The sequence below is a fragment of the Cydia amplana genome, chromosome 14 (genome assembly GCF_948474715.1).
Source record: "Cydia amplana chromosome 14, ilCydAmpl1.1, whole genome shotgun sequence".
In the NCBI taxonomy this organism is placed as follows: Eukaryota; Metazoa; Arthropoda; class Insecta; order Lepidoptera; family Tortricidae; genus Cydia; species Cydia amplana.
The window spans coordinates 9,177,530-9,242,617 of NC_086082.1; the positions used below are offsets into that span (position 1 = coordinate 9,177,530).

The 65,088-nt window shown below is 37.0% G+C and overlaps 4 protein-coding genes across 4 annotated transcripts; 1 reads left to right on the forward strand and 3 right to left on the reverse strand.

The window, feature by feature from the left end:
- Positions 1-15,951: 15,951 nt before the first annotated feature.
- On the reverse strand, positions 15,952-17,036 carry LOC134653832 (uncharacterized). Its single transcript, XM_063509195.1, has one exon. The coding sequence runs from the start codon at positions 16,783-16,785 to the stop codon at positions 15,991-15,993; it is 795 nt and encodes a 264-aa protein (XP_063365265.1). The 5' UTR covers positions 16,786-17,036; the 3' UTR covers positions 15,952-15,990.
- A 14,095-nt stretch (positions 17,037-31,131) lies between these two features.
- On the forward strand, positions 31,132-44,053 carry LOC134654345 (uncharacterized). Its single transcript, XM_063509809.1, has 17 exons — positions 31,132-31,234; positions 31,636-31,769; positions 31,995-32,816; positions 32,905-33,074; positions 33,157-33,410; positions 33,499-33,711; positions 33,800-33,982; positions 34,169-34,442; positions 39,770-39,968; positions 40,637-40,796; positions 41,127-41,260; positions 41,477-42,298; positions 42,387-42,556; positions 42,644-42,897; positions 42,986-43,198; positions 43,287-43,469; positions 43,656-44,053. Exons 1-17 carry the CDS (start codon positions 31,147-31,149, stop codon positions 43,928-43,930), a joined length of 4,548 nt encoding a protein of 1,515 aa, XP_063365879.1. The 5' UTR covers positions 31,132-31,146; the 3' UTR covers positions 43,931-44,053.
- Positions 44,054-48,063: 4,010 nt separating this feature from the next.
- On the reverse strand, positions 48,064-53,502 carry LOC134654083 (arylphorin subunit alpha-like). The gene is made up of 5 exons (XM_063509501.1): positions 53,355-53,502; positions 50,486-50,589; positions 49,552-50,358; positions 49,282-49,430; positions 48,064-48,986 (listed from the first exon to the last, which is right to left on the reverse strand). Exons 1-5 carry the CDS (start codon positions 53,467-53,469, stop codon positions 48,143-48,145), a joined length of 2,019 nt encoding a protein of 672 aa, XP_063365571.1. The 5' UTR covers positions 53,470-53,502; the 3' UTR covers positions 48,064-48,142.
- A 1,824-nt stretch (positions 53,503-55,326) lies between these two features.
- On the reverse strand, positions 55,327-60,025 carry LOC134654098 (troponin C). Its single transcript, XM_063509523.1, has 5 exons — positions 59,884-60,025; positions 59,482-59,653; positions 57,012-57,114; positions 56,558-56,706; positions 55,327-55,719 (listed from the first exon to the last, which is right to left on the reverse strand). The coding sequence occupies exons 1-5, from the start codon at positions 59,884-59,886 to the stop codon at positions 55,691-55,693; spliced, it is 456 nt and encodes a 151-aa protein (XP_063365593.1). The 5' UTR covers positions 59,887-60,025; the 3' UTR covers positions 55,327-55,690.
- Positions 60,026-65,088: the final 5,063 nt, after the last annotated feature.

Consider the following 65,088-nt stretch of genomic DNA (forward strand, 5'->3'; position numbering starts at 1 on the left):
TTTTAGGATAAATAGTTTAGCAGTTATTCAAAAAAATAGGCATAAAATTACCATTCCCCCCCTTATCTCCGAAACTACTGGGTCTAAAATTTTGAAAAAAATACACAAAATAGTTCTTTACCTATAGATGACAGAAAAACCTATTAAAAATGTGCAGTCAAGCGTGAGTCGGACTTAATGCACGGAACCCTTGGAACGCAAGTCCGACTCGCACTTGGCCGGTTTTTTTAAGATCCATTCTCAGCTTAGAATAGTTTTTGCCTAGGCTTCAGCCGTGCCACACCGCACCCGACGGGTGCGTGGCTCACCGTGACGCATCGCGATTTTCACGCATCCATCCCGGGACGGCCTGTGTCACAAAGGAAATTAACTAGTTATGCTCCTCATACACTGGCTGGGTATGGGTGATGTATGGTCGGCAAAATATACACAAAGGTGTTCATAATGCTCACCACTGTATTATAATATCTATGTGTAAATTTATAATGTGTATATGTTGTGTTTTATGTGTAATGCTTGCTTGTAGGTTTGTGCTGTATATCTATGTGTGTAAACCACACGAAATAAATATTTTTGAATTTTTTGAATAATGTTATTTCAAATTCAACGTTGGGATCAAATTTGACACTAACTGATGCATACGAAGATTTAAACCTAAGTCGATGTAAGAGAAGGACGTTACGTCGTAAATAAAAATATGTATTTATTATTTTATTATTAATTATAATCAAATGTAAAAATTACAATTTAACAAAGCTCCACAAAACTGTATTTAGTTTGACTGTGGAGTCAAGTATCAATCTCTATATACTTAGTTCTATTATTAGGCATATTAAGTACAATATAACACAATTTGAAGTTACTTATAAAATCTAAAAGGTACATGAAAAAAAGTTTGAGTAAGATTAACAAAGGAATGGTCGCTAGATATTTTTTCCCGGTTGTATCTTAAGAGAAACCTGCAGTCTATTCGGATATCCAAAATGAAGCTTTTTCACTGTACATATTTGTTTCATTTAAACGTCATTAATTATAAATATTAATTACACTTTGTAAATGCTCGAAACGTGCTCGAAACATACACGGTGTCATTTTTGGGTGATATAAGATATGTGTACACGATTGTACGCATTGCTATGATCCATTTTTACTATAGCAGGAACTCTGAAATCACAAAGAAAATCCAAGTCTCCATACAATTGTCGAACTGACTTATAGTAGGTATTGGTCACCTGGGTACCTAGCCAAGATGCCAATTGTTCACTCCGTAGCAAACGAAACGATGCGACAGAGACCTTAGAATTTCGTTCGCTACGGGGCGTAAACGATCTTTTCATTTCTGCGATTTCAAGATTGCATTTCCCACAAAAGTTGCCCACAATAATGAGTACAGTCGCGTATATTACAACAAATTACAACCCATATTAGCTCACATTTATAGACGGGTCTATCGCGAAATTTATTTAATTACCTTTATTTAATTACAACCCGTAAGTATATGTATAATTACTTATTATGATCATGGTAATAAATAAAGATATAAATTAATTTATATAATTTTCTTTGCGAACCGTCCTAAAACTGTAATCAACCGTCAGTGTGCCAATGAAGGAAGCTCTATTGTTGCCGCGCTGAATGGATAGCTCCTATTTAAGTATCACGATGAGTGCCTTTTTTATAATTTTTAACAATTTTCAGCAGATGTTCTCCTTTGATCGATCAGGTTTTTACAGTTTTGTGGACCATGAAATTAGTTTCCTAGCCGCCGGCGCTCATAGTAGCACGTCTAATTTTTCTGTGTCCCGGTTTCATTATAGCCTTTGTTGATCAGTACGATAATTATCATTGTTTTAATTATTTGTAAAAGTATTATTATCACACCTGTTTCTGATTTGCAGGGAAAAGTCCTCATAGTCATCGGGCTATCTACATCCCATAAGCCCTATGGCATAGGATAAAGAATCCATCCAATGGACGAGAATGGGAGGATAATAAAATTGCCCTACTTCAGCATAATATAATTCAGCATTTTTTTTAAAGAACATGGAGCTCAAGCTGTGATATAAAAAAAGACTCTATAAAGGTAATCGTTGATCATAATAAATAATAGGTGATTTTGGAAGCCGTGGGAAATACGATATTGGTGTTTCTGTGAATTTTTAATTGAGATTTTAATTGTTCGCTGGATTGATGGGCATGCAATTGATTGTACGGTCGACGTCAAATCTATGTTTACACTAAACACCTTATTCCTTTGTTATAAGGCCAAAAATGTATACATAAATTTGACGCCAGCAGCACTGCACGATCCAACGTTCGGGTGATTGGAAACGACAATTATCGGTCAAGTACCGCATGGCCTGCGGTATTCAGTACCGTTTTAACCAACAGCCATGTGAATTCATGAAGTGTAAGAACTACACGGAGATGTATGTATGTATGTATAAACTCTTTATTGTATAAAACACAGAACACAAACACAAAGATGTAGACTTTTAATTAGCTGACTAATTTTGCATTTCGAGGGTGAAATTAAAACTAAAATTGATTAGAAAGGGATTCCGCATTAAGTTCGTTACAAACTGCTACAATAAAATTTAAAAATAGGAAAAGGTAAGTTAAAATTAGGAAATGTCGAATAATGTTTAAATTGACCTACTTAATCCTGAGGGTCGCGAAGTTGGAATCTCGACACAATGCGAATTTTAATTCGTTTGTGGTGATCGTTCCGACTGAACATCTAGCGACCTTCACCAAGGAGGAGTTTTGGCCGAAGGGTGTCAAGTTTCGGCGGTTCCGCGGCCGGTTCCCTGACACTGCGGGGTTGCGTAATGCATCGCAATCATAATGTGTTTTTTAGTGTTTAGTTATATTTTTATAATATGTATGCTAGTTTTAAGGTATTTATGTATGGGCCACTAGTTGCCTGAAATAAACTATTTCATTTCATTTCATTTCATTTCATTAATACCTACATATTTAATGTACGCAGATTAATCGTTAGTAATAAAAACCTCAAAAATTCATTACGTGACACTTGTTGTTCATGTAACTATTACAAAATGTTCAGGCACTTAGGTTTTTATTCCTATAGTTATAATACGCGTTGTTATCTGCGTGAGTTATACTGAACAATGTCACTATGGTACGGATATTTAGTTACAATATGATGTTTCGAAAATTGAAAAAGTAAAGGGAGTCCTGGAGACTTATTCGAACAATACAAGTAGTTGTCGTTTAAAATTATATGAGTAACTAAATATACCATCGTTTTATTAATCAATAAAATTCTCTTTAAAAAAGTAGATGGCAGCACAGATTTTTCTTTAATATGGTTCGCCACTATTTTGCAATAAACTCTTAGAGCATTTAATAACCGAAGTCGCCTTTGACAGCTTACCTCTCTGCCGAAAACTTTGCTTGTATGGCTATTTGTACCGTAAAATGGGGTGAGTAGGGTCAAAACTGAAATTCAAACCTCGATAACATTTTATTTTTACATATGAAAACTGAATGGTGTATATAATAAGTGTTCCGGACGTTTGTATTTTAGTTTTTATTTTATTTTGGGTAGTTCCATTTCATAACTTTGACGATAAAGAGGAAAACCCACCTCACCCCGTAGTGCCTCGTATTTGGGGTGAGAGGGGTTTTCATACAAAGGTGATTTTGGAAGATTGTTGGATCGATATTTTTTTGATTATGCGTATTACTATAGCTCCATTTTAAATTGGAATACATTATTTTTGTAGCAGTAGCCTTAAAATCCCTTCTCACCCCCCTCTCAAACCTTCTCTCCCCATTCATAACCCACCTCTCCCCGCGAAACCTACTCACCCCGTTTTACGGTACTTAGTATTTGTAAATAGCCATAAATTTGTCCTGCGCCTCCCCCGCAAAAATAGGCACTCTTTTGTACAGAAAATGAGACAAGGCGTCTCCAGTTACTAAATTCTCTAAGAATAAACTTAATGAAAACCTTGTTTTGAGCGTAAGAAAACCCTCCTGAAGTATCTTACTGAAGGAAGCTCGGCCCGAACCCTCGACGTTTTCCTCTCCGAAAATAGCCAATATTGTTTGTAACATGATTTATTTAATTTTCTTTTCCAGGTGACCGACTTTGTAATAGAGATTCGACAGAATAAATGCGACGGTAACATTGTGCGTGGCCGTAAAGTTGTTGCTTAGTACGATTTTTATATTATGTACCTACACCTACCGTTTTCATACTTTCAAACATGATATAAACAAAACGGAAAAATAAAAATAAAATGTAAGGAATACACATGTACAATGACTAACACAAAGTAACTACGTAGGTAACTTGTCAGATTTCTTAGCGTCATCATACCTACTATAATCGTATGCAAAAAGCGCGTCGGATTCCCCAAACATTTATCATTAATATTCCGACGACTTTACGACTTTTCCAGTTATCCCGGTGGTCTGTACTGTCGATGGGCCCTTTGAAATCTGCCCAAAGACTCGACGAATAGGTGAAACAAATTCCAAAGCAGTTTCTGAATACTTTATTGAGCACTGTTCCGCCAGAGAGCTGGACTGTTATTCACGATGTTTACAAGGCACTTCCCGGCAAATGGGCTAATTTGTTAGATCCCTGGTTTCAAGTGGTTGTTACGAATTCTAGTGTCAAGTTTTGTTGTAGACGTGCTGATAGTCGAGTGAATATGTTTGGTGAGTAGATATACTGAACCCCTGCCAACAATACGCCGATAAAACTTATCGCTTGTTCTACCAGGACTTGTGTGCAGATTGTTGAACTTTATGTGCTAAAGTATACTTGTGAATACTAATCAGCATGGAAAGCACTTCTTCTGGAATATCAATAAAAACTGCCAAAAATAGCGTGCAAAGGTTTTAAAATAAACTATCATAGGTATTTGAAATCTGAGATACCTACAAATCAAATATTTCAACCATATCTTTCAAGTAAAATTGATTTTATTACAGGAATTAAAAACATACATTTTGCCTAAACCGAATTCTTGCTGAGAGAGTCAACGCCAAACAAAAGGAAGACTTATCCAATATTGGGCCAAAAACGTTTTTTGTGTGAGTTAAGTTCACGTGCCTTTCCTGTGGACATCATAAAATAAATGAACTTTAAAATAATCCTAATCTTCTTGCTGGTCAATTACCTCTGCCAACCTTTATTTATAAATGTTCCAATCTTTTAGTTTTTAAAAGCTGTAGTACTACTATTATGGGTTATTTTTCAATGTTTTTTTTTTATCTTATTTTATCCACCCAAATCAACTTTCGTATTGTCCACAGTAATGACGATAGTTTTCTCGAACGTCAAAATTAGCTTTTGCGCCCTATAAAACCCTCATAAGGCGGAATGTTACAAAACTGATTTCATACCACGGATCCCAACTAAACAATTGATCGGAATAATTAACATATGACTTTGTAAGAATCCTTTTTTCAATTAGTTCCTCGAAATGACATCAGATCGAATGTTTTTACTAAGTATTTTTTTATAACTTTTACCAAATAACTCGTCCCCCTAACCAGTATACCTATACCTACCATTGAGTATGAGTATGATCGTACACCTAAATGCATGAGAGTAGGTAGGCACCTATGTACCTATCAAACTACCCATAAGTTTTAGTTGGACAAAACCGTTTTTCCTTACATTTGAAACGCTTAGACCATAGGTTCTCAAACTTTTTTGGGCCACCGCCCACTTAGGTGTCAAAAAAAATTTCAGCGCCCACCATCACGGAATAATAGCGGAATTAACGTATTTTTAACTCACGGAATAACCATGAACGTCTTTATTTATTTCTTTATTTTCTTTATTTCATTAAAAACCATTACATATTTTTAACAATGGCTGGTGTCTCCCTGTAAGTTATTCAGAAAATAACCTGTGCTGGGAGGCACCGCTCTTCCATATCTAATTTACAATTTATTTAGTATTATACTATTAATTATATACTTAATTATTATGTGTGTGTGTGTGTGTGTGTGTGTGTGTGTGTGTGTGTGTGTGTCTACCGATACTTATTACGGTTTGACTTACAACGAAGACCTAATTTATAAACTTTTTCAATTTGTTAAGATTGATATTGAGGCCAATTAAATTAGAATTTTAGATAATACGAATAGATGTATACCTAAGCGTACGGTTTATTTATGTTTCTTACCAAAAAAGCATTTCGAGGAATGAATTATCAGCAAGCTGGTATCCATTTTAAAACTTTCATTTGGTCCTAAATACCTGTTATCCGTGTTTGCTCAATCCCAAAACTTTATAGCTCATTTTCAGTTTTTTGGTTGTAGCTCAAAAACGGTACGTCTGACGGAAAATTTCGTCTAAACATGATAAAAGTTGATATCTGAGGATCCGAAAAGTACCTTAAATATGAATTTTTAGTTATATTTTGTAAAATTGGCTGCCAGTTTTTTTAATTGTGTTAAAATCCGAAATTCTTTTTCTCCAGTATCTGATCCACAAAATCTTCCTGGCAGGTAGTGACATTGTAATTGATGTTTCCTTCTACATCGAGTGGTTTGGAAATCCAAGGAAAAATTGAACTTCCGAGGCTCACAAAATATATGCATACCTCCTGGAATTGAGCAAACTCTATTAAAACGATTTCCAGCTTGCTGAGAATTAGTTCCTCAAAATGCTGCTTTAAGTACGAGTAGGAAACACAAATAAACCGTACACCTACTTAGGTATAAATCTATTCGTATTATCTAATATTTTAGTTTTTTTTCACTCGCGTGAGCGCCCCCCTGGGTAGCATGAACGCCCCCGAATCGCTCCCACGGCCCCCACCGCCCCCCTGAAACTCTTCAGCGCCCACTGGGGGGCGGTATCGCCCACTTTGGGAAACTATGGCTTAGACCATCACAATGAACATTCACTTAGGCGCGTCGTGTCGTCATCCTCGTGACAGACTTAAGTGAATATAATAATGTTCCTAATTGGACTTAATGAAAGGTATTAGACTCAAACAGCCTTAGCGGTTATGGGACGTGCTGAACTAACCCCAATGTTTAAACATGTTTATGCATGTTTGGGTTAATGACGTGATATTACGAGGATTTCTGGCATCTTCTCAATATGTAAAAGCTTATAATAATGGTACGGTTAGTATGATCTGCGGCCTAAGTGCCCCAAATACGAAACCTAAGTGAGTGAGTGAGTGAGAGTGAGTGAGTGCCCTAAGTACGAAACCATCCGGCCAATAACAGTGTGTTTAATTGCTTTATGCATGGTGTTACAACAGTTCTCAAAAGAGACTAATGTCAATGATTGGATTCATTACCACCAGAAAAATAAATTGAGTAAAAATAAGATTAAGTGCTTTATTTCACCAAATATAACCTGTCGCTTTTGGCTCATTCTTAATGTTTTAATAAATAAGAGAAAACCGGCCAAGTGCGAGTCGGCCTCGCGCACGGAGGGTTCCGTACCGTCGACAAAAAATAGAGCAACACAAGCAAAAAAAAACAATCAAAATAAAACGGGCCAAGTGCGAGTCGGACTCACGCACGGAGGGTTCCGCACCATCAACAAAAAATAGAGCAAAACAAGCAAAAAACGGTCACCCATCCAAGTACTGACCCCGCCCGACGTTGCTTAACTTCGGTCAAAAATCACGTTTGTTGTATGGGAGCCCCACTTAAATCTTTATTTTATTCTGTTTTTAGTATTTGTTGTTATAGCGGCAAGAGAAATACATCATCTGTGAAAATTTCAACTGTCTAGCTATCACGGTTCGTGAGATACAGCCTGGTGACAGACGGACGGACGGACGGACGGACGGACGGACAGCGGAGTCTTAGTAATAGGGTCCCGTTTTTACCCTTTGGATACGGAACCCTAAAAACGGTCACCCATCCAAGTAGGTACTGACCCCGCCCGACGTTGCTTAACTTCGGTCAAAAATCACGTTTGTTGTATGGGAGCCCCACTTAAATCTTTATTTTATTCTGTTTTTAGTATTTGTTGTTATAGCGGCAACAGAAATACATCATATGTGAAAATTTCAACTGTCTAGCTATCACGGTTCGTGAGATACAGCCTGGTGACAGACGGACGGACGGACGGACGGACGGACGGACGGACAGCGGAGTCTTAGTAATAGGGTCCCGTTTTACCCTTTGGGTACGGAACCCTAAAAAAATACCTATGTGCCGAAAATTTCCAACTACTTACTTAGAAAAACTTTTTCTTTTATTTACTAAGACACGATCTCTATTTTAATATTTTAACAGGGAGGATTAAATCGTGCCCAAGTAATTCAGTTTAAAATTCAAGTTTTGTCCTACTTCATAATTTGTAATTAGAAGTTGATTCTGTTTAACTTCGTCTGCCGATAAGTATTTGGCAATGAAAAGTAAATAAATTACCAAATCAAGAGTCGTTTTGACGAGCAGATTCAAGTTTAATGTTAAATTATCACATCTTTGATAGTACTTATATTATATTTGAGACTTAATTTTGTCAGCCTTCGTCAGTTTTCAAATGCCGTCTAATAGAGCACTTTTATTAGGTGCTTGTTATTAAAAAATAAACAATACGATTTACTAATTTCACTAAGTCCTTTGTTGTCAAAAAATACATCACAGACGCCGCGCCGACGGTTGTATCGTATCTCATAATCAGATGCTGGTGCCCTGAGACTATATCGACCAGAGGTTGAAGTGTTCTGAAAACAGAGTATAGGTACCTACACACTACACATAACATTTACACCTTCTATTAAATAAATAGTGGTTTATTTCTAATCGTAATTGGTCGTGTACAAGTTGCCATTTTCAATGTTGTCTGAAGTATAAGTATCCTTTAATCACTACATAGTATAAAACAAAGTCGCTTCCCGCTGTCTGTCTGTCTGTCTGTATGCTTAGATCTTTAAAACTATACGCAACAGATTTTGATGCGTGTTTTTTTAATAGATAGAGGGATTCAAGAGGAAGGTTTATGTATAATTTGTTAACCCGTGCGAAGCCGGGGCGGGTCGCTAGTTAAATTATATAAATAAGGGTTTTCAACAATAGGCGCTTACGACCGTGTGTTTTCCCGCTTATGACCGTATAAATATCCCGTAGTAACACTAAGACAACCAGACTGATCCAGAAAATTGTGCATATCCTGAAAGCTTCATACGTAAAGTTAATATGTCATACCTATAAATTTCGCTTATGTCAACAGGGCTTATCCGAGTCTGAGCAGCACTCATCTCAAAAAGACTCTTCTTAATAGGGGCGATTGTCCCAAAACCCGGCGCGTGAGTTGAGAGTGACTTGCGATTTTCGCTATTCGAATTACCAACGACACTAGGGTTAATACAGTTAATGACACTCGCCTATTACAGGTCGTTAGCCAAACGACACGTAACGAAGCGACACCGAAACGTATTCGACACGCTGCTTTTACGTTATTTCTACTGTGACTAACATCAGGACTGTAGGTGACGCTGTCAAGCGATTGTGCTGCATTTTTTTTGTAAGTTCATAAATGATAGTCTATCAGAATTATCATTTGCAAAAAAAAAATCTACTGATGTTTGTATATATATTTTTCAATCATTGTTTACCTACTTACTCCTAGTGTTAATTGAGGCTTTTACTTGGCAAGAATATTGTATAATTATATAAAAAAATCATACTACTTATATTGAATTACTTTTAACCTGGTGTTGTAAAGCAATTAAATGTTTAATTTAAATTGACAAAATGTATTGAGTATTTAAAAACCCTAACTTTACAACGGTCACTACAGTTAAACACATATTACTTTATCGCTACTATGTATTTAGTGTCAAAATTTCAATTCCACTATTCCTCGCCACGGTGATGGAAAGTCAATACTTACATGACGATAAAAAACATACATAATTATAAGTATGCAAAGATGAGCTTGAAAGCAGTCGATAAGTTACAATTTATCTTCGTCATACAAATAAAATATTCATAGTGAAAACTCATTAGTTTGTATAAACATCCCCTCATTAAAATACCCACTAATTAATTAGCCAGAAGTGCCTTCGTCCAGGGCGAAGTTTAGGGCCCCCTATATTTCACACGCTTTTGACAAATGCGTCCGCTCCATCAAATCGGATAAAATATTATTAAAACAAACAAATCGACAAAAAAGGCTTTTCGAAAGAGCCGAAATCAATGTGCGAGCCGCGGTACATTGCCGGCACCAACGGCTCGTGTTTAAAAGGTATTATTCGCTTTAAACGGTGCGTTTAAATATGATCTGTGTTCTTGTGTACTCAAGAGTTAATTTAATTTGTTTTAGATTTCAATGATAAGTATGTAAGGTTGATCAGTTTCGTGGTCGTAATTTAATGTAACAGTTAATATGACAGCAGGCATGAGCGTGCCAGCGGGTCGTCGGGCTAGTAATATTTATGCACACACCTGGAGGTCTACCGCTCCGAGAGCGTTTTATTTTGAGTTGTTGTCTCGCGATAGAACACGATGATGGTATTTATGCTGAGCCCGATAAATATGGGCTATTAATTACTGATTGTGTTACAGTTTTGTTAATTCATCGTGATAAATGTTCGTTGGGTAAGGTGTGGCTTTTATTGAATGATTGTTAGTTGGTTGCGTTGGGAGTTCTGGTTGAACAACTCTGGCAATCTTAAGCCTACCGAGAATACGTACCTATTTAGTTTTGCAAATATAGGTACATATATGCATTATGCTATGCTTTATTAAAAATTAGGTTCAAATATTGGCAAAGTGCATTTCCTAGGGCTACGTGTTTTATACTCGTATTTCTACAAATCATAGTTTTAAGTAAAGGTAAACATAATCAAAATTCACCGTTATTTAACGTCTCAGATGAGTTACATATTAACAAAATAAAATGAACGGTAAAAAAACACATTGTTAATTGTCGGCCTAATAGGACAAGACTTCCAGTTCGATTAATTTACAGTTGGGTCAATTTCACCAAACGAGCATTTTTGTCTAATTCCCATGGAATTTTGAAATACTAACATTACACAAAAAAAATTATGCTGATAATTTGATAAAAAATATAATAAACATTAATTTTCTTATGGGGTAAAAATATTCATAAAACTATAAAAGTTATTTCAATTTAAAATTTTGGTCAGGGCACGGGAATTAGTGTGTCCATGGGAATTAGATTTTACTAGCACGGAAATTAGAACATGGCACAGGAATTGTTTTCTTAACTTATTTTGGTAGTTAAAACTATTATTTATGTATATTTTAATCTACAATAATGTACTTTAACCATACTGAAGCGGCATCGAACATATTTACCTTTAATTTTAGTTTCGGACGACAAATCTACGAAAGTATGATACACTAAAAACTACGTATTTGACTAATCGTTTCCTTGATTTTAATGGCAACTAATCTCTCTTTCTTAGTAAAATGTACATATTTCAAAACAATACCTACTTACATACATACATACATACATACAAAACTATTCATTAAACTAAAAAGTGTCATGATGTATCTGCATGTAGATAGGTACAAGGTGTATGATCTGGTATATGGCCGTATAGGAAATGATACTAAGAAATAAGTAAATAGGGGCACAGTGAGAAGAAGTTATTGTGTAAGTTAATCTGAAGAAATCGAATATGCTGCCTTCATAAATTCATAACACAAAAAATTGTTTGACCACATATGAGGTAAGGTGGGGTAAGACACAGACAGACAGACATGACGAATCCATAAGGGTTCCGTTTTTTGCCATTTGGCTACGGAACCCTAATAAGGTATCTAATAGTATTACGATTTTAATACCCCCTGGCACTGACTAAAATAACCGACTTGGTTTCCCATTACATCTCAAAACTTTTTTGTAGTAGAAGAACTGCGTTGCGAGACTTGCATCTTTTTACATGTAATGTTTTTGATAGGATCCCATCTCTTTTTGTAGGCTGTCCTTCTTTTCATGTAATCATACCCATACCATACTGATACTATGTATACACATCTTTATTCATACTCACATAGTACGTCGTAGTGTACCTTTACTTTCCCTACTAATTGTAAGAACTAAAAGGTAACGTTGTTATCGCATATATTTCTATGGGATTACAAACTTATTTATGCAGTTATTAGATCTTTAGAACGTGACTAATATTGCAGTATTATTAGATTTTTATTGGCTTAAAAAGCTAAAACCAAATTACGTTTCAAATTTGGGTATGCTAGAAGTACCTTAAAATAATGATGATCGTGAGTGATTATTTATTTATTTATTTTAATCTTTATTGCACAATACATGAAGGTACAAATGGCGGACTTAATGCCTTAAGGCATTCTCTACCAGTCAACCAATGGGACAAACCAGAAAGATTAAGTAGGTGCAGTGTCTTTTAGAATATATTAATTTGAAAACAGGACTATATCATTATGAATATAAACTATATTGATAAACTTACACATATACTTAATATAGAAATAAACCTACATATATACCATACATATATAAACACCTAGTGTGAATCATTAAGTTGACGAAGAGGAAAGTTTGTCAAGGAAATACTTGCGCAGCATGCGCTTGAATGTGAATTTGGTCTGCGCTTGTCTGATAGGGAGTGGGAGAATGTTCCAAAGTCTGATAGCCTGAATAGTGAAAGAATTGGACATGAAACCCGTTCGATGCTGGGGGACAATGAGCGTAAGGCTACGGGAAGAGCGAAGATCTGTAATACCTGGACGTGGAGTGACAAATTTAAATTTCGACCGGAGATAATCTGGGGCGGACGGGTCAAACAAGATTGAGTAGAGAGTACACAGAGTACGAAGGGACCTACGTTCTCGTATAGGGAGCCAATTAAGTTTTCTACGGAAATAAGAGATATGGTCATACTTACGAAGTCCGAACACGAATCGAATGCAGCTGTTAAGTAGCCGGTCAAATTTATTTAAAGAATCTTGAGTGATATTAGTGTAACAAACATCAGCATAATCAAGGACAGGCAGAACAAGAGCTTGGACGAGGAGAGTTTTTGTGCTGACCGGGAGAAAATGTTTATGGGGATAGAGTGCTCTTAGCGTGTTAATTACTCTACGACTTACGTCGGACACCTGAGGTTCCCATGTGAGCCCACTGTCGATTGTTAGCCCCAGGTTCTTCACTTGCGATGAAAGCGGAATAACTTCTGTTTCAAAGAGAACCGGTGCCAATTCAGCAGTGTTTACCAAAGAGAGTAAGCGGGTGCTGCCAAGTAATATGGCCTGGCATTTGGCTGGGTTAACTGTGATACCAAAGCAATGTGACCAAGTGGAAATGCGGTTAAGGTCTAAGTTTATTTCGGCAATTGCCTGGTCCAGATCCTTAGCACTCGCTTGGGTATAAAGCTGCAAGTCATCAGCATACAGATGGTAAGAGCATTTAATTTTAGACGTAATAAGGTTGATAAAAATCGAGAAAAGAAGAGGTGAGAGTATTCCGCCCTGTGGAACTCCAGAAGTGAGAGTACACCAGTCAGAAGACGTACGATCAGAGCGAACCGACTGACGGCGGTCCTGAAGATACGAAGAGAACCAACCAGCCGCAGATGAAGATATATTCAAGTGCCTTAGAGTGGCCAGCAACAGATCATGGTTAACAGCGTTAAAAGCATTGGAGAAATCGATAAGGACCAACACTGTTAACAATGAAGAGTCCATACCCAGCCTCACGTCATCGACCACTTTGAGCAAAGCGGTGGAAGTACTGTGGCCACGACGAAAACCAGACTGAAAAGAAGAAAGTAATTGATTGGAATAAATGTAAGCGGACAGTTGTTTATGGACAATAGCTTCTAAAATTTTTGAAAGAAAGGGGAGAATAGAAATGGGTCTAAAATCTTTAAGTGCACTGGGGTTGGAAACTTTAGGCAGAGGAATGACATAGGCGTGACGCCATAACGAAGGAAAAACCCCAGAAGACATAGAAAAGTTAATAACATGCGTTATAACAGGGAGGATACATTCTAAGATGGAAGTAATCATAGTTCTACTTAACTCGTCATGGCCAACAGCATTCGATTTCACAGAAGTTATAGTTTTTCTAATCTCTTCATCTGTGGCTGGGGTAAGAGAGAAAGCATTTGTACTAAAACAGGGCAGGGCACTGATTTCAGCAATACTGAGAACTTTAGTAACAGAATCTAATGAGGAAGGTTTTGCAAAGTGGGAATTTAGATCGTTTACCGAAAAAGCAGAAGAAGTTAACTTAACAGAAGATTTAACTACGCCAATCGATTTGAGAAATTTCCATGTCTCAGCTGGTGATGACATGGCGATGTTGTGGTGAATGAATTTACGTTTCGCCGCTCTTACCATCTGGTTGCATTTATTTCTGGCAGCCTTGAAAAGGCACCAATTCTCCTCGCAACGGTCGCGCTTAAATTTGCGAAAAGCCCGATCTCGCCGTGTCATCGCAATACGTACCTCTCGCGTGAACCACGGCGCCGGGGGCCTCTTCAACCGTACTGTGCGTATAGGCGCATGAATGTCGAAAAGTTTAAGAACAGATGAGTTAAGGGCCGCCACCGCCTCATCAACCGACGAAGCTGACAGCGTCGACGACCAATCTACCGCGCGAGCGTCCCTCTGTAAGGCTTGAATGTCCAGTCTGGCAAAGCTGCGGAGTTGTATCGTCACACGCTGCAACTTGGGAGGACGAAGGCGATAGCTGAGGAAGACGAGATCGTGACGCGAAAAACCTGGAGCAGGGAGTTGGCCAACTTTGTTTGCGAGATCCACACACGAGACAATAATAAGGTCCAACCAGGAGTCCGACGTGTCGATGTTATGGTGAGTTGGCATAAGGGGAAGCACAGAGAGATCAGCAGACTCAATAATGGCGTTCAGTTTGCGCGTCCTGATGTTGTCCTTTAAGAGGTCAGTATTGAAATCGCCCATGATTATCTGATGTTCGTATTCAACGCTAAGAGAGGCAAGAACAGTTTCGAGATCCATGAAATAGTCAACGCTAGGTGGACAGTACACTACACCGAGTGCAGCCTTAGTCCCTCCAATATTTATTTCAATTATTAAATATTCCATAGACCCCGAAAACTGAGATGGAGAAGAAGATATTATTTTATAAGGGATATTACCGCGGAGGTATATGGCAACACCGCCACCTCCCTTACCAACGCGGTCGTTCCGCACCAACACAAAGCCAGGTAGACTAAAAGACGTGGTGGCGAGGGTAGGTTTGAGCCAGGTTTCGGAAACGAAAATAGCGTGGAGATTGCATGAAGAAAAAGTGTCAAGGAGGTCGCTGTAGTGGCTAGGGATACTTTGCGCGTTAATGTGACATGTGTTAAAATGTTTTGTGGCAGTTAAAAAAGTGCGCCCTAGGCAGCTGCCAAGAGTATCAGGCTCCGAAACTGAACTATTGAAAGAGTGAAAGGAAGAAGACAAGTCGCAAGCTGAATGAAACGATTCATCATCGAACATAATAATTCACAAGGTAGGTATAAATTATATGATAAATATATATAAATATAATAAATATATAAGAATATATATAAAAAAAAACGGGCGTGAATGCACGCCTGTCTATCGACTAAGTACTTTTGGTTTACCCCACCAGTCAACCATTTACACAAAAAAAAGATCAGTAAAAAAAAAATGAAAAGTATGCAACTGAATAACAAAAAAAAGAGTAAATTGAGCACTTAGTTGTAACAAAAAATAAAAAAATATATAAGAAAGTTAGCAAGCTACAATCACATAACAAATTTACGTATGCAATAACGAAACGCACCGCTAGGTGACAATACGTCAGTGACAGATTGTCATTAATGTCAGAAAATAATTACAATATCAAAAATACAGGACGGTAGACAAGAAACAATTGTATAAAACTAAAAACTGAGCATACCGCAATGAAATAAAGGCAAGTTTCAGAACAGTAAAAGAACATTACGTAACGCCGCTTGCTACTAGATAAACTACAACTAAACACAACGAAATAAAACCGACACAACTCCTCTATTAGCAGCCGCGCTTGGCCCGTTTCTCCAATGTAGCGGCCGAAGAGGCCACGCCGGACAGCACCGCCGGCGCGGAGGCTTCTGGTCCCGCCGGTTCAGGCACCTCGACCGCGGGGGCTGCACGCTGCAGGTTGCTGGGGTGCTTTTCAATCAACGCTTGAAGCGCCTCAGCCGACGACAGGCGCTCCTTCTTTCCGCTGGTCAACTTAATATGGATGGTGCCATCTCTGGTCCACACCTGGCGCATCCCGAAGTGCTTGCGAGCCTCCATAAATACAGTTTGTCGCTGCTTTGTGAGAAACTCAGATATGACAACCGGAGATCCTTTGAGGGCTGTTTTCTTCATCCAAACTGCATTGCGAGTCAGGAGGCTAGTGAAGCGGACCAGGACGGCTCTGGGTCTGCCATTAGTCCCAGATCCTAGCCTGTGACAAACCAAGATGGACGAACGGGTCACCTCGGGCAGATGAAGATCATTTTGGCAGATAGCGGTGACAGTCGCTGCAACATCTTCACCTGCAACCTCTGGAACCCCACTGAGCAGCAAGTTCTTACGGCGGTGTCGCGTCTCAATAGCATCAACAGTCCGGTGAATGCTGAGGATCTGTTGCCGGAGGAGCTCGAGCATGGCTGACATTTGCTCCCTGAAGGTGCTTACCTCTTTGTTAAGGCTGCTTATTGTGGGATGAGTTTGAGGCGATGCAGTTTTTAATTTCTCATCCAGCTCACGGAACCGCTTATTGAATGACACCTCAAGGGTCTTCTGTGCCTCCAGGATGGTGTTCAATGTGTCCATGGTTTTAGTGCTCCAAGTGACAGTGTCAAATTCAAAAAGTCAGGGTGCAAAGGTCGAGTGGCAGGTCAGTACAATTATATCACAAGGTAGTCATCCACAAGAGCTGTCCACACAATATATTGTGAATCAAGTTACTATTTATTGAATTATTGCCAAAATTGTTTATAATATATATACAAACTATTTTTTTTTAATAAATAATTTTATATGACACAAATCAGGTGTTGCTTATTTGACACCTACCCACGAAAAAAAAAAGTGATTGTGTCAGTGACAAAACTAAGGGATTGTAAAGTGCATTAAATGTTATTTTGATAGAATGTTATTGAGATTTGATGGTACGGCCGTGCCACTTTGTTTTGCTCGACTTGGCGGCGGCACTGCCGTGCCTCCAGATCCTTTGTCCTTCCCCGGGCCTCAAACTATCTCCATGCCAAATATCATCAAGATGATATTGGTTCAGCGGTTTAAGCGTGACGAGATAACAGACAGACAGACAGAGATACTTTCGCATTTATAATATAGTAAGAATAGGATATATATTTATTTTTTCTTGTATTAGAAAAGCTAATTTATAACAACTAATCTATTAAACGAGCAATTCTTGTATATATTTCGGGGATCTCGGAAACGGCTCTAACGATTTCGAATGAAATTTGATCATATATGAGGGTTTTTTGGGGTGAAAAATCGATCTAGCTAGGTGTTATCTCTGGGAAAACGCGCATTTTTGAGTTTTTAGGTAGGTATATGTTTTCCAAGCAAAGCTCGGTCTCCCAGATATTTAAACTTTATACGGTATACGCTGTCAGCAGTCAAATTTACAAAAAAAAACATTGCAAATTTGATTCATTTTGTTTCATGTAACCTTAGGTACAGGTATTATAATATGTAATAATTCCAGAAATAGTTTTATGTTTATATAATATTTTAATGTTATAATATGATCAATGAATAAGGTAAGGTGGGGCCAGACTAACAGTACAAGGATTCCATACAAGTGATAGTCTTACCCCGGTGTCGTCTTACCCCACCTTACCTTACGTATTAAAATTGCCCGGGTTATTCGGGTCCACCCTGTATGTACTATAGTACTTATACTAAAAAACCGTTCACAAATTTTTGTGCATTCTTTAAGATTTCCTTAAATGCAAAATAGAAAGATATACGTCATATTATTATTACATATAATATATATTCAATGCCAATATACATAAATGTAATAATAATATGACGTAAACATTGCCAATTAACTTAAAGTGCCCCCAATAAAAGATTTGTTGACAATAAATGTAATACTTTCTAATTCCCGTGCCACTTAATCAGCTGTTTTAGGTAAATTTGCTATGGGAATTAGGGCACGGAAATTAGAATTCGTAATAAAAAAATTCGCCAAAAATTTAAATCGTGTTTGACCAAACTGTTATGTTATCGCTTACATAAAGATACATAAAGGGCTCCTAAATATGACAATTATTATTGAAAAGCTATGTGGAAAATAAAATTTATAAGGGGCATCGAAATTAGAAAAAAATTGTCGCCCACCCGGATTCCGAAATACTTACGCGATTTGCTCAAACACGCCACGGCTTGACGTACATCCGTTTGCTTTGAAAGACAGCCGAATACTGCCAGTACAGGTGAGGCGGGACACAAGGCGGTTCCAATACAGACGTCGGCTGTCAGAGCCCTGTGAGTTTTGCCGACGAAATTGTACTCGCGCGCTCGGACAAAATTTAAACATCGATCACGAGTTATTTACCACAATGAAGTTAATAGTGTATGTGCTCAGTGATAGTAAATATCATCTAGTTTAAGTATTTGACACTAAATTAGTGATACTAATGTAGAATTTTTCGTAGGATTTTTCATTATGCTCAAAAGTAGATTCCGGACAGGGCACGGGAGCAGTAATTTGAGCCTTTAGGTATTTTTAAGTGTACTCTAAAAACCAATTAATCAGTGAATTCATATGGAACTCGGTGTGAAAGTGTGATTTCTTTATGTAAAAAAAAAATGGTAAGTATTATCTGATGCTAACCCACGATTTTCATCACGGACAGAAAAAAAATCGTGTTCAGAAATTGACCCAGTTACTAGCAAAATTTTACTTGGTCCAGTTGCTAGGCATGCTTCAATTTCAAAAGAAACTGAGGCACCTGAAAGCTACGGTAAAACACCGACCTCGTCTGACCTCCGCCAGCTTGGAGAATCGGTTAGTGCGCGCCGAATCCCAAGCAGCTGGAGGCACGGGATCAGGTGTTAACGTCCGTGCCAATCGTGACAAAAATAACCATTTCCCTTACTTTCTTTCACATTCAGAAAGTTTCTAAAAATGAAGCTGGTCAACTACGAGTACAATTTTTGCGCGTGAAATTCCGTACCTGACGTTATTGTTTACTCCTGGCTGCTTGTTTAGATTATTTACTCAAATATTTATTTCTTTTCTTTGCAGATCTTTTCTTACCGAGCATCAAAAATGAAGTTTAAATAATTATATTTGCATAAAACTGCTCCAGACATGCCTTTCCATCAGTAGCTTATAGGTACGTATTTATTTACTTTAAGAACGATGTCCGAAATGAGTATTTAGTCGGCGGTGCTACTATGCTAGTTGGCACCACCATCCATTATAGTAGTAATTGATAAAGATAAAAGTTAAAATTGTTATGCTAATTAGGAGCATTCCTTGAACCAGTTTTCAAGAGCGAAGTGATCCCATAAGTGCTCTGTGAACACTAAAGTATATGCTAAAGTGATGCACTTTAGTAATATAAGGCGAAAATAAAAAAAATGTTTTTTGACATAAATATTTATGATTTATAATCAGTCATCATAGATCATAAGTACAATAACTAGCGGTATTATCTGGGAGTAAGGAACTCTAAATTATTTCTAATTAAGCGTTACTGCGAAAATGATATTTGCCTACTTTCATCTACGGCGAAATCTGTTGATAACTGTTCTTTAAATTATTAATCCCAATCGTGTAACCGAAAATAAAATTCCGAAGTAGGTATCTAAAAGTTTGGCAGGGAATGGAGAAGTCATGCTCTGAAAAGTATGCAAATGTTTAATCAAACTTTTAAAAGCGATTCTTATCACGACGATTGGTTGGCTCGTTTTGAAATAACGCTTTAAAACTTTTTGCTAGTAAATACTAGGTTCGCGGGGAGAGTTGGGTTATGAATGGGGAGAGAAGGGATGAAAGGGGGGTGAGATGGTATTTTAAGGCTACTGCTACAAAAATAATGTATTCCATTTTAAAATGGAGCTATAGTAATACTCACAATAAAAAAAAATCGATCTAACAATCTTCCAAAATCACCTTTGTATGAAATCCCATCTCGCCCCAATTACGAGGGACTACGAGGTGAGGTGGGATTTCCTGTTTATCGTCGGAGTTATGAAATGGAACTACCCAAAATAAAATAAAAACTAAAATACAAACGTCCGGAACACTTATTATATACATGATACACCATTCTGTTTGCATATGTAAAAATAAAATGTTATCGAGGTTTGAATGTCAGTTTTGCCCCTACTCACCCCATTTTATGGTATAATCCAAACGTTTTGTTTTTCGAAGTTTGACTGCCCCTATTGGTCATTCCTAAGTTAACTAGATAGACTACATAGATAAACCTACGGGTGCATTTTTAAGCTATCGTTCTAAATACCGAAGCTGTATTTGGGTAGGTATTATAACATTTTGTTAATTATTTCTATGTTATATTTTTGCTAGTGCCTGCAAATACTCTTATAAAACAGAATTGAATCTCATATTATTCATATACTTTACAAGCAACAACATGGCAAAATTATGACACACAGCCAACAATACTTTCTTCCACAAATATACCTAAGCACTCATGAAAAATCCTCAATAAGTGCCTCATAAGTAATCCAAAAATATCTAAGGACGTTCCATAAGTAAGCATGAACTTAATATACGATACAGATACGAAAAAACGATGAAATAAATTTGAATGGATCACAACTTTCAAAAACCTGCCTCATTGATGGCAAGTTAGGGCTTTAAGACAGACTTCGCGGAAAGTATATTTTGAATACACCATTTGTGAGTGAGCTTGTTCTGCTTGCGCTTGGAGCAGAAACTGCTATTCCGAAACATAGTCGAGGATTCCCCTCAAGCAAACCATAATAAATGTTACTTGATGATACGTATATTACCCGTAGTTAGAGATCAAGTGGGCGTTTTTTTTTGTTGTCCCAAACAATTTTTTTTCAAATTTGGGTTTTTTTATGTCATTTCTACTCAGAATCACGAGCTCTTTCTATCCTAATAGGAGAAAAAATTGTCCTAAGGTTTTTATTTCCATTCCGTCATCATTTTTTATAGACTTTGTATGGTGGTCGCGTAATGGAAAGATCGAAAAATGTATGGAAATTTTGGGACACTTTTTTTCTCCTATTAGGATAGAAAGAGCTCGTGATTCTGAGTAGAAATAACATAAAAAATCCCAAACTTGAAAAAAAAGTGTTTGGGACAACAAAAAAAAACGCCCAAGTACATACTGGTTTTTCTAAAGTGAACGCTCACTTGAGGTCGGTAGAAGATGAGAATACAGGGCGAGTACATGCGGACAGGCGACGTTACACGTGTAATTTGAGATGAAATGTGAACTATTGTGGACCAATTGATGTCTTTGTTCAAGTTCGGCAACATTTTACAGCTTGCCGGAGGCAGTGACTGCACTTCTGCTACATTGTTATGAATAATGGAGAGTATTCGCGGCCTTACTTACCTACCTTCTCATATAAGTAGTTTTCTCTTAATATACAGTAGAATAACCTATTATTTAACATTTTGCAAACTGGTAAACGTATGATAAATTTAATATAATTTCAATATGTTATAAGAGTCACAGAATATACCTACACATTGGTAAATCTATATTAAGTATATAGGTATGTATAACACTAAATATTAAACGTAAATATTTAAGACGTCACTTAAATAATAACGTTTAACGTCATATAAATTAAAGTGCAGGTAAAGTTGACGAAATATAAAGTGAGCCGATCTTATCCAAACTTTTTCGAGGTTATTTTAAAGTACCTATTTAAATAACAACTAATAGCCACAAATAATTAACGTCGTCACGTGAGTGTAACCGTTGCAGGTACGAGGCTTCTTTTAGATTAAAAGTTAATAAATCTATTGACTGAAAAAAGTAAGATCTTCATTTTAAAAGCAGCCCAATAAACATCATGAAATAAATGATATTAACGTGAAAAGGTAATTGCCAGTTTATTTCCAACATCACAACGCCTGGTTGACCGTTCGATTGAAACGTGAACGCGGAATAAGCTTAATGCCATAAAGGTAGGTGTAATTACCATTAAAATGTACTTATTACTCATTAACTTTTAACTGGAGGCAATGATGAAGCCATTAAAGGCTCATTTTGGCATCAAAGGCGATCACCTGGTTATGTAATGTAATTTTTTTTTGAAAAGATGTGTCCCGCTGAGTTTGTTGCCGGTCCCATATTGGAATACCCTCCTCCAATTGAGGAGGTTTTTAAATCTTCTCGGGGCAGAGGTGTAGGGTTGGAGCCGGTCTACCTAGCTTTATTTGACGTTCATAAGCGCATTGTAATTATGCCTACTTGAATTTATCTTTTATCTTTATATTATCTTAATCACGAAAGTAGTTTAGTAGGTACATACAATTTGCCGTCATTTAAACCGTGTATGTTTACTTACCTATTTTTCGTATTACAGTAACAAAAAATATATTTGTGGCACTTGCAGTTGAGACATTGTGCAGCTTGCAGGCAGACACCAAAACTGGAGTAAAATAACTAGGTATCTAGGAAAATTTTTGGTGCTGGCGAGGCCAGGGGAATATTTTGCCCAGAGGCTAAGTTCAACCATTCCGCAGGGCAATACGGCCAGCGTCTTAGGGACCATTGCCCCCGGGGACTAAAGTCCCCTAAAGGGTAAGTGGTAAACCCTAAAGGGTTTGTCCATAGCTTGTAAAACATTGTTCTGTTTTTATAGTATATGTACTAGCCATTTCCGTTACTAGAAAAAAGCGGCAATTTAAAATATGTAGGCGCTAGAGCTGATAAAGTTGTTTAACAGAATATACATAAGTAACTTTATCTTCAACTTTTATCCAGCCAGCCTATTATGGATAGCTTTATCCATCTTTATCCACGTGATAAAATAACTGTCACTGTTTAACACCGTGGGAAAGAAAGTGACGGACACCGTTTTATCACGCTGTCACGTAGACAAGAACGACCATCATATCCGTACTGAACAAAAGCTTAGTCTTAATAAATTTATCATATTTAGTACGAACTTCACAAGAATTTCATATAAACAATGTCAAACGGAAAACTCTCACGCATCCCATTTAACAACATAATAATGTTCACATAGCAGTTAACCAGGTGTCAAAACAAGTCCTGAACAATGCGTGAACATCATTAATATGGGCAATTATCTCAATTAAAGCCTAGACAAGCATCAATAGGATGAACGAGAGCCGCGCGGCATCGCCCGGCAATAAAGAAATCAATCAACCCATTAGGTATTTCGAATCAATAAAAATCTTTAAAAAGGCCGTATTAGTTTGCTATACACGACCTATGAACGCTGGAAGTGACGTTGTAGTTGAACCAACTTTATTTAGCTATAGCTATATAGTTAGTAACTTAACACACATCCGTTACCTTAAATATGAATTACATATTTGTGTTCAAAAATGAAGAAACAAAATAATTATCTTTATAAAAATAAATAAATAAAATAAGTGTGTTAAAGTTGAAAATAGCACGAAATATAATCATCATATTTATTTTAAATAATACACCTATATCATATGTATTTGCAAGATATTTTAGTCAGTACCTATGCCAAGAAATTAACTTATGAGGATCTATGGACTTATGAGGAGGACATATTAGGTGTTTGTATACATGGTCATTGACATTTTTCTCTCATTTTGTCTTTAGAACTAACTATGCTTAGATACCATTTCTAGTTATTTTACAATATTACGATCGCGTTTTTAGTTCTCATGATATATCATACGAGTTGCTCTGTTGTGGGTTGGAGGTATCGTCAAGTGAGGGGTGGGGGGCGGCGCGTTTGATGCCGCCGGCATAGGTGTGATGCGTCCGTCGCGGTCTGGTGGAGGCCGGTTGCACTCTGTGGATAAACTGTTAGTTAACATAATATGATAGTCTTTTACAGATATTTTTTTATGTAGTGTATCCGACCTAATGCCGCATTTTTTTTGCGGAATGAGTACTCCTACGAATATAATACACGATTTAGTTTAAATCCAGAATAGTGTAAAATACATACCTATGCATATTCATGACCTATGAAATTGCATTAGAATGAATAAAAACCGGTCAAGTGAGAGTTGGACGCGTTCACGAAGAGTTCCGTACCATTACGCAAAAAATGGTAAAAAAAACACTTTTATTGTGTGGGAGCTCCAATGAAATATATATTTTATTCTGTTTTTAGTATTTTTTGTTATAGCGGCAACAGTTTTTTATAATTTTATTGAAATATAAAATAAAGTATATAAAAAGTAATGTAATATACTTGTGAATTAAAAAACAAGTAAATGCTGGTTATGTCTTCCGCATGCCGAATGACTTGTGGGCCAAGATAACCACGGAGTGGGTGCCCCACAAGTCAAACGAATCCGGCAGACCTCGTCGGCGATAGAAGGATAACATGGACTCCTTTTTGAGAGATTGGCCAGTGATATTAATCCGTCATCATGCAACCGGCCCGCCCGGTTCACAGGGTCAGTTAATTATAAAACTGAGCATTATTGCATCACAGTTAACTAAACGTAAACTGATGGTTAACAAATTAATAGGTACTCGTTATCATTTTATAAAATGTCTCGAACTTTCGAGGTATGTTTTACTATACAATGTCTGAAGTGACTACCGAGCCGTTGACCGCATAAAACCTTTTTCTCTTAAACGTACATATTACGATATTATGTTTTTGTTTCGATCCTCGGAGGTGACCGCTATTAAAGATAATTAACAAAAAGCGATTACTTTAGTTTAATTGTGAATGCGATTCTTTTCTTTATAATACTTAATTCGGGCAATAAACGACTTCGGAGTATTATGGTCATATAGCACGGAATCATGCTGGAGCGTTTTGAATGCATCCCGTTATTTTTATTTTGTAGAAAATCTTTATGTGCGGCCGACACGATCGGATCAGAGCTTTTATTGCAAATTGTCTACTTTGGTATTGAATAAAGTCAAATAATACCTACGCTAAAATATTTACTAGCTCCGCCCGAGTAGGAATCGGTTTAACGCATTTCCCCTCCGTTACTCCTGAATGGTAGATTAAAACAACCATTTGTTCATTTCCTGGGCTTGAAAAATCCATACAATACGAATGGTGTATGTAGTTTTGTCTAAAAAGATAACACACTTCAAGGAAAACAAAGGGAACGAGTTACATTCGCATTATTAATAGGTAAATAAATTAATACTTATTACTAACGTACATAAAAACCTTGTTTAATTACTAAATATAACGGAAATATTTAAATTTTGCCCCAAAACTAAGAATTTTTACAACTGTCAGAGTTAATAAAGCCAACAAAGGGCTCTTGACAACTTAACACTATACTTTTGCAAATCAGGCGAACATAATTAACTCAAAATTAAATCAATATTTTGAACTTACGACACTCGTGTTAAGAATGAATTCCCAAAACATTGGTTTCACTTACACCGTTTTAGAATTGACAGAGTGAAATGGATAATCCGTTTGGAGAGCGTCATGTTGACATTCTAATTTTCGCTAAGTCCGCCACCCCCAAACAAATTAAACTATTGAAAAAGAAAGTGACAAAATGCAACAATGAGACTACGAGATAAGACCACCAGTTGTGACATGATTTTGACAAAATATTTTGCGGATTTTGTTTGTTTGTCACCTTCACTAATACCAGTCCTAAGGAGATTAAGTTAAGTGATTGTTCTCAGGTGTTTTTGTCGGGTTTTGTTTGAAATCTTATTGACCATCGAAGTGAGAGTAGATTTCATAGAATTTACTTTCTTACGTCCGATTACTTTTGAAGGATGCGAGAAAATAAATCAGCGGAGATGGTCGTAATTTATTAGCTACATAATATTTTGCTGCGTAAATTTTCTGATATAAAATGTTTACCTTACTTCAGTAGTAAGGTAAACATTTTAGTAATCATATAGTTAGGTACCTATGTTGTAGTCGGATAATATTTTTTTTGTATGATTTGAGGTCTCTACTAATAAGTACCAACAAGTACCTAAATAGCAGAGTCGGAAAGAACTAAAACTTGATTTTTACCGGATATGTCCTAAAGGTTTTGGAAAATAATATGCAAGTCAAGTAAACTCCTGCATGCAAATATTTTGTTCCGATTATGATTTCAAAAGAACGGCCAACGCAAAATAGTAGCTGTAGTAACAGTATCCTAACAAGTAAAAGAGGCCACGTCGATGCTGCTATGGATTTTCTTAAGCCTCCTAAAATCCTAAATGTTTTTTCGCCCGATTTTTCTCTCTCCCATTGATATATATACGTTTGAAAGCATGTCAAATAAAAGGGGATTTCGTTATTTACTTAACGAGAACAATGTCGATGAGTGCCACATTTCAATGAATGCGTGCTCATGCATGGAATAATTAATATATAGCCATCGGTAAAGTGTCAGAGCGAAACAACTTCGAAAACAAATATATGAATATTAAACAAGACATTACTTGCTCGAGAATCTAAACAGTGTAAGTATGCTTCATATTGTTTAAAGTAAAGCGATGGAGTTGAACAGCGTCGAAGTATCTGAATTTCATAGTGTGTACACTAGACAGGAAGTAAACGGGGAGGAGAAGTTTTCTTTTTTTTTACTTGTATCGAAGTACCTCTTCGATGTAAAGTCGCGGGTAATTTTAAGTTTATTATATGGATACTTTGGATAGTATACTTTTTCCCTACTAAACACACTAAGTGGCGTAGTAACTGTTGTTCTGTTTTCTACTTATACTATGTATTTCTATATTACAACAGTTAAATTAATAATAATAGGTGAACTTAGTGACATAATTATTATGTTGTAATATAAAACAACTTTGAAAATCGCAAATAATTGGACATTTGAGATTTACAGATTTGCCATTATTGAAAGGTGGACCAAGGCTGATTTTTCAGCGATAAATCAATAACAAGTTTTCGATTCAATTTTATATGGAGCGGAATTTACATAATTTGTTACAGACGCAACAACCCATCACATGGAATCGAACATTTCACCTTAGAACAAATAATGTACCTACGTAGATAATTACCTATACTATATTATCCTATCTTACCTTACCTATAGGTAAGTACTTACCAACCTTACCGTACCTACTACTACTCGATTCAGTTTTTCAAACCTATACTTTTAAGTAGGTACAACAAAATAAGCCGATGTTCTTCATAAGAACTTTGAAAACTGAATTAATTTCGTGTGCGCTATCTGAGAGAATTCTGATAAATTAATGTAATCTAAACTGCTTCATAGTACAAATGTCTTAATATTGAATACGAAATTTTGAAAATCTGGTCTATTTCCCCATTTCAAAACATTAACTAACCGATAACACTGGATAGACGTTGAATGATCTAAGACCGCGGACATTCCAGGCGTGGCTTTAATCTACACTACACTACTACTATCCATCATTCCTTTATCGGAAGGCTGTTCCCATATATTGCAACCGCTACTCCGTTAATCAAAATTTAAAGAAGAAAAAATCTTATTTCTAGTAGGTACTTAACAAAACATTACTAAAAAAAAAAACTAAAGAAAAATTGACGATAATAATGAATAAAATATCATTAATTGAACTATTACCGCAATTCCTTCTAGTCATTGCTTTTACACGGTTATCTATAAATTGCTAAATGCCTAATTTCAACCAAATATACTTTTACAACAACCAAACTTTTACATTTGACTTGATATAATAGTAGGATTCTGACCTAATTTCCGTCCTAAGTAGCGGTATAATAGCCCCGGGCTATATTTTTTTGTGTTACCCATATCAACCACCTTGGGCAAAACGAATGTGTGGGCATTCCAGTAATTTATTTTTTTACCCAATAAATAACTCAAATGTCAAATCTTTGGACTCTTGTCGAGGCGCGGACTCCGTAATATATTGGCCTTGTCATAGCATCGTTATTTCCTACACATTTTTAATATTTAGATACCACTGGATTAACTAATCTACTATTTTTGTGGTAGGTTCCGTTTCAACTGATGATACGGCAGTATTTAGGCATAATTAAATTAACAAATTGGCGGGTTGAGTTTCCTATCTAAAGACCAACGTCTTCATAAATTATTTGGCGATTACTAATGTAGGTGACCTTATGAATAAAATATAATCAATACTATGTCATCTTCCCGTCAGAGTACCAATAGCAAAGGACTTTTTGGAAAGTTTTGTAAAAAAATAAGTTGTTTTTTTAATTACGTACGTTTTTTATTACGTACGTAATAAAAATTAAAGTAAACTGAACTGTAGGTAAATAATTGAACTGAAAAATATCACACTAACCTCCACGAGCGTTGTGAATTAGTTCCCATATCAGTCTTTGCTCAGTAAGCTGGCTTTAGTCCAACGGGATTATATCAGGCATCTTTGCATACCCTCATGCACTTTGATGTTTTAGCTTTGAATGCCTACCTATATTGTTCGAGAATTGAAAAATAAGGTGCACTTCAGGGCATACGGCTTGATAAGCGAACGTTTGTGGTATTGTGAATGGTTTTTCAATAGTTCAAGTTGAAAACTAATTAAGCAAAGGCAATTATTTTTTAAAGCGGTTTCAACACAATTTTGTTTTTAAACTAGGTTAAAACACCTGCTAAAGAAATTCGAATTTTAATTAAAAGTAGGAATAAAAACTTCATCACGTCAAGCGAGTGCAGATTATTTTAAAAATGTCTAGGTGGTGGCGCAGTCGCTCTAAACAACTGAACAACCTACTCAAATAAGCTAGCCCAAAATCTAACACGCTACGACACATGGAAAACGAACCGCCGGAAGCTCCGGCTCGGTCCTGGCCCGGTCTAGCGTGAGTCATGCTTAAATTGCATGAAACTTGCTATGAACATTTACTTAACATAACATAAATTATTTTTATATTTACCTAGTTATAAGTTTGTAAATTTCCGTACCTATTATTAAATACACCTATTTAGCAAATAAATATGACAGACGAACATATTTATGTACCTTAACATAAGTACTATTCATTTCCGTTCCTAATAATTGTAACACATAAAAAAAATTGGAGCTAATAGAAATATTACATCAGAATAACATTTTAAAGTCACGTAATTTAGCTCTCTTCTCATGGCAGCTATTTTTTACAACTTTATCACTTGCAGTGAGATAATATTAATAAGTACATCATGTTTATTTTTGTAGTGCAGTTACTTACCTAATATTACTGTTTTTATTGTTCATATCTGTCACTAATTACACGAAAATACTGATAGCGTATCCGGGAGAGAGTAGTAATGAGGTTTATTGTATTAATAGTTAATTATTAGCTTGGATTGACTTTTGAAGTTTTGGGATAGTTATGCGGTCATTTGTTACAATGGTGTAAGTAAGATGCTATAAAGGGTTGTTAGGGATGACTTTAGGGTTCCGTAGCCAAAAGGGCAAAAATGTTACGATCATAGTTTCGTCATGTCCGTTTGTCAGTCTTAAGGGGCAAGGGACCAAGGGGTCAGTAAATATCCACTTATGGCATGCTATTCGATAGGTTGGTCTCAAAAACAACATTATTTTGGAAAGTTTTTTTTTATAAAAAATATGTACTTAATAATTAAGTGAACACTATTGAAGTTAATAGATTAGAAAATCCAAAAACTTTGCCACTTCAGATGAAAAATAATGTGGTGATAGGGTATTCTAAATTATGGACGCAGCAGCAGGGGTTACTGAAAACATCGATGTAAAACAAACATAAGTATGCAATTGTTTACTACATATAGAAGAGGAGAAATATATAAAGGATAAGTATTCTGAGCAACAAGCTCTGTAAACAGTGGCTCTGTGAGCTGTTTATGTAGACCTCGAGAACTCTGGGTTCAGCCATTTCAAAATTTCCCAAAAATTGTACCGACAAAATAAAACAACCGGACATAAACATAATATACATGCGAAATAATTTAAGCTCAAGCTGAAACGGAGACACTTCGCTCGCACTTCGAAATCGCTTGGTCAGGGGTAGTAGTAGTAGTAATAGTAGGTACTCTTTATTCTACAAAAATACATATTAACCTCTCAGTTCCCAGTGGCTCCAATATGAGTCGGAATTGTATGGATTTGAGAGGTCCTGGGAAATGAGGGGTTAAAAATAACATAAAATTTGTAAGATGTACAAAGGCAAACTTATGAGGGATGAGGAACCCTTTGAGGGATCTCTTCCAGTTAACCTTTGAGTAGATGTACTTAGTCACTAAATGGCCTACTGATATCAGATTGAATTTGAGAGTGCGATGCAATTAATATACAAGTGGCCTTGCTAAGATGACAATCGACGATAGAAAACGCTATTCAAACTTAAGAAGTGGAAATAGTCACGTGACTTTCGTCTGGCATCCCGATATTTTTAGGGTTTCGTACCCAAAGGGTAAAAAACGGGACCCTATTACTAAGACTTAGCTGTCCGTCCGTCCGTCCGTCCGTCCGTCTGTCACCAGGCTGTATCTCATGAACCGCGATAGCTAGACAGTTGAAATTTTCACAAATGATGTATCTCTGTTGCCGCTATAACAACAAATACTAAAAATAAAATAAAATAAAAAAATTAAGGGGGCTCCCATACAACAAAGACGATTTTTTTGCTCTATTATTTGTTGATGGTGCGGAACCCTCCGTGCGCGAGTCCGACTCGCACTTGGCCGGTTTTTTTCTTTTCATTTGCCGTTTGTCGATGTAAGATTGGTTAGGCCCCCATTTTAGGATGATCACAGATGGACTGTGGAAGTCGGTGGCGCTTGGTCGAAAACAAGAAGCAGCTAGGTTGCATTCGGTTCGTTTCGGCAATCGGCCCTTAAGGATGCCTTTGAACCTGAACAGATATTGATAGTATCTATATCTATCTAAAGGTAAGAATCTCGCTGAAACACGCGGTACTAAAGTGTAATTCATAGTTTTTATCAAGATGACATTACCGGTGCCTGACCTATGATAACAAAATCATTCATTTCGTTCTCCGTTATCAGTCCAGGGGCAGTATAAAAGGGGGTGCTGGTGGTCAATGCAGCACTGGCAAAACATGGCTCGTCTCGTGTTGTGTGCTTTGGCGCTCCTAGTGGCCGGCGGGTCATGCGACCCCCTCAAGAAGATTTGGCCCCAAAAGCCTGGTAAGTATTAACTACTAAATATTCTCTCATCAGCGATTTATTCAGTTTTTCGTTAGATGGCATTGCTATTTATGATAATAGCGTTACATAAGCGTGAATTAAATTTCGGAAGCTCATTCTTATTTTAAATTGTAACTACGTTAAAATCTCATTCTGTCTACATTTACTATTACATTTTGCTTATTAATTATCCGTCCCACTTCTTGCATATAAATTGAATAATATATGTATGCAAATAAATAATAATATTTTATTAATATCAATATCTATAAAGTTTGATTTAATTGTTAAAAAAATATTATTGTCAATGAATTATATGTTTTTTTGAAATTAAATTTGTAATTTCAACATTATTAAGCAAAATTATATCTCTGAATAATAACATTAAACATTTGTTTTAGCTGACCAGGCTTCCCTCAAACGTCAGGTCGACCTGTCATCCCTCTTCTACCATATCCATGAGCCCCTTCACTACGAGCCCCTTAAGACCATTGCCAGTACTTGGGAAATCGAGAAGAACATTGAGCACTACAGCGTAAGTCATGAACTAAATACCCATAACTTCACTCAATACTTACTAATGAAACGGGTCATCTTGTGTGTATAAAATGTTTTAGTACCTACCTATGGTTCAACTACTACTTACTATAAAGTGGTTCATACCAAGACATTTGACATATTTACCCCTTGAGTATGAACGATTAAAATGATAACTATGATTATATATTATGTTAGTGTTAAATAGTACCCCTCCTTTCAGAATGTAACTGCTGTCAAGATTTACGTGGATCTCATGGAGTATGGTCTTCTGCCACGTGGGATCCCTTTCTCTATTCTTGAAGAACATCATCAGTTCGAGGCTGAGACTCTCTTCCAGGTTCTGTTCTCCGCGAAGGACTACGATACGTTCTACAAGACTGCCGTATACCTCAGAGACCGTGTTAATGAGAACTTGTACGTCTACGTGCTCACAACCGCCATTTCTCACCGCCCCGACACTCAAGGATTCGTTGTCCCGCCGCTCTACGAAATCTTCCCCTCTTACTTCCACAATGGAGAAGTTATGACCACTGCCCAGAGGATCAACACTCACGGCATGAACCTAGTCGAGCACTACCCGACGACTTACATCTGGAATGACAATGTAGTGATTAGGTGGAACGAGACCGTCTGGCCTTACTTCTCTGTCGATTCCCCTGTCTTCTACTGGACTCACGATTATGCTCTCAACACATGGTACTACAACACCCAAGTGGCTTACCCGAAGTGGCTCGGAAGCGAAACCTGCCCCTTGGTGAAGGACTACCGTGGTGAATGGTTCTGGTACTGGCACAAGCAGCTCCTGTCTCGTTACTACATGGAGAGACTGTCCAACGGTCTTGGTGAGATCCCTGAACTTGAACTACACGGCACTGTTGAGGAAGGTTACACCCCTGGTCTCCTGTACCACAACGGAATCCCATTCCCGGTTAGGCCTAACCATTTCCACCTTTATCAAGAAGACTTCATTCATGAAATTAAGGCTATTGAAGACTACGAGCGTCGTATTCGTGACGCTATCGACGCTGGATACTACATTAACGTAAGTACTTTCTATAAATTATTGTCTATTATTTATATTATATAAAAGTTGCATTTGTTTAACTTAAAATATATCGTTACTTTCTCAGAACTTGGGCGAGCACGTCAGCCTGCGCACTCCTGAATCCATCGATGTTCTCGGACGCCTGATTGAAGCCAACGCTGACTCTCCCAACACCGGTTACTACAAGGACTTCATCACCCTCTGGAAAGAACTCCTCGGAAACTCTATTGTTCACGAGCACGCTTACCACCAGAAGTAAATATTAAATCATTGTTTTTTTACTACTAGGTACTTAGTAGGCATATAAAAGCATTTCATGTATTTATATATTTTCTAGTACCGTGCCCCTGGTCCTGCCTTCCGCTCTGGAGCTCTACCAGACCTCTCTTCGTGACCCCGCTCTCTACATGATCTGGAAGCGTGTGTTGAACCTCTTCAACCTGTGGCACCAGCAGCTGCCTCCCTACAAGCCTGAAGAACTTGCTTTACCCACTGTTACCATCCAGAAGGTTGAGACTGACAAGTTGGTCACCTACTTCGAGAACACCTACGTGAACGTTACCAACCACCTGCACATGAACGATTTTGAAAGTACGTTAGAATAAAAAAAAACGATGTAAGTTTTAGTGCTGCTATTTCCATCCATATATTACTTACAAACTCAATTTTTAATTTACAGGGAAGGTGGTCGTTGATGACGTCAGTGTCCTCGTCCAGGTCCCTCGTCTGAACCACAAGGTCTACCAGATCCGCGTGAACGTCAAGAGCGATGTCGCCAAGACCGTTCTCGTCAAATTGTTCTTGGCTCCCAAATACGACAGCCACGGCTACGAAATCCCTCTTCACCTCAACACTGAAAACTTCTTCCAAATCGACCAGTTCACTCACGACTGTAAGTTAAATGTATAACAGAATGCTTGAATACATTACTTAGCTCCCTTAACATTTGCGATATTTAAATTGTACATTTATTTGTACAGTGCCCGTTGGTGAGCACGTTATCAAACGCGATTCCACACAAAACACATGGACCATTGACGACTGGACCAGCGCTCATGAGGTCTACGAGAAGGCTGAGAACGCCCTGCACGGCAAGGGTCAATTCGTCTTGAGCCAGGCTCAGAACATTGAAGGATTCCCTGAGCGTCTGCTGCTTCCTAAGGGTATGTTTATGCTGAATTACATTGAATTATTATTCAATTTATTTAAATCGTTATAGTTATAATTAAAAAATCCTTTCCCAAGTCTGACAAAATCCTATTGAAGTAAGCCTCATTACATTTGCGCTGTATATTTTATACTTATTACTGATTCTTAGGAAAATGTAACTAAACTGTGCCATTTTCCAGGTCGCGTCGGTGGTATGCCCTTCGTCCTGCTGACTTATATCTCTGAGTACCGCGCACCTAAGGTCCAACTGGGTACTGGTTTCGACCAAGTGGTATCTCCTGGCTTCGGCAGTGGAGCTCGCCGCATGAGCGATGAGCCAATCGGCTTCCCCGTCGACCGTCCTCTGCACCTGTGGCAGATCGAGGACCTGCACAACATCATGGTCCAGGATGTCTTGATCTACCATAAGCCCACCCCCGAGGTTTACGTGCCTCACACCGACACTGCTAACTAAACGTACCTATAATATTACTATGGCTTAAACCTTTGACACTCAACTTTACATCGGATTTATTGATTGTGACTGTTACAGTTTAGTCTTTAGTGATTTTAGTCAAGAAACATTGTATTGTTGAGTAGCGAATGTCACTAATCTGATGTAAATAGTTTGTCCGTGTGTTGTGTTATATATGTATAATATTTATTTGTTACTTATTTTGTGTTTATTTATGTAGAATCCGTTGATTGTATATGTAATAGTATTAATATAGATGAATTATACGAGTCAATATATATTTATGTTATATTTATTTTAGTATATAAATTCCTGTTGGCTGTTAAAGCAATAGTTACCAATCTGCCGAATATTTACATTTAGTAGATTTACGTGTTTTGTTATTTAATGAATAATAATGCTTAGCATAGAATTACCAAATATCTTAATAGTATGTATACATTTGACTCGCCATGCCGTTGTTTTAAATAGTTTTTGTTATAATAATATATATAAGCTTCACGATCTCTCATATAATTCATATTGCATTTATGTTTAAACCATTTAATAAACAAATGAATACTGCGTCTTTTTCTTTTATTATAATGACGAAAATTCAGATATAGAAAAATTGTACCTATCTAACAAGTTATGCTTTTTTTTATAGCTATCAATTACCTAGTTAGATTTACAAATGCAATAAAAGAAACAGCAAAAGAAAATTGTATGTATTTAGGTATAAATAAAAATGTTCAACCATGGTCTAATAAAACATGGTCTTCTCTTCCCAGAGTGACACAGGCCTACGTCACAATAACATTGCCACTTTATTTCAACATAAAATGTTACATGGGTATATTATATCTATGGTTAATAAGTTAAAATATTTCTTTATAATTTTATAATTTTCATTTATATGTACTTTATCTTAAATTTTAAAATAACACGTCATTTTTAATTATTCGTTAGCAATATCTTCCGATTCACGAAAGAAATTTCAGACGTTCGGGTAATTCTGTTTACACTACTGGCAACACAGGATAGCGCTGTCACATTTGACAATCCGCCATTTTGTCCCTGACCGTCATCCTTGTCGAACGCGTGTTAATTGTTATTTCCTTCTCGCTCAGTGTCAGCAGTCGCAGTGTTTTCCAAACTTTTACGTCGTAAGCTTGGTAACAATAATAAGACTAAAAAAATAAATAAAAAAATCGTTAGTAGGTAATCAACTGCAGAAGAAATTAAAATTGCTTAAAGTGTCGAACACCGTTTATTGATTAACTGTGAATTAGTTTTTCAAACGTTTGTCTTGTATAGATAAATAAAGTTTAATTTAATACATTAGATTTGTTTTATTTTACTATGTTTCTACATGAATAACTTAAAATTAATGCCGTTAAAATAATTTTCACCGTTGGTTAATATTCTCCCACATTTTAAAGTTTAAGAACCTATAAACAGCATGATGACGTAGGCCTGTGTCAGTTAGGTCGTTCGCGAATCTCGGAAGAGAGTACCAGGCGGAGTATATTATTATACCATCTGTTCAACTTCGTTTATTTTTGGTAAAATGCAGGTATAATACGATAGATATGCCAATACAGAAAAATATTGAACAGGGAGGTTACTTGGATTGAATAGTAGTTAGGCTGTCTAATATAGATGCTGAAAGATAGTATTCATCATCATCATCCTGGCGTCAATCCCAGCTGTGCCCCCGCGCGGGGCGCGAGGACCCGGGGTCCGCCTTCCGACTCCTTCGTGTCCATGCGGAAAGATAGTATTATTGTAAACTAATTACTTACTTTAATAACTCTGCCATAATTTCTGTTTTCCAAAAAAACACAAGCTCCTAATGAGGATTTATGGACTATTCATCCTAGTTTCAGGTTATTCTAATATGACTTATTCAATAAATAACAGAACAAAAGTAAATAAGTACCTAATTAGAATTAAAAAAAATATTTTATTTGAAGGATAAAATGTACGATTGTCATCTTGGCTAGGCCCCCATTTTAGGTTGATCACAGATCACAGACGGACTGCGTTTCATCTGCACCGTCTTCAAGGCTGAAGAGAAGAGCACCCCAAGATCTTATAAAATAAATATAAGATTTAACGAAATTGATGGGCGTATCAAAGGATATCGCACCATGCACGACTATTAAAAATACTTAATTTCCAGCTAAATGTCAAAGATAGACAGCTTGCAGGATTGAAGTGGAATCAAAAAAAAAAAAAAAAAATCTGCACCGTGTGCAAGTCGGGTGCTTTGTCGAAAATAGGAAGCAGTTCGGTTGCATTCGGTTCGTTTCGGCAATCGGCCCTGAATCAGTCTCACAATTGTTTATTGCACTCATATTAGTATACCTACAGCTCTTTAAAAACTACTTAGTGTAGTTCCACATGAACCCTGTCCTTACAAGATGTCCTTATGAGACAACATGCAACATAGGCTTAAGCCAATTCCTAAGGGCTAGTGTATGATTTATAATGGTCTCTTGTAACCTTTTTTCCAACCTTATCTGTGCCGGTAACGTTATTCGTCCATATTTTCGTTAAAAAATCATTAATAAAAAAAAAAACATTTATTTCGGACGATTGAAATCCATATACTGTTAGTTACAAACTTACAACTGGACTTAAATTACTATGTTATTACTTAAACTAAGATGTTGGGAGGTCCAGTGCCTAACTAGTGCACTATCCCATCTCCCTGCCACAACGGCCAGGCTACTCATAATTTAAATGGCATTTAAATCAATAAAGAAAAACTAAATGTTATTTGACATTTATGTTGCGGACTCCTTTTCAAGACTCTACCTATGTTCAAATAATCTGACGTTGTCATGGCAGTATGTAAATAAACATGTCAATGAAAAAGTGTGATTTTATTTGAGAATGATAATAATATATAATAAATAAATAGAATACCTACCTCCGCTAAACGTATGTATCGTGTTACCGGGCGTCGGTAACATAGTGAGGTAAGTTTTCACTTCTATCGGCACTCCCGGAGTGTAACCGTTGTTGCTTGTTTATCAAGGTGACATTACCGGTGCCTGGGTGCGTATCGGTGGCTATAAACATTTTTATTATAATATCAGTTGCAATAACGCTTATTTAGTATAATTATTAAATGATATAACAACACTGAATATATTTACATATGATATTATTATCGTTTTATATAATGATTGGATATCGTTTTATTGAATTGATCTAATACCATTTAGCATAACATTCTTGAAGTATACCTAATGCATATTTCCTATAGTTACCGAATTGATGATAGTTATAAAGTTATTTCATCTAAAGTAGAAATCGTTATACGGCACGATTCAGGAAATGAATTAGAGATTAACTAGATACGATATAGTAAAGATATGTGACGTCCCACGGGTAAAGGTACCTTATGGCGGTTGGCGCTTACGCTCCAATATTATTGCGGCGCTATGCGACGTAAGCGCCAGCCGCTACCTTACCTTTTCCGTGGAACGTCACATAACTTTACTATTTCATATCTAGTGAATATCTAATTCATTTCCCGAATCGCGGCGCCAGCCGCCACAAGGTACCTTTTGCCGTGGAAGGTCACATATCTTTACTATTTCATAACTAGTGAATCTCTAATTTCATTTCCCGAATCGAGCCGATAACCTTTGTTGATATAATGTATTAGTCATATAATCCCACATTTACTATTAAACACTACAAAAAACGATACTCCTTCTCAGGGCCGGATTAAGCGTGTCGGGGCCCCTAGGCAGTGCAATGTTCGGGGCCCCCTTATAGTCAATTCTGCATACATAATGTTCAGTAAAGGGAAGTAAGTTTTCGGTTTTAATTTCAACCTTCAAGTGTCGGTTGAGCCGATCCGAACAAGCCGAACGATGTGTTTTTCGCTAGGTAGTTAAATATTTTGCGAGGCTGAACAGCGATTTTCCGACCGTAAGACCATACACTAAGCCACATGATTAAAATTAAACTACTAATAATGATTTTCCATGTATTCATTGACCAGTTAAGCTACCATATAGGTACAGGCCCGTCCAGCAAAAAACGCGAGCGAAGCGAGCGCGAATTTTTTTGGAAAAAAAATGTGAGAGCGTGTTAGAAAGGCCGGGCCGGCCCTAAAAATTCGAAGTTCCCTAGTGAGGCGAGCTTTCATGCGAGGTCAAAGCCGTGCTTCAGGACAAGCTCAGCTGGAGCACAGACGCCAACGAATGTCCATTGTATTAAAAAGCGAGACCGCAGGCCGAGCTTGGCGCAGCGAGACCAAAGGCTATTTGGAAGACAAACCAAAAATTAGGTAGCCTCACTTTTGGCTGAAAATCGAGCTCAGCAATCTCCACATTACTTAACAAGCCCAAAGCGTACTTATAACCAGCGAGGTGAGCTTTCATGCGAGGCAAAAGGCCAAGCTTCTGAAATCAATGTTGATATTTGTTAAAAAGCGACGCCGAGGATCGAGCTGTAAGAAAGCAGCGTGCAGCGCTCTGACACGAACCAATCGTCAAATGTTACCCAACAATAATATGTGTCATATGTACAAGAGTTACTCGGAGGGCCGAAGTTCCATTGATGAGGTTTTAGGCCCTCAGGAGCCTGAAATTCGTGCTCGACATTACATACTTTAAAAGCTATAAAATAACATAATTTACATAATCATCTAATGATTGTGTGTCTGAGAAACTGATATTGGACATTAGGTACCATACATTTTTCTTTTGACCATATGAAACAAATATTTTTATTTGGTGCGCGCGGGGCCCCCTAGCCGAGGCGGGGCCAATAGGCAGTTGCCTACTCTGCCTTAGGGTTAATCCGGCCCTGCTCCTTCTACGTATATCGATCTGCTATTTATAACTAGGTAGGTAAGGTTAAGAACTTCCACCCCCATACAAAACGAACCGCTACCAGAAAAGTAGGTTAGGTTAGGTTAGAATTGCGTCCCCCCGCCGGTTGCTCACCTTGTCGTGATGGAGGGGCTTAGTAACCGTGGCTTGGTCACCCACGGTGAAGCGAAGAGGCAACCAGGGCCGGCCTGTTTCAGATGCGGGTTGGCCCGAGGAGGACGCTCCAAGTTGGCTTGTTAAGCCCGCTTGTGACGCGTTGGAGGTGGACCGTCCAGGAAGAGGAGTGTCGGTATTGCGGTGAGCCGTTCTCCCTATCTTCGGCGGCCGAGGTGGGATCGCAGGGGAAGAGGCGTGATGGTATTACGATACGCCACTCTCCCTATCCCCTGCGAACTTGGCGGGGCCGTTCTGCTGTAGCGGCGTTGGTGGGGCTGCAGAGGAAGAGGAGTGTCGGTGTTATGATGTGCCGTTCTCCCTATCCTCTGCAGCCGAGTTGTGGTTTTGCGGCAGAACCATAGACCTGATCTGTCGCCGGGCGTCGGGGAATTATCTGGCGTCCGTGGCTTCCTTGTGGCGGGCTCGGGGGGGTCCGCTACAGTGCAGAACGGAGGCCGAGGAGGAAGGCGCGTCGAACCATCTGGCGCGCCTAACGTGAAGGACCTTCGGGCATTCGCGAAGGAGCCGCTCGTAGGCAGCTGCCGCCGGTGGGGTCGCGGATGAGTACGCAAGCGTTCCCGTAACCCCACCAATAGGGCGGCGAGGCGGCATATGGGGGGTTTTTAGTGGGTATACCGTGGGCCTCATTAGCCTAGACGGGAGTCCCACATAACCACTCGGGTCACCCCTTGCACCCGTGTGGTATGCGGAATGCATTTTCCCCCCTAATAAAAAAATGGGTTAGAATTGCGTCCATTACACAAAACAAACCACTACCAGAATACTAGGTTAGGTTAGGTTGGAATTGCGACCCCTACATAAAATGAAAGAAAAGAAGTTTAGATTAGGTAAATAAAAGGCAATTTGCAAAAATACCTATATTATACCGAATAATACTTATATGTATAATAAAAATTGTATAATAAATGAGCATTATATCACATGATCGTTATAAGAAATAAGTGTTATACGTGTGTTATACCGAAATATAATTATATAAAATAATTTTAATCATTTTAATAATATACCAAATGTATATTGTATAAAATGAGTGATTATATTTTCTGAAATTCTATTAAATGTTGATATATCGACGGAAAATATATTAATTATTTTTATATCGATCAATACATACCCCCGGTGCCTGACCTATGATAACCATATATGAATCAACATATCTGATAACAAAATACATTTAGTTCGGTTCTCCGTTATCAGTCCTGGGGCAGTATAAAAGGGGGTGCTGGTGGTCAATGCAGCACTGGCAAAACATGACTCGTCTCGTGTTGTGTGCTTTGGCGCTCCTAGTGGCCGGCGGGTCTTGCGACTCCCTCAAGAAGATCTGGCCCCAGAAACCTGGTAAGTCACCACTATTCTCTCATCAGCGATTTATTCAGTTTTTAGTGAGATGATTAGGCATTATTTTATGATAATGGCGTTACATAAGCGTGAATTAAATGAATCAGTCGGAAGCTCATTCTTCTTTTAGTATGTTAAATGCTCATTCTGTCTTCTTGGCATTTTGCTTATAACTTATGTAGAGTAAATTGTGAATAGGTAGATCCATTAATTATCCGTCCCATTTCTTATGTATAAATTTGTGATTTCAACATTGTTCAGCAAAATTATTGAGTGTAATAATAAGTATATAGTATATCTCTAAATAATAACATTAAACATTTGTTTTAGCTGACCAGGCTTCCCTCAAGCGTCAGGTTGACCTGTCATCCCTCTTCTACCATATCCATGAACCTCTTCACGACGAGCCACTTAAGACCATTGCCAGTACTTGGGAAATCGAGAAGAACATTCAGCACTACAGCGTAAGTCATAAACTAAATACTCATAACTTCACTCAAGACTAATGAAACGGGTCACCTAGTATGGTTAAAATGTTTTAGTATGGGTCAATGGGGCTTAGGATAAAGTGATCCATACTAAGACATTTGACATATACCTACCCCTGAGTATAAACGATTAAAATTATAACTATGATTATATATTATGTGTGTTAAATAATATCTCTCCTTAATTTACAGAATGTAACTGCTGTCAAGATTTACGTGGATCTCATGGAGTATGGTCTACTGCCACGTGCGGTGCCTTTCTCTATTCTTGAAGAATATCATCAGTTCGAGGCTGAGACTCTCTTCCAAGTTCTGTTCTCCGCTAAGGACTACGATACGTTCTACAAGACTGCCGTGTACCTCAGAGACCGTGTTAATGAGAACTTGTACGTCTACGTGCTCACAACCGCCATTTCTCACCGCCACGACACTCAAGGATTCGTTGTCCCGCCCCTCTACGAAATCTTCCCCTCTTACTTCCACAATGGAGAAGTTATGACCACTGCCCAGAGGATCAACACTCACGGCATGCACCTAGTCGAGCATTACCCGACGACTTACATCTGGAATGACAATGTAGTGATTAGGTGGAACGAGACCGTCTGGCCTTACTTCTCTGTCGATTCCCCTGTCTTCTACTGGACTCACGATTATGCTCTCAACACATGGTACTACAACACCCAAGTGGCTTACCCGAAGTGGCTCGGAAGCGAAACCTGCCCCTTGGTGAAGGACTACCGTGGTGAATGGTTCTGGTACTGGCACAAGCAGCTCCTGTCTCGTTACTACATGGAGAGACTGTCCAACGGTCTTGGTGAGATCCCTGAACTTGAACTGCACGGCATTGTTGAGGAAGGTTACACCCCTGGTCTCCTGTACCACAACGGAATCCCATTCCCGGTTAGGCCTAACCACTTCCACCTTTATCAAGAAGACTTCATTCATGAAATTAAGGCTATTGAAGACTACGAGCGTCGTATTCGTGACGCTATCGACGCTGGATACTACATTAACGTAAGTACTTTCTATAAATTATTGTCTATTATTTATATTATATAAAAGTTGCATTTGTTTAACTTAAAATATATCGTTACTTTCTCAGAACTTGGGCGAGCACGTCAGCCTGCGCACTCCTGAATCCATCGATGTTCTCGGACGCCTGATTGAAGCCAACGCTGACTCTCCCAACACCGGTTACTACAAGGACTTCATCACCCTCTGGAAAGAACTCCTCGGAAACTCTATTGTTCACGAGCACGCTTACCACCAGAAGTAAATATTAAAGCATTGTTTTTTTTTTACTACTAAGGTACTTATAGGTAGTAGGTATATAAAAGCATTTCATGATGTATTTTCCAGTACCGTGCCCTTGGTCCTGCCTTCCGCTCTGGAGCTCTACCAGACCTCTCTTCGTGACCCCGCTTTCTACATGATCTGGAAGCGTGTGTTGAACCTCTTCGACCTGTGGCACCAGCAGCTGCCTCCCTACAAGCCTGAAGAACTTGCTTTACCTGCTGTTACCATCCAGAAGGTTGAGACTGACAAGTTGGTCACCTACTTCGAGAACACCTACGTGAACGTTACCAACCACCTGCACATGAACGACTTTGAAAGTACGTTGGAATAAAAAAAAACTACGTTATTTTTAGTGCTGCTATTTCCATCCATATATGACTTACAAACTCAATTTTTAATTTACAGGAAAGGTGGTCGTTGATGACGTCAGTGTCCTCGTCCAGGTCCCTCGTCTGAACCACAAGGTCTACCAGATCCGCGTGAACGTCAAGAGCGAAGTCGCCAAGACCGTTCTCGTCAAATTGTTCTTGGCTCCCAAATACGACAGCCACGGCTACGAAATCCCTCTTCACCTCAACACTGAAAACTTCTTCCAAATCGACCAGTTCACTCACGACTGTAAGTTAAATGTATAACAGAATGCTTGAATACATTACATAGCTCCCTTAACATTTGCGATATTTAAATTGTACATTTATTTGTACAGTGCCCGTTGGTGAGCACGTTATCAAGCGCGATTCCACCCAAAACACATGGACCATTGACGACTGGACCAGCGCTCATGAGGTCTACGAGAAGGCTGAGAACGCCCTGCACGGCAAGGGTCAATTCGTCTTGAGCCAGGCTCAGAACATTGAAGGATTCCCTGAGCGTCTGCTGCTTCCTAAGGGTATGTTTATGCTGAATTACATTGAATTATTATTCAATTTATTTAAATCGTTATAGTTATAATTAAAAAATCCTTTCCCAAGTCTGACAAAATCCTATTGAAGTAAGCCTCATTACATTTGCGCTGTATATTTTATACTTATTACTGATTCTTAGGAAAATGTAACTAAACTGTGCCATTTTCCAGGTCGCGTCGGTGGTATGCCCTTCGTCCTGCTGACTTATATCTCTGAGTACCGCGCGCCTAAGGTCCAACTGGGTACTGGTTTCGACCAAGTGGTATCTCCTGGCTTCGGCAGTGGAGCTCGCCGCATGAGCGATGAGCCAATCGGCTTCCCCGTCGACCGTCCTCTGCACCTGTGGCAGATCGAGGACCTACACAACATCATGGTCCAGGATGTCTTGATCCACCATAAGCCCACCCCCGAGGTAAACGTGCCTCACACCGACACTGCTAACTAAACGTACCTATAATATTACTATGGCTTAAACGTTTGATACTCAACGTTACATCGGATTTATTGACTGTGACTGTTACAGTTTAGTCTTTAGTGATTTTAGTCAAGAAACATTGTATTGTTGAGTAGCGATTCGAATGTCACACAAATCTGATGTAGATAGTTTGTCCGCGTGTTGTGTTATATGTATATATATAATATTTATTTGTTACTTATTTCGTGTTTATTTATGTGCAAACCGTTGATTGTATATGTACTAGTATGAATATAGATGAATTATACGAGTCAATATATATTTATGTTATATTTATTTTAGTTAATAAATGCCTGTTGGCTGTTAAAACAATAGTTACCAATCTGCCGAATATTTACATTTCGTAGATTTACGTATTTAGTTATATAATGAATAATAATGTTTAGTATATATAAATATATAATAGTTTACCAAATATCTTAATAGTATGTATACATTTGACCCACCATACCGTTGTTTTAAATAGTTTTTGTTATAATAATATATATTAGCTTCACGATCTCTCATATAATTTACATTGCATTTATGTTTAAACCATTAAATAAACTAATGAATACTAAGTTTTTTCTTTTAAAATATCTATCTAACAAATAATGTATTTTTGCAGACTGGCCAACGATAGACCCAAATATCTGCTAATACAGACAACAAGAAACTTCGCACCCACATTTATACATAGGTACCAGTCGCGTTTAGTTAGATTTACAAATGCAAAAAAAGAAAAAAACGGAAAACTTAGATATGTAACATAACAAAGAAAAAATATTGTTCTACTTCATTTATTTTTATTAAAATGTAGGTAATAATATGGAATAAGTACCATGACTATTTCAGATATAGGTAGGAAAGTAATAACATAGAGAAATATAGTAAAACAAGAGTGCTCACTCCATACATAAGTTCAGACTATTAATTTCAGTGTCTACATCTAGCATCGAGTAGCGGAACTATCAGTACTGCTACTTGACAATAGATGTAGCACCGACCGGAAAGTCTTATCTCAACAGCATAAGACTTTCCGGTCAGTGCTACATCTATTATCAAGTAGCAGTAATTACCTATTTAAGTATTATTTTATTTGGTATTATGAAATTGTTTCAGCTATTTTGGCACTTGATGCCATCTCTTAGCGCGCATATTTACTAGAATGGGCTTTACACAAATTAGTATAGATGGCGCTGCATGTGTCTTAGCCAGAACAGCGCACGATATTCGGTTAAGTACTTACTTATCTGAAAACATTTAGCCGCTACTCGTTCATAGAGGGCGCTAGGAACATAATAATATTAGAAAACTGTTCTCATAAGAACGCAAGCTATCTGCCATCGCCAGAAAACAAGCAAGTTATATTATTAATTTGTTAGATTATTGCTACATATTTACCTAAAATTATTCATATGACAGTATATTTACCTACTAACTATAAAAAATAAAGTATCAGGTAGTTACCTACATACATATTAAAACATGAGTAGGTATTTTACCTTCTCTTGTACATATCTTACAAGAGGGGTATCTAGAATGCTTATTATTAGCCTCTCTAAACTATACCTATTGGTCTTAATAGTTCTAATTGACTTTTACACATTAACACACATTTTTATTAGTGTCTTCTTGTCAAAGTTTCTAATAGGGTTGAGGTTTCAGCTCTCTACTCATCTACTCTGCTTTTGATAGTCTTTATTTAAGACTGATTCTAGATATCCCTCCTCCGGAAAAACGCGATTGCTTTGATTGTAATGTGCATCATATGCTGCATCTACCACAATCTGTTTATTACTTATCTATGCTTTCTTTGTTTACATTTTTGTAATTATCTGTTTATCGTACATTGTTGATATCTTTGTAGGATGTGGCTAGGACAAAGGGAACAGATACTATAAATTACTATAATAGTTGACGACCGCCGTAGTTGTGATCGTATAGATAGAAGAACAATGAATACTATTGTAATGCTAGTAGCTCTGGTCATGTTGGCGTCGGCCAAGACAACGTCAAGTGTCCCTCAGGTGCTTCCCAGATTATGTATTTTTACTCTACTATTACAAGTGGGGGAGGCCTTTGCCCAGCAGTGGGACATTAGAGGCTCCTAATAATAATAATTACAAAGTAAAAAAAGCGGCCAAGTGCGAGTCGGACTCGCCCATGAAGGGTTCCGTATTTAGGGGATTTATGACGTATTAAAAAAAAACTACTTACTAGATCTCGTTCAAACCAATTTTCGGTGGATGTTTGCATGGTAATGTACATCATATATTTTTTTTAGTTTTATCATTCTCTTATTTTAGAAGTTACAGGGGTGGGGGGGACACACATTTTACCACTTTGGAAGTGTCTCTCGCGCAAACTATTCAGTTTAGAAAAAAAATATATTAGAAACCTCAATATCATTTTTGAAGACCTATCCATAACCCGTCCTGGGTTCAAATCGGCTTTATAGGCAGGGTAACTTCACTACCGACTAGACCAGACCTAATATTAGCATTACCATTGGCAGATTATAATAACCTTTTTATTTTCAGTGAATACTCATGGGATCGAGATCATCAATATCCAGGTTGAAGAATTGAGCTCCTTTTTCGAATTCGACAACTCTGATAGCCCCAAGCGCATATTTCAGAATCTTAAAACTGCAGTACCTATTCAAAGGCCGCGAAGCTGAAGTGACTCGCAATTCGCAATCCCTTCTCGGTCATTATTGATGTCAGGGCTGCCGCCGTTACTAACCCTTAAATGTATGACTTTTTCTTTTTGCCCGAAATTAATATACGTATCTCATAATTGTTTTCCGATTCTAGGAAAAATAGTAAAAAAAAAATATAACTTCAATTTTCACTGCGAAATCAGTGTTAGAAGTTGAATTGGCTAAATCATATTTATGTAAATATGTAATTTTCAGTAATAGATATATGATTTTTTTTACTACCATTAGAAAGATACACTATTTGTGATATACCTATGACAAAGTTTTTAAATATAAAATAATTACAAACCCCGAAAACACCGTTCAAAATCACATACTAAAAATTATCAACTTCTGGATTTTTCCAAGCTTTCCGACTTTTCGTCTTAAAACGAATTACATTTTTATAAATTAAAAATATTGCGTAAATTTAACCCTTAAATCATCACCCTACTACTTGACGTTTGGTATAAAGGTGCATTCAAGAACGTAAGCCTTTTTTTTAAATCTGTGAGCTGTCTAATGCTTTGTAGACATTTGGCAACACTATGCATTTAAGGGTTAAAATGTACTTGGGTCCCAAATACGACGTCAATGGCAATCTTATTACCATTGAAAACAACTGGGTGAACTTCGTCGAACTGCCCTAGTAGCACGGTCGCATTTTTATCGTTTATCACCATGCCTGTCACGTTCTAACAAGTATGTACGTGCGAAAGTGACGGGCATAGTGATAGTCGATAAAAATGGAACCGTGCTGAGCCCCCTGGACTGGTCCATTCAGAGAGTCACACCTGAAGGAAACACTATAGTACGCACCTCACAATTCGATTCGTTTCTTATTATTCGTTTACTTGGAATATTGCAGAACCAAGGTCTCAATGTAGCCGTGTCCATTGAAAAATGGCTTATATAGCCACCTGACACCTGACACCCGACTGAAAAGGAAGGCGACTAGGAACGCCTAAAGCTATTAAGAGCTAGTCTCATAGAAGTTTTATTTTAAATAAATAATGTATTATTTTTACATAATTTTTTGAACATTGGATAATGTGTTCATAATGTTTCTTAAAATTTAATTTAATTTATAATCTATCGTAAGTATTTTCAATTACACAAACGATTTTACCTTAAATTGCGACGTTTCAGCTGGGTCGCACCAGCTGCTGTGATCACGGAAAGACTGACGTCCCAGCAAATGTTCACGGAAATATAAATAAAACAACACTGAACTACCCGAAATTTTCGGGGAAGACAAAGAAATTGCAGCTAGGTACTCGTTAAAGTACTACAGTCAAAATAAAACTAATAGTTAATTGGTATAAAAAATATTTATTTTTGCTACTTGCTAATTACAAAACACCTAATCTAATGTAATTTACATAATGGCAATGGGTAGGTGCAATTGTGTCACATATTCAGCATCCGAACCAAACCGATTCCCACAATTTTATTTTCTGTTGCTAATTTCGACCAACATTTTGTTAAAAGCTATGTATTTAATATAAATTTGATGAAAAGTAATCACTAGAATCAACTGGACAGGTTTTGTGATAAATCGATATATTATAAAACTTACAGTTTTCATAACATTCATCTTGGACTGTTAGTTGTCTATGGAAGGGGAATCCTAAAGGCTTCTTATCAACTTCATTCAAAACTTGATTATAATAATTGCTAATAGGCGCCACTTCATCAAATGAAGACTTTTCAGTTTGTGTTACCATAATAAAAAGAGTTAAATTGAGACCTTCTTCTAACCCTTTAGGTATTACAAGGTTTTTAGGGAATTTGAATAGGTTAAACTTATTAGTTTTCTTGTCTGATGTTTCCATATTATAATATTCATCAGAAGAAAATCTATCAGACGCGTCAGAAGACCAACTTAAAATATTAAGTCCTTGTTTAACTTGTGTTCTATAAGCATCTAACTCAAAAAATCTGTCATAAATTTGCCAGCAATCTTTAGCGTTACACAGAGGACCTAGGAAAAGCCGTACAATAACATCCGATTCGGTTGTTGAATCAAGCGTAAAGTTGAGCATGAATGGCAAATGATTCAATCTCCTTTGCCTCGCTGTAATTACAAGGGTTGATTGTAAATTGCCACCTCCTAATCCCTTATTTAAACTAAATTTGTAGTAATCGAAGTATGTTGTGATGTTTGTGAAATGATTATCAATTATAGCTAAGTTTTTGTTCTGGTATTGAGCTAAGTCGAAATTGTCTAACGTTTTCCTATATTCCGTAAAATATTCCAAAAGACTTTTAATAAGATGCCAGTACGTTTGGTCTCTCAGTGAGGTATGGGGGAAGTGCAGCACTGACGGGGCTGGGTTATACCTGAAAAAGAAAAATAAATTAAGTACAGTAAGATATTGCTAAAATTAAGTAGGTTAGTTATAGGTGTATGATGATATGGGAACTTTCATTGTTCATTAAACTGAACAGTAAGTACAGCACACTAAACTACGTGAAACGGAACCTAAATTGATATGAATTTTAGGCATTTTTTTAGTAAAATTAGCTTCCATAAAACCACTAGAGAGCAATAGTTTGTTACTGGGAATAATACTTACTTAAAGTAAATAAATCTAGCACCAAAGTATCAACATATATTATTTATGTAAAAACTTACCAGTCGATGGGATAACCATTGCCGCCATAGCCATAAATCGATCTGATGATCTTTACAGATTTCAGGCTATCTAGATTAGCACGAACCAGTTTGGATAGTAGATCTATGTTGTACTCTCCCGCCATGGGAACGGTTGTACCATTACTATCCTGTGAAGAGAAAGTTTGCATTATAAATATTACTTTACAAGGTTTTCTTTATAACGACATAATGTCAAAAGGAAAATATAAATGATTTCTATTTTTGAATATAAGTACGCAAAAAACATACCACTAATAGTCCTCGAGAAATGCATTCTCTTATGGCAATGTCAATTGATTTCAGACGAGCTCTTCCATCATTCCATTCCTTAAAAGATGATTTAATAGGGAATGGCAAGCCATAGTCATGCATCAAGTAGGAATTGTAACTATTTAAGTTTATATCGCAAGTTTCATTACAATCCTTGTTGAGGTGTTCCTTTTCAAGTTGGTAACGTGCCATAAGTTGTTTGTGTGTAAAATAATAATGTTCAGCGTGGCGTGGGTTAAGCAAATCTAATTCATCGTTGCTCATCCAAAACGGATGCAATAAATGAACTCCGTAATAGTAACTATTAAGAGCAATATCTTCTTTGAAATAATTTATTTCTCGATCACAACCATTTTGCGGTAAGTTCCAACCGGAATAGTTAGTATTAATCGATAGTACATCATCAGTTCTATAATATTGGTTAAGTTTGGCATCTTCATCGTTAAACATGCCATTGCCTAGTTTTAGGTGCATAGCTTTCCACATTGCTTCACTGTTAACAAAATGGTTTGGTTTCTTAATAAATGGAGGTAACATTTCTTCTTTCTTAAATTTGTTACCGTAGAGAGATGCTAATCGCCAAGCGTAGTCAAACATATCTTTATTAATGTTAACTCTGGCCCATCGTACAATGGCGTCAAACTTGTCATCATCTACATCCAGTAACAGGCGAAACAATGCAACAGTAGCCTCTCTCATGTTATCATCATAAATATTGAAGGTCAGTCCAAGTTTGGTATGACCTTTTTTCAAAATCTCGAGCATACGCTTGTAGCTTGATTTATCCTGTAAATGAGATGAAATAATAAAATTGTATGTAATACATAAAACTCGTACATAACTTTTTATCTGTTATATTTTTTTAATGTAAACTAAGCGTTCTTAATATCAAAATATTGCTTATAAATCTCACCTTATTTACAACTTCAGCCAATGCAGGTTTAATAAAATAATCATTCTTCTGAGGCGAAAAGCCCGAAGGCACGATCTTCATAACTGAAGCATCATCAGAGAATTCTGTAAATAAACATTGCTTTTATTTGGATATCGAATTGTTGTCGTAGACACAAATGAGTTTTTAGCTAGTCTGTCCTAGTTATTATGTTTTACACATATAGACCGGGATCTCTAGAAGAGTGTTGTATGCATAATTGTTAGACCGCAGTTTGATTTCTGATCCTTGTAGTAGGGCTCCTGGGCTACAAGAAACCTGATGTTGCCGGGCTGAAAAGTGGTGCCGTTCCCCCCACCACCCCCTTGAAAATTCCCTATAAAATGTTCATAGTCTTCGAGATTCTAATGGATTTAATTTATTTTTAATAACTTATTCGTGTTAAAATAAGCTGCTATAACACATACCGTGATATATAGAATAGTTTGACGGAGCTGTTTCGACGGTCGAGGCTTAGCGAGGTCGTCAAGTAATAACTTATACAAACGTTTGACCGTTTTTTACAGGTGCACGACATAGTGTGGCACTGAGCTGAGCTGAACTTTACCAGCATCGCTACTTAAGCCATGTAAATGCAAACATTTACATGGCTTAAGTAGCGATGCTGGTAAAGTTTTTTTTCGTCAATTTCTTTGCGTACAAGTATCCATTATGTTCCTCGTAACCAAATTTGACAAAATCAATATTTTCAATAATGGGTTCAGAAGATTTCCAGAGATAAACCTGTGCTGAAACTCTTAAACAATGCAAGAATAGTGCATCCGAGGTACATATTATTCGCGACAAATTTATGCTATTGATGTCGGAGTTTGTCAGCTGTTGTTTGCTGTTTAGAAATTAGATACGTGCAAACTTTTCCAAAATCTGAAATTGCTGTCCAGTTATCTGAAAATCCTGCACAAAATCAAGAGTCGCGGCACTTAGCATCTGTTTTTTGGTACCAATGCGACTAGTGGTATCACAGCCAGTTAGGGAGTGCAGTGCAGTTAGAACATTGCATACTGTTTCGCCAAGAGACTGTGCAGCTGAATGGCACCCAAGCATTCGATTTTTCTAGCGTGATCCTTCGAACCATAAACCACAAACCCATCGTTTGAAGTTCACGCCAGAAATAAACATCTAACACGAAGATATCTGTATCAGAGAATTATTATCTCGGCATGGTTGTGATGTTTGATATCATGAAATATATAGCAGAACATTCTTGAATCAGCCTCTAAATGGTTAGATTTTAGATTATTAACTTCGGTAAAAGCGGCACCTTGTAATTTAAAATATTTTGTGGGATCTTCAAACCCACCGAAAATATAGGTATCTCTCGGTTATCGTCTAATGTGGCATAAGTGCAAGCATGAGAACAAATACATTTTACAAGTTGTAACTTATTTTCAGCGCTCAAAAAGAAACGTCTGCAATCCGCAGGTATTTTGGTCCACCCATTTTTGACTTTTTAGGGTTCCGTACCCAAAGGGTAAAAACGGGACCCCATTACTAAGACTCCGCTGTCCGTCCGTCCGTCCGTCCGTCTGTCACCAGGCTGTATCTCACGAACCGTGATAGCTAGACAGTTGAAATTTTCACAGATGATGTATTTCTGTTGCCGCTATAACAACAAATACTAAAAACAGAATAAAATAAAGATTTAAGTGGGGCTCCCATACAACAAACGTGATTTTTGACCGAAGTTAAGCAACGTCGGGCGGGGTCAGTACTTGGATGGGTGACCGTTTATTTGCTTGTTTTTTGTTGATGGTGCGGAACCCTCCGTGCGCGAGTCCGACTCGCACTTGGCCGGTTTTTTTAATATACTATCATAACGTCGTATAAACAGTATTAGACCAGAAGAAATTATTTGAAAAACTTAAAGAAAAACTTACAAAAAGGTTAATCTGTATGGTTTTTATCATCATTCTGTTACCTGTATGTGCCTATATATTTAAAAAAAAACTATCCAATATAGATTTAACTTCCTTGTGGTGTGCAAATTATTTTACTAGTCCATCTTTGAACTGCTCCTAAAACTTATTACTTGACGACCTCGCTAAGCCTCGACCGTCAAAAACAGCTCCGTCATACTACTCTATATATCATGGTATATGTTATAGCTGCTTATTTTAACACGAATAAGTTATTAGAAAGAAATTAAATCCATTAGAATCTCGAAGACTATGAACATTTTATAGGGGATTTTCAAGGGGGTGGTGTGGGGAACGGCACCACTTTTCAGCCCGGCAACATCAGGTTTCTTGTAGCCTAGGAGCCCTACTACAAGGATCAGAAGTCAAACTGCGGTCTAACAATTATACATACGACACTCTTCTAGAGATCCTGGTCTAATACTAATGACTTGTCAACGAACATTTCGGTTGATATATTTTTTTGTTCATTTTTGTATTTTAAAATACATTAATAATGTGGTTGTCAGTTTAATTATCGTACAATTTTGGATTAGTGGTAAGTAAATACCAAAAATTGAATGTATGAGTCTATGTATGTATTTACTTGGGATTACGTTACGACTGCGGGTTGCAGTTGCGTTCTATGAGATGATGATGAGACTCTCGCGACAGGTTCTTTGATAGCATGCATTTCTCAATGGCAACGGCTTAATGCATTTTTGTCATTATTAGAATGTTCAATTTGTCACTTTTTTTTTATAAAGGAGGTTGACAGTAACTTGCCTATTTCCCACTGCTGCAACGCTGCAGGGATCCGATATATAGGGGAGGCCTTTGCCCAGCAGTGGAACATTCATATAGGCTATTTTTTTTGCAGTAACTCATTGATACATATATATGTCTATAGAAATCGATATAATATTATAGCATACCTCCTTCGTTGACTATAGCTCGATACTCTTCAGCCGGAGCAGATGCAGTGGTAGTCACGAGAAAAAGAATCCAGAGAAACATGTTCCCTCTTTGATTGAATTCACGACGGACCATTGAGCCCAACTAAGCACTTCGATAGAGACAGGGACTATATGTAGCTGGAAGCACGTAACTCTTTCTGCTGATCCAATTGAGATACTTGTGGTTATTTTAATAGGCATAATTTTGTACAGTCGACGTGGAAAGTTGGTTATGTAACCATATAGAAATTTGGTAGTACATGGAAATATTATGGAATACGAATGAATGTGTAATTAACATGTGATTGCTAGTGTCCATTATACTGTGACTCATAGTAGGTAGGTCCAGTGACGTCACGTCAAAATAATTTGTAAGCTAGCCGGGCTACTTATTTTCCTTATAGGACAAATTGTTTAAGAAAAAGAGGCTAGCCAACTTTGTATGAAGTCTAATAGACGCGTTGCTACTATAGGTATTAAGTGACGATATAATTAAATATCAAAACTGCAGGAATTCAAATACATGTTTCATAAAATCGGCAAGTATTTTATTTGCAAATATACGTTTAAGAAATATAATTGGAAAACTTAACCCGTTTAATTAGGTATTTATAATACGAAATACTTAGGCCCACTTGCACCATTCGACTAACCCGGGGTTAACCGGTTAAACCTGGAGTTACCATGGTTACCAGTACAATTTGACACTGGGTTACCGGTTTCACCGCTTAAGGGTTAATGGGATGGTGCAAGTGGGCCTTAATTAGTAGTAGTAGTAGTAGTAATCACTTTATTGTACACAACACAGGTTTACATAATATTTACATTAACATAATACATACAATAAATATAGGTAGGTAGGTATCTAATATAAATATAATATTTATATTAGATACCTACCTACAAGGATGATTCTCGCAGAAGGAATATACATATTTCTAAATGTATTTTCCTATAACAGGACAGGTGAAAATATAAAATAATAATTCACGCACCCAACTGTACGCGCATCTCAGGAAACTAAATGCAATTGGAAAATTGACCAATTGTAGCGGTGGGAAGGTGGCTAATTTTAGTCAAACAAGGGACAATTCCTCACTTTCAAACACCAATCACGTGGGGAGTGGAAGTTTTAGACAAGCCACTTATATAACCAATATAACACCTGACCTGGCAAGTGAATGCTAAATTTATACTTAAATTGCGATGAATATAGAATGGGAGTCGACAAACCGGAAACACGTCATGCAAAGCAAGTTATGCTGTAGAAATACGTGCACAATGATATTATTTATAGAGGGTTTATACATATTTGGACTGTATAGAAAATCGGTCTCTTATGTTTGTGAAAATCGGTCTCTGATGTTAGGGCTTACGAACCTAATTCTAGGCTTTTAAATATGACTGCGTGCAAAATGTCTTCTTTAAGTGAAAGAAAACCATAACATACCTGGTAGTATTTTTTTTTGTGTAGGTACTTAGGTACATAGGTACATCTTATTATTTTGCATTTTGATTATTTTAAGGATTCATTAATTATTTGATACTTAAATGTTAGGAAAAAACAGAAGTTACATTAAGTAGAAATTATGCATAAATATAATAAATAAATATTATAGGACATTATAGGACATTATTACACAAATTGACTAAGCCCCACGGTAAGCTCAAGAAAGCTTGTGTTGTGGGTACTCAGACAACGATAGATATAATATACAAATACTTAAATACATAGAAAACAACCATGACTCAGGAACAAATACCTGTGCTCATCACAGAAATAAATGCCCTTACTGGGGCTCGAACCCAGGACCGCGGCTTCACAGGCAGGGTCACTACCCACTAGGCCAGACCGGTCGTCATATGAATGTGTATCTGTGTGTACTAATTGACAGTACCTAATTGAGGTGATGGTTAAGTGTTTTATTTAATAAATAAAAATTCACAAACAAATTTATTAACAAAGGCATTTATTTAGATGTCAATAACTTAAATAGTTTCCTCTTGTAATCAAGGTGTAAAAATATAACCATAAATATTATAATATAATGTCTCTCGAGAACTGGAAGAACATCTCATATAAATTATTCCGGAAATAATTCTTTAGAACGCTCTCTGATCCTTGGCCTACACAATGTAGACTGTCTAATAAAACGCACTATCTATAAGATAGATGATGTAAGGTTGTTTTTGTCACGAACCATGCTAATACCGCATTAGTAAGTTTTGTACTAATATCGAAGTCTATGCAACTTCTAAATAATGTATAAATAGTAACTAAATATAATAATACTATGGGAATATTGCTGATACGCCTAGTCGCCAGTCATCATCTCCATGAATTCTGTAAAGGAAGAAAAACTTTACTTAATAAAAGTATGTAGATCTAAATCGGAGAACAAACTAAGCTGGTCGGTGTCATCGGTGACCACAGACAAGACATCCTCTAGACTGAGCATAGTAACGCTACCCCCTCTGCCACTATATACGGTAGTTTTACTCCATCTTCGAGTCAAAGTGTCAGAATCCCGTGCCGTGATTGGTCCGTGTCTTTGAACGGACCAATCACGGCACGGGATTCGCTCACCTCGTCCCCCCGCACCGCCGTATTTTTGGCAGGATCGGTTTCATGAAATAATTGGTCTAAACTCCGTCTAGAGGATTCCTAGTCTATGTCGGTGACATTGTTGTTGAATTTGGCCAACTAACAATATGACCATTCATTATGACCTAAATAACTACAGGGATTACTTGACTTTTCTTTATTCAATGTGAATTTAACATAACATGCCATCAAGTGGTGCTTTAAGAAGAGACCTTATTTGTCTTTATTAATAGAACCCGCGGCAAGATAGCATCTATCAATCGCCTTAGTCCATTAATAAACACGCTTGTCGCTTATCATCGGCGGTAGGATATATACTTAAAATCGACAACACTGTTGACTGACATTTCATAATCCTTATTGCAAAGACATAAGGTCCACCGATGTTCAGTCAAGAGCGTTGATGTTAGTACCTCATAAATGTATACTATCCGCAAACCAAACTGACGAACAGGGCCGTAAAAATTCTCATTCACACTCGCGTGGTCGTATGTAGGTTGAGAGATATAGTGATAGAGGTCATATGACCTCGCTCGTCACTTTGGTTTACGGCTAGTATGGCATTACAATGACGTACCATCGAAATCGACGGTTCCGGAGCCGTCAGTGTCGATCTCAGCGATGATGCCGTCGAGGTCGGAGTTGCTCAGCTTGTCATCGAGGGCGGCCAGGATTTCCTTGAGCGTGGACGTGGTGATGTAGCCGTTACCTTCGCGATCGTACAATCTGGAAATATCAAAACATCGTGATATAAGTATGTCAAAGCGTACTTGTATTATATTGTGATTTTGTTCAATACTTACAGATACAAAATAAGAGGGTGTACTCGTATCGTAATTTTAAAAAGTCTTTACAGAGTCAGCAAAACCATTAGCTTAGCACAGATGCATACATAATATTTGTATGCAGAGATGCTAAGCTAACAACTTTGTACATCAAATTTGTAGAAGAGGGAGAATATTATAGAGCAAGTTTAGAGGACATAATTTTAAGTCTTTGCAAGTAATGTTAATGTTTGTTTGTTTATTTACCTGAAGGCTTCCTTCAGTTCTTGTTGCATGGCTTCGGCATCTTCCTCCTCCAAGAAGTGAGACGCGATGTTGCAGAAGCCATCGAAGTTAATTTTGCCAGAGTCTGGAAAAATAAACAATATGTCGTTAGTCAACAATACCTCCTTTTTAACCTCACTAATGTTCCAACAACTATAAGTAGATAGAAAAATTGTTTCCTATGCATAGAGATAGCTTGTTAAATTTTACAATATTATTAATCTGAACTGTAACGATCCTGTCTTTTATCGTGATATTAAATAAACATCGTTACCTACATACAAGTATGAGTTTTCGTTCACATCAGGAAAATATTAAACTAAACATTCAAGCGTTTCATAACATTTTTAAGCGCCAAGTTTATTTGTAGTTCGACTTTAATTACTAATGCCAAATATAAATTCCTTTCATCACTTAACGATTCCAGTGTAAAAAGTAAACCGGGGCGACCAAAGGAACGGAGATCTTGAGGAGTCATCCGGAAATAGCATCGTCAGTTGAGTTGAGGCGACGAGTAAAAATATTTCGTAGCGCAGAGGTGCGACCGTCAACGCGACACGTGCTTAGGAAACGTTGCGTTCGACTTCTAAAAATACTGGCCGTTATATTATATTTAATTCTTTCGAATTTTAACGAACGTGTTCGCATTTTAAACTTTGTTAATAAAAAAATGGATATTTAGAAATAACAAAATAGCACGTTGTGTTTTTGCGTGTCGTGTAAATTGAAATTGAGAACTGTTACACGATTTTGAGAGAAATATGATGCTTTATTTCATGGTAAACACATGGCATGCGCATTAACCCCTTTCCAGGCCGCACCAATCCAAGAGGTTTTACCAAAAAATCCAAATATATTCAAATTAATCATGATTTGATGATTCATTTGAAGACAAGTCACATTTCCTGAAAGTGCAAGCTACTTTGAACCTTAAATCGAAATGCTAAAGTTGAAATTATATTGGCGCGTATGTGGTCGATAAATCATACTATGCCTGGAAAAGGGTTAACATATCGCATCGCGTATAGATTATTTGTTTAAATTTATTTCCATTTTTCTTCAAATGTTAAAAATTTACTGAAATATTTATTGGTTCGTCAAAGAAAGGGCTTTAGGTTAAAATTGATTAAGTCCAACGACATGCCTGCTTTAAAATAAGTAACTTTAACTAAAATACACAATAAATTATAGCATATAAACATTTTAAATGTTTGTAATTTTCCTATAAAACGAAATAGCTTTTATTAAAATATGGTCCAAGTTTATGTCACCTGAGTCACTTTTTGGTCACATTTTAAAGGTCTGTTTTAAAACGTTTACAACACACATGCTTAAAATATATAGCTTCCTTATTTATACTTAATTTGTATGTCATGGTCTTTTGTATTTTTATTGTATAAAAAAAATACCTATTGAAATATAAAAATTAAAATACTTATGTAGTTACATAAAATTAAAAATGTAAATAAACATTATTGGTTACCGGTGTTACATTATTGTGTACCGGTAAAAACACGAGTAAAATACGAGTACTATTTCATTCAAAAGTTTAACGGGGTGTATCCTAAAATCTCTGAACTTTTAACACTTAGTTCCATTAAAGATATTTGATATTTGATATTTATTGAAAACAAGTTTTACAGCATTACAGCTAACACCAATGCACTGTAAAATTAAGTAAGTAATAATAAAGCGATTAATAAGCTACCTATTGCATGTTTAATTCGCAAAAACGTAAAAAATCTTTAAAAAGTTTACGACTTTGGTCGGCAAACAAGTCGCAGTCAGGTGCAAAAGATAAAAAAATATTAAGGAGTGTCCGGGAACGGACAATTGGAGAGTACTGGTGAGCATAAATGAAGCTTCTTATCATAAAAGCTGTTCCAGTCAGACACAGCAGATCAAATCGATTTGTTCGAAACGTAATTATGTTAGGTACTAACTCATTTAAGCTTAAATATCTGGGTGACCGAGCTTCGCTCGGAAAACATATAAAAACTCGAAAATGCGCGTTTTTCCAAAGATAAGACCTAGCTAGATCGATTTTTCGCCCCCGAAAACACCCGTATAGCAAATTTCATCGAAATCGTTAGAGCCGTTTCCGAGATCCCCGAAATATATATATATATATATATATATAAATAAATAAATAAACAAGAATTGCTCGTTTAAAGGTATTAGATAGATAATGTATTTATTATAATAACTGAATATACAGTGTCGCTTACCTAACGCTACTCTTTTACTAATATTAGTAATTTATAATTTAAATTTAAATAGTACGTCTGGAAATTCCAGGAATGATGGTAGGTTATTTGATAAGTTAGCTGTGTTTTCAATTTTAGACCAAAAATCGGCTTTTAAGTACATAAATAATTTTTTTAGCGTAATAAAATAATCCCGTTAGGTAAGCGACAATGTAGTGAAATGGTATATTGTCGGGCTAACTTACTTTCTGGATCGTTCTCAACAATGAGAGCCTGCAGTTCAGAGTCATCGAACAGCTGTCCCATGGTGTTCAGGATGGTGGAGATCTTGAGGACGTCGATGTACCCAGACTTGGTGGTGTCGAACATCTGGAAGGCTTTGCGAAGCATCGCCATCTTCTGATCGTCGTCGGTGTCCTATCGAAGAAGGTAAAGTTAAGAAGGAAAGAAGAAAAAGATAGAGAAGACATTTTACCGACTGAGGAACACTATATTAAGAGAAGTAGTATTATTTTGTAATAAGGAGAGCCTTTTGTGGTGTATCGCTAATTGACAATCGCAGTCCCAGCGCAATTGTACACTTGACACAACTTTCAATCACATCACTAACTTCACATCACTAAAAGCGTATCAAAATGCGTCCTCACCATGGCAGTAGGGTTGGTTGCTTTATGTAACAAGAACCGAATCCGAGTGCGAGTGTTGTTACACTGGATTTCTCGCCCGCGTGGCACCCCTATTTATAGAAAATCCTCAAACGTAGAAACTCTGGAATACGAAAATAAGTGAAAAACTAACCTGCTTCTGTCTCTATCGAACGCGGGATTATGACGTGTTTATTGACTCGTTGGAGTGTAAATTTACGCTGAGATGTATGAAAACAATTTTATATTTCCCTATAGCGTACAAACTTGAATAAGTATCACAGAGTTGTGTAACGGGAATAGGTAGGTATTTCCAAATTTAAAGTAATTTTAAGTCATTAGAGCTGGTTCATAGTATTCTGAAGGATCTTTTGTATTCGTTTCTGATTGGTACACAGCCAATCGAAACTTATCAATCTTTTAATTGAAAAAAAAAACTAATCTTACCCTCATATTGACTTTACTGCTTGTCATACCATATTTTGAAGAGGTAATTGGTTACAGAGCTCTGTAAAAGCACCTAATATGAACGAAATCACGTTACCGAGTGAAAGTTGGAACATGTATTTTCATACGATATCACTATGTTAATCTCAACAGTGTGAAAGTGTTATAAATTTGCCTTCATTACTGATTTATCCATTATAGTTACCTCAAATGTTTTGTTTAACCGCCAGGCTAATTGTAAGCGGTTACCCTAGACCATGATAGCGTGAAACTTATCACTTACGCGCAGTCGTTCCTTTCAGAACCTGTGCACTTCAGTTTTGACGTACCCCCCACACTGTAGTCACTTGACTTTTACCCTCTGTTTAAGAGCCAACAGGAGTGGTCATATCTCCATACAAACGTACTCGACTGTTTCCTCCGTGGGTTTTGAAGCTAGAGCAATGATTGTTTCAACACAGATTAATATTGTCAATATCCGTGTCGGACCGTTTTGCTTTTTTTATATTTTTGTTTTTTAAGGCGCTAGAGCCCTTCAAAAATGGCCAAAATGGCCTAATTGACTATGCCGCAATGAGAGGCATGGTATTCAAAACAGATATCAATTAGTCAAAAAATCAAAACGGTCCGACACAGATAATTTCATAATCATTTAGATTTCCAAATTTGGTTCCGATTGGTTAAGTTTTGGAGGAGGAAACAGTCGAGTACGAAACCTCGATTTTTGAGATTTTTACGCAGGATTTTTCGCCTTGTCCTTATCGCACTAGTTTTAGAAGCCGCTTCCGTTAGCGAGACGGGTATATTTACCTAAAATATTTAAATCTCAGCTCCTGTTTCGTCTCAAGTGTCTCCCTATACATGCATACTTAGTACTTACTGTCCAATCACACAAGACAATAACAGCCGCTACAGCCGATGGAACACTCATTCGAATGTTTATCGCATTATCACGCAACAAATTTCAATTGGCAGATATGCGTGGTTTCATTGCATTGTTTAGCTACGCGGGAATCACTTCCTGTCCATGTAATCGTCTCTTCCTTATCATTAAAGGAGCTAGAACTGATTTTCTTATTTTAACCAAATAGAATATACCTCATATTTTAATACATTTTTGCACACATGACTGACAGCTGTTTTGACTACGAGATTAAATACCATAGTGGTGAAAAATGTACAGTGCTAGTACAGTGTGATTAATGTGATCAAACCTTCCTTACATTTGGTCAGCTAACAATTTTCATGCTAATTTGTTGATTTGGTTAACATACTTAGTGTATAAAAATAGTAATATATATTAATTTAAAATACTAAAAAGAATACCTTCCGCCACTTGTTTTAAGAAAAAGTTTATGAATAAAACTTTATTGGCAAACTCGCAAACTAGAAACTAGTGTAAAATTTCTAGCCTTATTTAATTTAAACTATAATATTTTCCAAACTCGATGGATATGGAAAATACTATAGCCGTGCCATAAATTACCTTGCGCGACTTTTTGGTTTTTGTAAGTAGGAAGTATATAATACCTGTTTATCTAAAGATAAAAATAATTATTTTTAATTCATATTGGATTTATTTCTGATATAAACCAAATAGTCTACTATCACTACAACAAGACTATACGCAAATTTTTTAACTTCTACTTGACGAATTCAAATTTAGTTATACTCTGCCAGGTAAACTGAAGTGTGATGTTTACTGAATCAACACACAATCATTCCACGCGTAAACCGCCCAGTCCTTGATCGTAACAGATACGATCGTCCATGCCAAGTCTAAAGCATTCCAGAAGCGATACGTAGCGCTAATATATTCCAACATTTCGTTTCCTTAGTTAGGAAATTCCTTTGATGCGAGTGCCGATACAAAACAAGCTCAATGAGAATATTGCGTGCGCGCCGCCACGGGGAAGGGATTTTTCAGACATTTTAAACCTTTGCTGTATACATGTTTCGTGCAATTATAAAGCTTTTCAAAGCTACATAAAGCTTTTTAATTTATACTTATTAGAAACCAATTAGAATTAAAAATTATGAAACTAGTTCAAAATGCAAAATAGTCATAATCATAAAAAATCTTTTATCTTCCCAGAATACAACACAATGCTCCACACGATACAAATTTTAGTACATCAACAAATAGGTACATATGTATATCATGTATATATTTAATATAAAATGAAAAAGAACAATAAATTAATTGACAGTTGATATAATATTTTGACCACACATTATTAGTAAGAGGATAGTTCGGCTATCCTCTTACTAATAATGTGTGGTCAAAATTCTCACCTTACGGCATTAAATATCCATAAAATCGTTTTTTTTGTTACAATTTGCAGAAAAGTAAATATATTTGGGGCTTACAAAGCCAAAATAATAAATGTGTGATCGCAACCAGCTTTATTAGGTAAGTAAGTGAGCTTTAAAGTCCAGATTAGTTAGGACTCTATTTGAATTTGCAGACTTCTCGTGATACAGCATTTAGAAACCCTCAATAATTTTCTATTGAGGGTGGTTATAAATTTGTATTTTTGTACCAGAATGCTTAATGAACGTTTTCAGTCAGCATTCGAAATTCACACAATGGTGAGTGAATGCGTCACCGATTGGCCACCACTGGCGCGTGAAACGGGTTATACGACGAGACGGCGCAGATATAGAATGTCGGTGATCGACTATAATTTTTGTATTCTCTACCGAATACCACAACTAGAAAAACTATACTCCAGTCTGAATTCGTCAGTGTGACGCGGAAATAGAATTGGGTCAGCGTTTGATTTAATGGCCGGATGGTAATTATGCGCTAACGATGTGATATCTAGTTTTATTTATATTTAAATGTTTACAATTTTAGAGTTTAGGTACGAAGTAAGTATTATTTCATATTTATCAATTGGACTAATCCCAATAAGGCCAACTTGGATCACTAGATCGGAAGGTCAAACCGCAGTTAGTTTCTAGTGTCTGCTCCATTAGTGAGCCATACCTAACGCAATAATAAGGGTAACATTCCATTTCTGACCGCAGCTGCACTACTGGTACTGAACGCGTCGCTGTTGGAAATGGACTGTCACCTTAAGACTCTTTTTACAAAAAAATATACAATCTTCTTACATATTCTTTTCTAATTAAAACGGTACATAATTTAGTACAAACATTAGTCTCAATTAGAATCGTTGTAAATGTGCACGAGAACAGTTTATGTTTCTCATAGAACATTTTAAAAATCTTTTACTCGGCAATAAATTAATTAATTGTCTTCTAAAAAATACTGGCGAATCTAACTGAAATCTGGCAAAGCCGATTCGCCGCTTCCTGAACAAACTCGCATACCTAGTTGTGGGATCATTCAATCACTACAATTGTCTATTTTCATTGGCTACTATCTCAAACGCTGCAAGCTGACGCTGTTTAGCTTCCTGCGTTTCCGCTTGTCGGCACTTCAGCATTCGATCCTATTTGCGATCTCGTGTCGTCGGCACACGTTACATGAATTGATGACATGGATTTGTAAAGGAATTCGGTCAAGCTTACCTGATTCAAGTAACTCTCTCTCTATATATAGTTCGCATGTTTATTGATAATGACGTTATTTATGCAAGTACTATATTTCTTCTTTCTCATATTGTTTTAAAGTATCATTTCGTGCTTTTTGTCGGCTTATTAGAGTAATCTGCTTTGGCTTATAATTCCTTGGCTTATAAACCCGTTAGTAATTCCGCAGTCTCAGACACTAACGGGTTCTCATTAAATTGCTAGTCGATCCGTAACTGACGTGTGAGCAATTTACTGTGATTTAGCATTCCCTGACCAAAAATAATTGGCTATCATAGCCAAAAGCAACGTTGGATGCCCACAACATCGGTACTGGACCCTGAATCATCGGTGTCAATGGAGTGGAAATATAACTTCATTTTGGCACGGAACAGACTATTTTCCTTGCAGAATTCAATGGTGATATCTAGACGCCAGATGTAATACAAATGCTGCGGAGATATGCTAATCATTGAACTAAAATTAACGGTCAAATCTGAAAACAAATATACCATAATTACCTTGCAAAGGCGTGCTAGAATTCCCACATGATTTGCATTGCTCAGATTTTGTTGCATAGCTGTTTGGCAGATGCTCGGTAAATTAAACGATGATTTATATACCTACCGAGTAATAAACCATACAATCCAAACTGCGAACTATGTTTTGAATAAAATTTAACACGTGTAAATTATAACCAAAGTTTTATTATAACAATAACATTTCATACAGTCAGTATATTTTATTACGATAGTACACGTGAAATAAAATGATTTACTAATATTTTTAATGATTAGCTCCTTTGTAGTCGAACAAAATAAAATAAAATAATGTTGTTATTTCTTTCATTCCTATTATATACCTACTTATTGTTTTTTGTACTTTTTATACAGCCTGCCTGAGGGGCTACCGCGAAAACAGAATTTCGCAAATTGCGGGCATTTTTCTCTGTCACTCTAATTACGCCTTCATTGGAGTAAAAGAGAAAGATCCCCGCAATTTGTGAAATTCGGTTTTCGCGGAAGCCCCTCTGATTTCTAAGATCAAGTTCGCTATAGATTTACTATGGCGCATTTGATCTTAGAAAAGCGCACAGATTATACCTGAGCATTTTCACTTAACTGTGCACCTTAAAGCGCGACTTAAGTCGTATTTCAGTAACGTCTAACCGTTACATTCCTGACAAAATGTATGGTGTAAGGGGGCGCCATAAGCCTTCAG

Bases quoted from the DNA above. Each gene is read 5' to 3' on its own strand.
- LOC134653832 (XM_063509195.1), bottom strand. From the start codon at position 16,785: ATGGACACATTGAACACCATCCTGGAGGCACAGAAGACCCTTGAGGTG.
- LOC134654345 (XM_063509809.1), top strand. From the start codon at position 31,147: ATGGCTCGTCTCGTGTTGTGTGCTTTGGCGCTCCTAGTGGCCGGCGGG. The intron at 31,235-31,635 runs GTAAGTATTAAC...CATTTGTTTTAG, and splicing joins GATTTGGCCCCAAAAGCCTG to CTGACCAGGCTTCCCTCAAA. The intron at 32,817-32,904 runs GTAAGTACTTTC...TTACTTTCTCAG, and splicing joins ACGCTGGATACTACATTAAC to AACTTGGGCGAGCACGTCAG.
- LOC134654083 (XM_063509501.1), bottom strand. From the start codon at position 53,469: ATGGTCCGTCGTGAATTCAATCAAAGAGGGAACATGTTTCTCTGGATT. The intron at 50,359-50,485 runs GTGAGATTTATA...TCTCATTTACAG, and splicing joins TGGCTGAAGTTGTAAATAAG to GATAAATCAAGCTACAAGCG. The intron at 48,987-49,281 runs GTAAGTTTTTAC...TTTCTTTTTCAG, and splicing joins AATGGTTATCCCATCGACTG to GTATAACCCAGCCCCGTCAG.
- LOC134654098 (XM_063509523.1), bottom strand. The intron at 56,707-57,011 runs GTAAATAAACAA...TGATATTTCCAG, and splicing joins GAACTGAAGGAAGCCTTCAG to ATTGTACGATCGCGAAGGTA. The intron at 55,720-56,557 runs GTACGTCATTGT...CTTCCTTTACAG, and splicing joins CGGAACCGTCGATTTCGATG to AATTCATGGAGATGATGACT.